The sequence below is a fragment of the Macaca fascicularis genome, chromosome 8 (assembly GCF_037993035.2).
Source record: "Macaca fascicularis isolate 582-1 chromosome 8, T2T-MFA8v1.1".
Taxonomy (NCBI): Eukaryota; Metazoa; Chordata; class Mammalia; order Primates; family Cercopithecidae; genus Macaca; species Macaca fascicularis.
Genome location: NC_088382.1, coordinates 64,101,919 through 64,174,007, shown reverse-complemented (window position 1 = coordinate 64,174,007; position 72,089 = coordinate 64,101,919). Strand labels below are relative to the sequence as shown.

At 43.6% G+C, this 72,089-nt stretch overlaps 1 protein-coding gene, 2 long non-coding RNA genes and 2 pseudogenes across 4 annotated transcripts in view; 2 read left to right on the top strand and 3 right to left on the bottom strand.

Annotated features, from left to right (window-relative positions):
- The window catches only part of LOC135964734 (uncharacterized), a 5,320-nt gene extending 2,310 nt beyond the window's left edge, over positions 1-3,010 (bottom strand). Inside the window, exon 1 of the long non-coding RNA XR_010577281.2 lies at positions 2,757-3,010. This is a non-coding gene — a long non-coding RNA (uncharacterized lncRNA). The remainder of the gene's footprint in view (positions 1-2,756) is intronic.
- Positions 3,011-7,624: 4,614 nt separating this feature from the next.
- LOC135964507 (uncharacterized) lies at positions 7,625-25,864 on the top strand (annotated as a pseudogene).
- An 18,964-nt stretch (positions 25,865-44,828) lies between these two features.
- On the bottom strand, positions 44,829-49,500 carry LOC141407410 (uncharacterized). The gene is made up of 2 exons (XR_012416429.1): positions 49,363-49,500; positions 44,829-45,394 (listed from the first exon to the last, which is right to left on the bottom strand). It is a non-coding gene; the product is annotated as an uncharacterized lncRNA (long non-coding RNA).
- A 3,028-nt stretch (positions 49,501-52,528) lies between these two features.
- Positions 52,529-52,624, top strand: LOC123575404 (U6atac minor spliceosomal RNA; annotated as a pseudogene).
- A 2,884-nt stretch (positions 52,625-55,508) lies between these two features.
- On the bottom strand, positions 55,509-69,878 carry MRPL15 (mitochondrial ribosomal protein L15). 2 transcript variants are annotated; one of them, XM_005563327.5, is made up of 5 exons: positions 69,748-69,878; positions 68,487-68,641; positions 67,720-67,885; positions 62,737-62,860; positions 55,509-57,707 (listed from the first exon to the last, which is right to left on the bottom strand). In XM_005563327.5, the coding sequence occupies exons 1-5, from the start codon at positions 69,853-69,855 to the stop codon at positions 57,370-57,372; spliced, it is 891 nt and encodes a 296-aa protein (XP_005563384.1). In that variant the 5' UTR covers positions 69,856-69,878; the 3' UTR covers positions 55,509-57,369. The 2 variants fall into 2 exon arrangements, with proteins under 2 accessions (XP_005563384.1, XP_073854926.1); XM_073998825.1 differs by lacking the exon at positions 62,737-62,860.
- Positions 69,879-72,089: the final 2,211 nt, after the last annotated feature.

Here is a 72,089-nt window from a genome sequence, read left to right as displayed (position 1 = left end):
GGTTCCTTGAGTTAATCATCAACCTGATTTAAATGTTGGAAATTTAATTCTGTTGTGAAAACTTCTCAAGGATGAATGTTATAAGGGGAAAGGACCAATAATAGTTGAAATGAACATTCCCTTATGTCAGTTAGGTCTGGATTTGTTGGGCAATGGGAGCATAGCATATATTCCAGCGCCTGAGTGAAGTTTTCCACTCAGGTTGTGGGGAAGCAAATGAGCTTCTGCGCCCAGTAATGCCGGCAATTGCCTAAAAGAGACTACTCAGTAAGGGGCATGACCAGAGCTGTCCTTCACCTTCTGGGAGGAAAAACAGAATCAAAATCTCTCTTGTGATTTACTGGTAGCCATAAATCTTAGAAGGTCCTAGGCACCAAACAGATATCTGACATGACTTCTGACATCATGATCTGACACTATTTCTGCTCATCAACACTGTTAGGGCAATTGAAGGGACATAGCAGCGGCAAGGGCAGAAGAAGGGGTGCCGGAAGGGAGGAGCCTTCATCAGTGAAACCTCATGCTTTCATGGAAAAGAGGGACAAAGGGAGTAAGAATTACAGCAAGTTCCCAGGGAAAATACCTCATCTGTTTTGAGGGTGTATGTACAGTCCTCTGGTAATCTAAACAAAGATTCCATCCTGCGCTGTGATGAGGACCATCATCCCACTATCAGTGGGGCCCCAGGTACTGTTTCCCTATCTCAACTCTTTGCCTACTAAGGGATTTTGGACTTGGTTGGGAAAACGTGCCAATGACAACACTGATCCCTCCCACCCAAGTCCGACCTTCGGAGGCTTGGGTTGCCCTGTTGCGTGAAGTCGAGGGATTCCCAGCATGTTGAACATTCCTATCTCCTTAGCCTGCCTCCAGATAGCTCCCTTCCTTCCTGGATAGATACAAGTATAGGTTAGCCAGGCAGGTGACCCTCACCTCCACCCCGGATTTAGTCAGAAATTTCATTCCATCATCATTATTAATAGCTGGGTGTGCTAATGTTTCCTGAAGAACATGATAAGAACCACACAGAATCTGAAGGAAACAAATCCATGACTCGGCACTTTCCCTCATACTCGACAGCAATGGAGAGTTCCTGGTTGACCCAAAAATATCTGTGAGGCCTGGGACTCTTGCCCAATGTCTGCGTGAAAATCTAATCTTATGTGGGATAAGGGTGTGCAGCCACTGAAACTTGGAAAAATCATAGACAGCCTCCGTGTAATGTCACCCTCGAGCCCTGCAGCTCCCCGAAGTCAATGAACAGAACTGCCTTCTACCTACAGTGCCAGTGGCTGCTTCCTGAATTCCAATTAGTTTGCTAAAGGGAGGAAATCTAAAGTTTACTGAGAATTGTCTTCAAGGTTTTTATATGCATCTCAGATTAGTCCCTCCATCTCCCTGTGAGATAAGAAATATGGACTAATTGTAGAGTTGGAGAAGCTGAGGTTCAGAGAAGTTAAGTGATTAGCTCAAGATCACACAGCTAATTAGAAGAAGAGCCCAAATCCAAACCTGACCTGTTCGTCTCTCAGCACCGAGCTCCTACCCCAGGCAGCATGATCTGAATGGGGGCTGGGTACCCACTGGTGCGGACTGAATTGTGCCCCCAGCACAAAATAATTGTATGTTGAAACCATTACCCCCAATGTGACTGCATTCAGAGGTCAGGCTTTTAGGAAGGTAGTTATGGTTCAATGAGGTCATAAGGGGGTGCCCAAAGCAATAGAACTGATGTTCTTATAAGCAAAGGAAGCCTGGGCAACACAGTGAGACCCTGTTTCTATAAGATAAAAAAAAAAAAATAGCCAGCCATGGTGGCACTCACCTGTGATCCTGGCTACTTGGGAGGCTGAGGTAGGAGAATGGCTTGAGCTCAGGAGTTTGAAGCTGCAGTGAGTCATGATCACACCACTGCACTCCAGCCTAGGTGACAGAGTGAGGCTCTGTCTCAGAAAAGAAAAGGAACTGGCACCAGGACTGTTTCTCCAAGCGGAAACAAGAGAGTTCATGTGAGCACCCAGTGAGAAGGTGGACATCTGCAAGCCAGGGAGAGAGGCCTCACCAGAAACCGACCTTGTAGGCACCTTGGCCTTGGATTTCTAGCCTCCAGAGCTATAAGACAATAAGTGTCTATTGTTTGGGCTATCTAGTCTTAGGGATTTTGTGATGGCAGCTTGAGCAGACTTGTACATCCACCTTGGTACCTTTAAGACTTTCTCTTCAAAACATCTCATATAACACTCAGAGGCCGGGCGCGGTGGCTCAAGCCTGTAATCCCAGCACTTTGGGAGGCCGAGACGGGCGGATCACAAGGTCAGGAGATCGAGACCATCCTGGCGAACCCGGTGAAACCCCATCTCTACTAAACAATACAAAAAAAAAAAACTAGCCGGGCGAGGTGGCGGGCGCCTGTAGTCCCAGCTACTCGGGAGGCTGAGGCAGGAGAATGGCGTGAACCCGGGAGGCGGAGCTTGCAGTGAGCTGAGATCCGGCCACTGCACTCCAGCCTGGGTGACAGAGCAAGACCCCGTCTCAAAAAAAAAAAACCACTCAGAAAAATGCCATGCTTACCTAATCCCACATTCCACAGCACCTTCCTAACCCTTACTGCTTCTCCAGCAGGGCCAGGTCTGGGAAGGTGGGGAGGTACTTTCTTTCCTAGGGCACAAAAATGACGGGGATCCCAAAAACTCAGTAATTAAATGACATTTTAATTAAATGTTTTTAAAAAATCAAAATTTGGCGGTGGCTCATACCTGTAATCCCAGCACTTTGGGAGGCCAAGGCAGGCAGATCACGAGGTCAAGAGATTGAGACCATCCTGGCGAACACGGTGAAACCCCACCTCTACTAAAATTACAAAAATTAGCTGAGTGTGCTGGCGTGTGCCTGTAGTCCCAGCTACTCGGGAGGCTGAGGCAGGTGAACAGCGTGAACCTGGGAGGCAGAGGTTGCAGTGAATCAAGATCGCGCCACTGCACTCCAGCTTGGTGACAGAGCAAGACTCTATCTAAAAAAAAAAAAAAAAATCAAAATTAATGCAAAAACTCCATAAGACTTTGGCTACGTCATAATTTTGCCCACAGCTAGTCATGGTTTATAGCTATTTCTCCCTTGTTTTTCAATGTAAGTACAGCCTCTGTGAGTGGAACCCAAACTCCATGCTTGAGATAAAGGAACTACCCTTTTTTCCTCATTACAGATTATTAAGATGTTAAGGTCGGGCACAGTGGCTCACACTTGTAATCCCAGCACTTTGGGAGGCTGAGGCAGGCAGATCATTTGAGGCCAGGAGTTAAAGACCAGCCTGACCAACATGGCAAAACCCCTTCTCTACTAAAAATACAAATATTAGCCAGGCATGGTGGCGCACACCTGTAATCCCAGCTACTTGGGAGGCTGAGACATGAGAATCGCTTGAGCCCAGGAGGCAGAGGTTGCAGTGAGCTGAGATCACACCATTGCACTCCAGAGCCCGGGTGACAAAGCCAGACCCTGTCTCAAAAAAAAAAAAAAAAAAAGATGTTAATAATAATCAACAAGCATGGGCTGGACACCAGCTGTGTTGCAGGCTTTGTCCTGGGTGCAGAGTGTTCAGTAGTGAGCAGGGTGGACAAGGCCAGCCTAATGGAGAGGGCAGTCTGCAGAGGAACAGAAACAAGTAAGGGCCTGCAAGAGTCCACAGAACTGGGGCCACATGTGGTGCTTGTAAAGGAGAGTTGATGATGGAGTCACATGGAGGACACCTAAGCTTGAGTGAGAGCATCAGGAAGGTGGCCCTGGGGAAAGAGGCATCTTTGGCAGTTTAGCAAGTGACAGAGGTGGGAAGACCCAGATCTAGGCAGAGGAGAAACATGTGAGAATCTTCAAATTGTTGCTGTTTACTGAGCACTGACAGATTACAAACACCGTGAGGTTGAAAGCTCCTGACATCCTGTAAGATAGGTGAGCTTCTTCCTCACACACTCCCATCTGATCCATCGACAAATTCCATTGGTTCCATCTTCAAAATAGGTAAGAGAGTCCAACCACCTCCCCCTAGATCCATCCCTACCACCCCAGTCTGAGTCTCCTAAATGGTCCCTGGCTCCCACTTTCAGTTTAGTTTAGTTTAGTTTAGTTTAGTTTGGTTTTGAGACAGGGTTATACTCTGTCACCCAGGCTGGAGTGCAGTGGCATGATCACAGTTCACTGCAGCCACAACCTCCCTAGGCTCAGATGATCCTCCTACCTCAGCCTCTCCAGTAGCAGAGACTACAGGCGTGTGCCACCATGCCCAGTTAATTTTTGTATTATTTGTAGAGGTGGGTTTTCGCCATGTTGCCCAGGCTGGTCTCAAACTCCTGAGCTCAAGTGATCCACTTGCCTCAGCCTCCCAAAGTGCTGGGATTATGAGAAAGAACCACCATGTCCTCCTCCTGGTTCCCCACCTTTGCTCTCTTCAGTCATTTATCAACGTGGATGCCAGAGTCATCCTGCTAAACGATAAAGCAGATCATGCCACTTCTCCGGCTCAAGCCTTCCAATTGCTTCTCATCCTTACTCAGAGTAAAGTCAAATAAATAAAACAATCTGCCCTGCAAAGCCTCCTCCCCATGAGCCCTCTCCCCTCATCTTGTTATCAAAACTCTATAATTTATGTATCTTGTTGATACGGTTTGGCTGTGTCTTCACCCAAATCTCATCTTGAATTCCCATGTGTTGTGGGATGGACCCAGGGAGAGGTAATTGAATCATGGGGGCAGGTCTTTCCCATGCTGTTCCCATGACAGTGAATAAGTCTCATGAGATCTGATGGTTCTATAAGGGGGTGTTTCCCTGTGCAAGCTTTCTTTTTGCCTGCTGCCATCCATGTAAGATGTGACTTGCTTCTCCTTGCTGTCCACCATGATTGTGAGGCCTCCCCAGCCATGTGGAACTGTAAGTCCAATAAACCTCTTTCTTTTGTAAATTGCCCAGTCTCGGATATGTCTTTATCAGCAGCGTGAAAACAGACTAACACACTTGTTTATTGTTGTTGACTACCCAAACAACCACCAGAAAAACCTGTAAGTCAATCAAAACTGGGTTTATGAGATTTCCTGCAATAAGGCAGCAGACCACTTTGACAGAATCTTAGTAGTGTTTCAAAATGAGAAGTTAGAGCACAGTCTTTGTGGAGGGTTAAGGCTTCAGTTAGGTGATGCCAAGGATGATCTTGTAAGGAGGAGAATTGGCTAGAATCAGAGGATTTATGACATACCAGCTTTGAACTGGTGGGAGGACTGAGGTGAGGGTCTTGTAGGGTTTGATACGTAAACTGTTAGTCTTGATAAACAAGCACCATTTCCTAGTATTGTTTAACACATGAATGGGAATTATTTCTGTTTCAATTCTCACACCACTAGAATGTAAGTTCCACGAGGGCATGGATTACTTTTTCTGTTTTGTTCACCTGTATCCTATCTCATAGGATAATGCAGATATTAAGAGTAGATATCAACAAACATTTGTCAAATAAAATAATTAATGTGTTATTATTTCCATTTTTTAAATAAGGAAACTGTAACTCAAATAACTTCCCTTAGTCACATAACTAGATGAACACAGGGCTATTTGACTCTAAAAACAAACTCTCCGGCACCACTGTGCTGATGGTAACAAATGGTTATGGAGGCATTGTGTGTTAAGTACTTCAAATACAGTCATTTAACTCAATAACTCTACAATGCAGGCACTATTATTATCCCCCTATTGAGGATGAGGAAACTGAGCATTACACAAATTAAATTACCCAAGGTCCAAAAGCTCACAAGTACAGAGACCGTTCTCAAAATCAGGTTTTTCTAACTGAAAACACTGTGCTAATATCCAAAAGGTGGGAGCAACACAAGTGTCCATTGATGGACGAATGGACACAGAAAAAGTGGTCTATACATACAAAGGAATATTATTCAGCCATAAAGAGGAAGGAAAGGCTGATACTTGCTATAACATGGATGAATCTTGAGGACATTATGCTAAGTGAAATAAGCCAGTCACAAAAGGACAAATAGTGGATGATACCACTTATATGAGGTACCTGGAGTAGTCAAATTCATAGAGATAGAAAGTAGAATGGTGGTTGCCAGGGATATAGGGGAAAATGGGAAATTATTGTTTAATGGGTACAGAGGTTCAGTTTTGCAGGATGAAGGACTTCTGGAGATGGACGGTGTAATGGTTCACAACAAAGTAAGTATACTTAATGCCACTGAACTGTACATTTAGAAATGGGTAAGACGGGCCGCGTGCGGTGGCTCACGTCTATAATCCCAACACTTTGGGAGGTCAAGGCAGGTGGATCGCCTGAGGTCAGGAGTTCAAGACCAGCCTGGCCAACATGGTGAAACCTTATTTCTACTAAAAATACAAAAATTAGCCAGGTGTGGTGGTGAGCACCTGTAATCCCAGCTACTTGGGAGGCTGAGGCAGGAGAATAACTTGAACCCAGGAGGCGGAGGTTGCAGTGAGCCTAGATTGTGCCACTGCACTCCAGCCTGGGCAACAAGAATGAAGCTCTGTCTCCAAAAATATATATGTATGGGTAAGATGGTAAATTTTATGTCATGTGTAATTCATCACTATCTTTAAAAACTATGCTAAACAAGCATAGTCTTCAAAATTGGATAACCTAGATGACATGGACACATTCCTGAAAACACATGATCTATCAAAATTGACTGATAAATAATTAGAAAATCTGAATAGACATAACTAGTAAGGAGATTTAATCAATAATCAAAACCTCTCAACAATATCAACAACAAAAAGCTGAGGAACAGATGGTTTTACTGGTGAATTACACTAAATGCTTTTTTTTTTTTTTTTCCTGAGATAGGGTCTTGCTCTGTCACCCAGGCTGGAGTGCAGTGGTGTGATCACAGCTCACTGCAGCCTTTACCTCCTGGGCCCAAGCAATCCTCCCACTTCAGTCTCCCAAATAGCTAGGACTATAGGCACATGCCACCATGCCCAGCCAATGTTTCTAAAAAATTTTTTGTAGAGACACTGTCTCCCTACATTGCCCAGGCTAGTCTTGAACTCCTGAGCTCAGGCGATCCTCCTACCTTAGCCTCTCAAAATGCTGAGATTACAAGCATTAGCCACCATGCCTGGCCTATACCAAATACTTAATGACGAATTAACACCAATCCTTCTGAAACTCTTCCAAAAACTTGAAGAGGAGGTAACACATCTTAAGTCATTCTCTGAGGCCAGCATGACCCTGATACTGAAGCCAGACAAAGATGTTGCCAAAAAAAGAAAACTGTAATGCAAAAATCCTCAAAAAAAATTAGCAAACCAAATTCAGCAACATATTGAAAGGATTAAACACCATGACTAAGTGGGATTTAATCCCAGAAAGCAAGAATGGTTCAATGGAGCAAGATGGCTGACCAGAAGCCTTTAGTGCTTGTCCCCCTCCCAAAGACATCCAGAACAATGAATAAACGAGATGACATTGCAACAAAAATAACTGAAGGAGAGTGCCATTGTGCATCAGAGGAGTAACAGAAATCCGGGTGAGCACAGAAAATTGGCATGGCCACATAGAGAACCAAAGGAAACACTGGGCCTCCCACCATCCCCTTCCCTAACCAGGATGGGCTGGGAACCAGGAGGGACCTTCTCCTTTGGCAATGAGGTAAGAAAGAGGATCCCAGCAACCTTCATGAACACCTTGGACACCTACAGGCCTCACCACTGGGGTCCCCTGCAGTTCTCACAGGAACTAAGCCCAGTGAGGGAACTGCCTGGAGTCCACATAGCTGTGTTCCCACTAGAGAAGGCACCAACACTGTGCTCCACCTCCTGGGGCCTACAAAGCTACTGTGCTGTGCCATCTTGGATTTGAAACTATGGATGGAGAATGTCTTGTCCAGGGAGTGAGTAGCTACAGCTCACCTTCATCCTTGAGGCTAAGCCACCACTGAGCCACTCCAGCCCAGTGGCCCAACATCCCCAAGCTCAGCTGTTAGTAGCTATTACACTCTTCCCCATGGAACCAAGCAGAGGCCAAGGTCCTCCACCTACTCCTCCCCAGCCCCTCAGGTCAGAGCTGAAAGGGTACCCTGTCTCCTGGGAAAAGAGTATCTTGGACACGTATGGCACTCATGCTTCTCTGGTACCTAAGTCGAAGCAGCATCCTGCATCCTAGGAAGTGGTGCCCTGACCACCCAAAGCAGTCACACACACACACCCCAGTACTTAAGCCGCAGGGCATCCTGCATTCCAGGGAAATGGTTCCTGGGCCACCCAGAACAGTCATGCCTTTCCAGGCCTGAGCTGAAGTAGCACATTGCCCCCTAAGGAATTGGTGCCCTGGCTGAGCTGAGCAGCTCCACATCCCAGGGTTGAGCTGAAATAGTATCCTGTGTCCCAGAGAAATGGAGCAATGGCTGAGCTGAGACACGCAGCCCTACAGGCCACACGGATCTAGTATTCTGCTTCCCTGGAGCTGGACTAGCCCACTAAAGTCTTAGCTGCTGAAACGCCTCTTCCTGGGGAGTACAGTCATCACTGTGCTTTCTTCTGCCCTACCCCTCAGGGCCCAAATGATAGCTGTGCTCTGCCATTCTGGGGTACTTGCTGCCACTGCACTTGGCCTCACTGAGTCTGGGATACGCCCAACCCTGACCATCTCAAGGCCTAGCATCACTACTACATAGTACCTCATCCAGTGGAACCTCAGTTATCACTGAGCCCTACTCCCAAATTGCAGCCATACCCTGCTTCCCAGGCTCAAACCTCCAGAGCATCCCTTCTTCCCCAAACTCAGGCCAGGGATGTACCCTACCCCCCAGGAGTATAATCTCAGCAACAATTCCGCCCCTGGGCCTGAGCTACTAGGGGATGCCCATAGAGTCACAGATCCTGGCTCTGTGGGCAACCTATATCCAAACCTGCCACGAAGAACAAACTTGCACCCCAAGACCCAGGTGTTTGAATTGTTGCCAAAAAGAAGAAAAAGGCCAGGCACAGTAGCTCACGTCTGTAATCCCAGCACTTTGGGAGGCCAAGGCAGGCAGATCATTTGAAGTCAGGAGTTCAAGACCAGCCTGACCAACATGTGAAACCCAATCTCTACTAAAAATACACACACACAAACACACACACACACAGAGCTGGGCATAGTGGTGCACACCTGTAATCCCAGCTACTTGGGAGGCTGAGGCAGGAGAATTGCTTGAACCCTGGAGGCAGAGGTTGCAGTGAGCTGAGATCACACCACTATACTCCAGCCTGGGTGACAGAGTGAGACACTATTTGAAAAAAAAAAAAAACAAAAAACAGACGCTGGTGAAGATGGAGAAAAAGGACAATTCTTATGCACTGTTGGTGGGAATGTAAATTATTACAGCCACTATGGAAAACAGTATGGAGGTTTCTCAAAAAACTAAAAATAGAACTACCATGTGACCTAGCAATCCCACTGCTGGGTATGTATCCAAAGGAAAAGAAATAGGTATGTGAAAAAGATATCTGTACCCCCATGTTTACTACAGTACTATTCACAAGATATGCAGCCAAGATGTAGAATCAACCTAAGTTCCATCAACAGATGAATGGATAGTCAGTGGGTGAGTGGATAAAGAAAATGTGGTACGTATACATAATGGAGTATTATACAGCCAAAAAAAATGAAATCCTGTCATTTGCAATGACATGAATGGAACTAGAGGACATTATGTTGAGTGAAATAAGCCAGGCACAGAAAGACAAATATCACATTTCTCACTCATATGTGGGAGCTCAAAAAAAAACAATGCATGGAGACAGAGAGTAGAATGATGACTCTCAGAAGCTAGGAAGGGTGGTCAGGAGAAGGAAATATACAGAGGTTGGTTAATGGGTACAAAAATATAGTTAGATAGAGGCAATGAGATCTAGTGTTCAGTAGCAGAAGAGGGAGACTATAGTTAATAATAATTTATTGTATGTTTCAAAATAAGTGAAAGAGTGGCATTAGAATGTTCCTAGCAGTTTGGCACAGTGGCTCACACCTGTAATCCCAGCACTTTGGGAGGCCAAGGTGGGCAGATTGCTTGAGCCCAGAAGTTCAAGACCAGCCTGGGCAACATGGTGAAACCTCATCTCTACAAAAGAAAATTACAAAAATTAGCTGAGCATGGGGGTGTGCACCTGTAGTCCCAGCTACTCAGAAGTCTGGACTGGGGGCATCCTTTGAGCTGGGAGGTTGAGAGAGCAGTGAGCTGAGATGATGCCACTGCACTCCAGCGTGGGTAACAGATTGAGACCTTGTCTCAAAAAAGAAAAAAAAAAAAAGAATGTTTCTAGCACGAAGAAATGGTAAATACTTGAGATGATGGCTATCCTAATTACCCTGATTTAATCATTACACACTGCGATACTTGTATCAAAATATCACATGCACCCCCACAAATATGTAAATATGTACAACTATTACGTATCCATAAAAGTTAAAAGTTTTAAAACAGATGAATGTGTAAAGAAAATGTGATATATTTACACAATGGAATACTATTTAGTCATAAAAAAAGAATAAAATTCTGTCATTAGTGGCTATATAAGAGAGCTTGGAAAATATTAAGTGAAATAAGCCAGGCATAGAAAGATAAGTACTGCATGTTCTCACTCATATGTGAAAGCTAAAAAAAGTTGATCTCATAGAAGTAGAGAGTAGAATAGTAGTCACCAGTGACTGGGAAGGGTAGGTGGGAGCAGAGGATAGATAGCAAAGGTCAGTTAATGAATACAAAAGTACAGCTATACATAGAAGTAATAAGTTCTAGTGTTCTATAACGCTATAGGAAAACTAACAAAAATTTATTGTATATTTTCAAGTAGCCAGAAGAGTAGATTTTGAATGTTCCCAACACCAAAAAAAGGAAATTTTTGAGATGATGAATATACTAATTACTATGATTTGATCATTACACATTGTATACATGTATCAAAATGTCACAATTTACCTCATTAATATGTACAATTATCTATCAATTTAAAATAGTAAGAAAAGCAAAAAATGAAATAAGAACAATGAAAAAAGAATGCTTCAACAAAAAAATCAATCAATGTAATACTCTACATTAATAGAATTCAGGGGAGAAACGCACATGATCAACTCAACTGATGCAGAAAAACACCTGACAAAAATTCAACCACCTTTCATGATAAAAACACTCAATATACTAGGAATAGAAGGAAACTTCCTCAAAATGATAAAGGTCGTATATGAAAAACCCACAGCTAACATCATACTCCAAACACCTTTGCATATACGGTCAACTGATTTTTGACAAGAGTGCCAAGACCATTCAATGGTGAAAAGACAGTATGAAACCTTTTCCTCTACAATCATTAATAGGACAAGGCTGCCTGCTTTCACTATTTCAATTCAACATAGGATTAGAAATTCTAGCCAGAGCACTTAGGCAAGAAAAAGAACAAAAGTCATCTAAATTGGAAAGGAAAAAGGATAATTGATTCTCACTGTTCACAGAGGGCAAAATCTTTTTTGTAGAAAACCCTAGAGATTGTGCAAGTGCGCACACACACACACACACAACTTTAGAGCTAATGAACGCAGCAACGTTGCAGGATATAAAATCAACACACAAAAATCAGTTGCATTTCTATATACTGGCAATGAATAATCTGAAAAGAAAATTAAGAAAAACATTCCATTTATAATAATATCCAAAAGAATAAAATACGGTTAACCTCCTGCATAGTCAAAAGTCCACATCCAACATTTGACTCTCCAAATGCTTAAGTACTAACTGCCTACTGTTGACCGGAGAATTTACCGATAACAACCTGTCAATTAATGCATATTTTATGTTATATGTATTATATACTATATTCTTAGAATAAAGTAAGATAGAGAAAAGAAAGTGATATTTTAAAAATCAGAAGGAGTCTCAACAATGTCTGGATAATTACAAAAAGAGGGAAAGAAAAAATAAGAACAAAATAAAATCACAAGGAAGAAAAAATATATTTGCAATTCATTCAGTGGAATGGATTATCACAAAAGTCATATCCTTGTCATCTTCACATTGAGTAGGCTGAAGAGGAGGAGGAAGAGAAAAGATTGGTCTTGCTGTCTCAGGGTAGCAGAGGTAGAAAAGGTAGAGGAGGTGGAAGGCGAGGCAGGAGAGGCAGGCACACTTGCTGTAACTTTTATTGCAAAAACTGAGTATAAATGAAACTTGCAACTCAAATTCATGTTGTTTAAGGGTAAACTGTACTTAGGAATAGATTTAATTAAGAAGGGAAAAGATTGGTACGTTGAAAACTACAAAACATGACTGAAAGAAACGAAAGAAATTAATGGAAAGACATTTCCATTTTATCTTAATATTGTGAAGAGGACAAAATCACCCAAAGCAATCTACAGATTCAACGAAACTCCTGTCAAAATACCAACGGCATGTTTTGCAGAAATAGAAAAATCAATTCTAAAAGTTATAGGAAATCTCAGGAGATCCTAAATAACCAAAACATTCTTTTTTTTTTTTTTTTTTTGAGACGGAGTCTTGCTCTGTCACCCAGGCTGGAGTGCAGTGGCCGGATCTCAGCTCACTGCAAGCTCCGCCTCCCGGGTTTACGCCATTCTCCTGCCTCAGCCTCCCGAGTAGCTGGGACTACAGGCGCCCGCCACCGCGCCCGGCTAGTTTTTTGTATTTTTAGTAGAGACGGGGGTTTCACCGTGTTAGCCAGGATGGTCTCGATCTCCTGACCTCGTGATCCGCCCGTCTCGGCCTCCCAAAGTGCTGGGATTACAGGCTTGAGCCACCGCGCCCGGCCAACATTCTTGAAAAATAACAAAATTGGAAGATTCACATTTCCTAATTTCAAAACTTACTACAAAGCTACAGTATTCAAAAAAAAAAAAAAAGTGATACTGGCATAAAAACAGCTATATAAGCCAGTGGAAAAGAACAGAAAGCCCAGAAATAATCACAGAAATATGGGGTCAAATGATCTTCAACAATAGTGCCAAGACCACTTAATGGAGAAAGGACATTCTCCTCAACCAATGGTGCTAGAAAAACTGAATATTCACATGCAAACAAGTAAAGCTGGATCCTTACATCACACTTTTTTAAACTCAAAATGAGTCAAAGATCTAAAGTTAAAAGCTAAAACTATAAACTCTTAGAAAAAACAAGGGAAGATCTTCATGAGATTGGATTTGACAATGATTTCTTGGATACAACACCAACAACACAGTCAACAAAAGTAAAAATTAAAGAACCGTTCTTTTCATGAAAGTTTAAAACTTTTTGCATCAAAGGACGCAATCAACAGAGTGAAAAGAAAACCCATAGAATGAAGAAAATATTTGCAAATGATACATCTGATAAGGGATTCAAATCCAGAATAAGCAACTCCTAAAACTCAATGACAAAAACAAACAACTCAATTCAAAAATGAGTATTACCACACGCTGAGCCGCCGTGCAGCTAGGACGCCACGTGCAAGCTGAAGCCGCACCTCCTGCAGGGCTCCTCTCACCAGCCGGGCACCTCAGATGACAGCTACACCCGGCCAGCACCAGCAGCTCAGCCGCCAGCAGTGGCACCCCCATCTGCAGTTGGCTCTCCTGCTGCTGCGCCCCGGCAGCCAAGTCTGATGACCCAAGTGGCAACCAGTGCAGCTGGCATGGCTGTAGGCTGTGCTGTGGGGCACACACTGGGTTATGCCCTTACTGGGAGCTTCAGTGGAGGAAGTAATGGTGAGCCTGCAAAACCTGACATCACTTACCAGCAACCTCAGGCAACCCGGCCAGCACAGCAGCAGCAGCCTTTTTTCCATGAGATCAAACAGTTTTTGGAGTGTGCCCAGAACCAAGATGACATCAACACGCCCTGTGGGGCCTTCAATGAAGTTCTCAAACAGTGCAGACTTGCAAACAGATTGGCCTAATCAAGAAGTTCAAATTGGAGAAATGGAAAAGCAGCTCTCATAGCCAAGTTAATTCACTATTAAAATATAATTGATAGTAAAGGTATAAAGTATAACCATCAGTTAAACCTCTCGTGTGTCATTTGTAGCTTCCTTGCTTCAGAATCGAAATGGAAGAGGGTGTTCTAACTGTGTAGAATTTCATTAAGATGGTGTAGAATTTGGGGCTGGGCAAATGTTTGTGTGCCCTCCTTAAACTGGCTGTTACAATTTTATTCCTTGTGAGTTAATTAGAATAAGGTGATTTTCTTCCAAGAAAATGAATATTTTTCTAGAAGACAAACAAATGTCCAATAAATACATGCCTCAGTCATTTGGAAAATACAAATCAAAACCACAGTGAGATACCACTTCACACAAATTAGAATGGCTATTTTTCATGAAAATAACAAGCATTGGTGATGATGTGGAGAAACTGGAACCCTCATGCATTGCTGGTGGAATGTAAGATGGTTCAGCTGCCGTGGAAAACAGTTTGGCAGTTCCTCTAAAATTCAAAACATAAAATTGCTATATAATCCAGCAATTCCACTCCTCAATATATACTCAAAAGAACTGAAAGCAGGGACTGAAAGAGACACTTGTACACCAATATCCCTCAGGATCCATAGGGGACTGGTTCCAGGACCCCCCTTGGATACCCAAATCTGCGGATGCTCAAGTCCCATATATAAAATGGTGTAGTTTTGAGAAAGCAATCAGTAGACATAAGGGAAAAAATGGTGTAGTATTTATATAAACCTATGCATATCCTCCCATATACCTTAAATCATCTCTAGATTACTTATAATACCTAATATACTATAAATGCTATGTAAATCAATGTTAATACTGTATTTTAAAATTTGTATTATTTTATTGTTGTATTTTTTTTTCCAATTTTTTTTTTTTTTGAGACAGTGTCTCACTTCATAGACCAGGCTGGAGTATAGTGGTGTGATCTCGGCTCACTGCAACCTCTGCCTCCCAGGTTCAAGTGATTCTCATGCCTCAGCCTCCCAAGTAGCTGAGATTACAGGCGCACACCACCATGCCCTACTAATTTTGTATTTTTAATAGAGACGGGGTTTCACCATGTTGGCCAGACTTGTCCCGAACTCCTGACCTCAGGTGATCCACCTGCCTCGGCCTCCTAAAGTGCTGGGATTACAGGCATGAGCCACTGCTCCTGGCCATTACAAGTATTTTTTAATCCATGATTGGTTGAATCCATGGATGCAGAACCCACAAATACTGAGAGACAATGTACTATTCATAGTAGCCAAAAGGCAGACAGGAACATGGATAACGCTTGAAAATATTATGGCAAGTGAAATAAGCAGACACAAAAAAAGACAACTATGGTGTGATTCCACCTGTATGAGGTATATAGAATAGGCAAATTCATAGAGACATAAAGTAGAATAGTGGTTACTAGGGACCTAGGGAGAGGGGAGAATGAGGAGTTACTGTGTAATGGGTAGAGTTTCTGTTTGATGTGATGAAAAACTTCTAAAATGAATAGTGGTGATGGCTGCACAACACTGTGAATGTACTTAATATCAATGAATTAATCATACTCTCCAAATGGTCAAATGATAAATTTTTGTTATGTTTATTTACCACAATAAAATAAAACACTCTAAAAGGGAATTCAGTCCTCAGCAGAGGCCATATCTGCATTTTTCCTGGATCAACCATGGCTCAGTTGGGTTTCAGAGCCTTATTTTCTTTTTTTTTTGTTTTTTGAGACGGAGTTTCACTCTTGTTGCCCAGGCTGGAGTGCAATGGCACAATCTCGGTTTATCACAATCTCAGCTCACCGCAACCTCCACCTCCTGGGTTCAAGCGATTCTCCTGCCTCAGCCTCCTAAGTAGCTGGGATTACAGGTGCCTGCCACCACACCCAGCTAATTTTGAATTTTTAGTAGAGACAGGGTTTCTCCATATTGGTCAGGCTGGTCTCGAACTCCCAACCTCAAGTGATCAGCCTACCTCGGCCTCCCAAAGTGCTAGGATTACAGGCATGAGCTACCGCGCCCGGCCTCAGAGCCTTATTCTTTTATGAATGCTATTCTAGCCTGAAAATAAAATCTTCCTGCAAGTATCAATCACCCTTGAGCCTGTTCATGTGCTGAGAAATAAAGGAGACAAAGAAATAATGGGGAACATAGAAAGATGCAGAGGGAAAATATAAGCAACACAGGCAAACAGGCTGTGTTAACCAAACAAGTACCTTCTGTACTTGTTTCAAGTACGTTGGGAAATTTAAGAAAAATATGTTAAACGCTCAATAAGGACCAGGGGGTTTTAATTTTTTCATGTGAGAGAAGAAAGTCCTTGTAGATATGCACTAATTGTTTCCTTCCCTCTCTCCAATCCATGATTTATAGAATACTTAATGGTCATTTACTACTCACCTACTCACAGGAAACTGGCAGATCTGATATTTGACCCTACTTAGAAGCTGATAAATTGGCCTGTTACCGCTTGCTTCATGGATGTTGGCAAAAGACACAAGACTCATGGGTCAGAGACATGGCCATCCCGGGGGTACAAGTCCCCATGAGAAAGGCTAATTAACACGTGGCTTCCAGACTAAAAGCAAATATTAAGGTGCACGTGGTGCCCCTGGAAAGAGAACTTACAATTGTGTGCAGCCATCAAATGAAGCCTACATCATTCAGCAGGGAGCACAGCGGGATCTGTGTGAAAAAAACCTGACAATGCCATTGTGTCCTCCTGGCCAGCTGATACACCTAGGGTTCCTGGTTCAGTTTAAATAATTGAGTCTAGACCTTGATTTGGAATGATGGCCTAAAGGGCGGACAATCCACTTGTCCTGTCTGTACGTGGACTAGTACACCAGAGGAGGAGCGTTCATTCACCCCACAGAACGACGGAGCCACAGCTGTGAGAATGGGTGTGGAGAAGGCAGGGGACAAAGGAGAGTCTGCCTTTGCTACTTCCAGCAGATTTGTCAGCAAGTGTAAGAGAATGGCAGTCAAATCACAGTGAAAGTAATCTGGAGGAGGATGGCAGACCTAGAAGTCTTAAATTTCAGGTACTTGCAACAGCTTAAGAGAGCTACTCTGGGTCATTTTCCTTTTTGAGAAAGGCTGCAGAGAAAGATCACTAATATCGCTCACTCCCCTATACCTCCTGAGGTCTAAGGGGTTCCCTTTCCAAGTACCAGGGTTGTTCCTCTTCCTCTACTACCATAAAATCATTGAGGTCCATTTCAGTAGCTATAATGTCACCCTCTGTCCAATTATTCCCTTACCCATACCAAGACCTTTCTTTAGAAGGGTCAAGTACAAGAGGGACAAGGAACTTTTATTAAATGGACAGAGAACACTTCTATTAGTTTGCTTGTGCTGCTATAACAAAGTGCCACAAACTGAGTGAGTGGCTTACACAACAGCAATTTCATTTCTCACAGTTCTGGCAGCTGGAGGTCTAAGATCAAGGTGCCATGGGTTGTTTCTGGTGAGACCTCTCTTCCTGGCTTGTAAATGGTGGCTTCTTGCTGTGTCTTCACATGACCTTTCCTCTGTGCTTGAGTGGAGAGAGAGAGAAATCTCTGGTGTCTGCCCCCCTTCTTTTAAGGACACCAGTTTTATTGGATTAGGGTTCCTAATTACCTCTCTAAGGGTTCTATTTCCAAATACAGTCACATTGGGGATTAGGGCTTCAACATGTGAGTTTTAGGGGAACACAATACAACTCACAACAACACTTATTTCCCCACTTTGGTCTGTACATGCCCCCATAGGAGGACTTGGTAAGCAGTCTATTCAAACATGTGTTCATTATTTTTAGGACCTAAGGCCATGTTACTCCAATAAGAAAATCTAGGTGGCTAAACCAGAATAAAGTTTGAATTCTCTGGGGTTCCCTCTTGGCTGGGCTGTTACCCAGAGGGTGCCCCCACAAAGCAAACCCGGAACTGCCACTTGAGGAAAGAAGAGAGCATTGTCCCCAGTTTTCATAAGAGCAGAAATCCAAATTTTCAAAATAGGTTTGTGCAAGACCATCCCCCAGAGCTTCTCCCTGCACATTTTAAGGTCAAAGATACTGACTCCCTATGTTCTAGACTCTTTTTTCCAGAATGTTTGTCTGGCAAACAGCCTTGGAGGATAATCATGTCTCCCTCTAGAGTAAAGAGAGTGTTGTTAAATTTTCAGTGTAATAATGTTTTATTCTAGAGCAAAGATCAGACACACTCATTTCCCACTAATGGAGATTTGGGATTCTTAAGCTTGAGGTTCCTTTCTTGTACACAACCTAATGAATGCTCAGATTTCATCTGCCCCCCATCACATTACCCCAGGGGAACTGGGCTTGGGGAACTGGTGTAAATATACTAAACTCTGGCTACCGCTATTGCCTTGCCATGAGACATAAAGTCCTTTGTCTCTGAGTCAAGTGTCTCATGTCTTCTACCAACATCCATGAAACTATGGCAAGCTCACTTGTTAGCTTGCAAGTAGGATAAAACCTCAGACTTTTCACATTCCTTTTTTTTTTTTTTTTTTTTTTTTTTTTGAGACAGGCTCTTGCTCTGTCATCTAGGCTGCAGAACAGAGGTGCAATCATAGCTCACTGTAGCCTCAACCTCCCAGGCTCAAGTGATCCTCCCACCTCAGCCTCCTAAGTAGCTGGGAGTGTGTCCTGGCATGTCACCATGCCTAGCTAATTTTTTAATTTTTTGTAGAGATAGTCTTACCATGTTGCACAGGCTGGGCTTCACACTTCTTTTTTCTTTTTTGACAGTCTCCCTCTGTCACCCGGGATGGAGTGCAGTGGTGTGATCTTGGCTCACTGCAACCTCTACCTCCCAGGTTCAAGCAATTCTCCTGCCTCAGCTTCCTGAGTAGGTGGGAATACAGGTATGCACCACCAGGCCCAGCCAATTTTTGTATTTTTGGTAAAGATGGGGTTTTGCTTTGTTGGCCAGGCTGGGCTAAAACTCCTGACCTCAGATGATCCACCCACCTTGGCCTCTCAAAGTGCCGGGATTACAGGCATGAGCCACCGTGCCCATCCATTTCACACTTCTTGATGATCACTCTCACATTTTTTGTCCTGATCATTACCATGGAAGCAGCCAAGAGAAGATAATTCCTTTCTGGAGACAACCAAATTCAGTGACCAAACGGCCTCGCTATGGTGCATGGACCAGGACATGGTGAGAGAGTAGAGTGAGAAATATTTTTCAGTCAGTTTTTGAGGAGGCAGTTTCAATATTCAACACAGGAAGCTTGTGAATGGTAGGAAACTGTGCTGATCCATTTGTGTTGCTACAGAAGAATGCCTGAAACTGAGTAATTTATAAAGAAAAGAGGTTTATTTGGCTCATGGTTCTGCAGGCTGTACAGGAAGCATGGCACCAGCATCTACTTCTGGTGAGGACTCAGGAAACTTAAAAACATGGCGGAAGGCAAAGGGGGAGCCCGTGTATCACATGGGGAGAGACAGCAAGAGAGACAGCAGGAAGCTCCAGGCTCTTTTAAACACTCAAATCTTGCATGAACTCATGGAGCAAGAACTCACTCATTACTGCAAGGATGGCACCAAGCCATTCATGAAGGATCTGCCCCCATGATCCAAACACTTCCCACCAGACCCTACCTCTAACTTCGGGGATTATGTGTTAACATAAGATTTGGAGGGGACAAACATCCAAACCATATCAGGAACACATAAATACTCCATCAAATACCTTGATTATTAGGCCACGGTTGACTCCCCTTTGAAAAACTGCTCCTCATTGTCAGAATGCAAATGGTCCAGAAAACCAGACACATGATATGGATCAGTTTCACAGGCTACAGTGGTCTGACAGGAGTTGGCTGATTAGACTAGAACAATAACGCAGTAGCCTGATGGAGTGTCAACAATGGTGAAGCACCACTGGTAGCCCTCAGAGGGGTCAGGGATCCAGTGTAGTCAATCCACCAGGAGCAGTGAAGGGCACTGTCCCATGCAACACAGTCTCCCATTCTGTGAGGGGAGGAAGGTTGGATGGCTGGAGTATGGAGACTACAGCGTAGTTCTGAAAAAGTTTCAGCAAGGGTAATGGAGGGTCCTAGAGCCAAAGTGACCTGTTAAAGATATCCAAGAACAGATCTTAGAATCCCTGCTGTATTCAACCATTCTCGGGGAGCAGCCATGAGCAGTGTGTCCTCTACATCCATATAGTGATAGATATCAGAACTCACCATCTAGAACCATGTTCAACCACACTCTCTGCAAGTAGAAAACCTAAAAGATTCCTTCTCATGGCCACCACAACCAGCTACGGTTAACAAAAGGATTCCATAAGATGGATACCAAAAGAAATAGAAAGAATAATAAGACCTACTATTTGATAGCACAACAGGGTGACTATTGTCAATAACAGCTTAATTGTACACTTTAAAATAACTTAAAGAATGTAATTGGTTATGTGCCACTCAAAGGAAAAATGCACATTGCATGCCTATATCAAAACATCTCATGTGCCTCATAAACATATACACCTACTATGTACCCACAAACTTTTTTTTTTTTTTTTTTGAGACAGAGTCTCGCTCTGTCGCCCAGGCTGGAGTGCAGTGGCACGATCTCGGCTCACTACAAGCTCCGCCTCCTGGGTTCACGCCATTCTCCTGCCTCAGCATCCTGAGTAGCTGGGACTACAGGCACTCGCCACCACGCCCGGCTAATTTTTTGTATTTTTAGTAGAGACAGGGTTTCACCATGTTAGCCAGGATGGTCTCGATCTCCTGACCTCGTGATCCACCCACCTCTGTCTCCCAAAGTGCTGGGATTATAGGCGTGGGCCACCACGCCCAGTCACAAACTTTTTTTTAATTTAAAAAAAGATACCATAAGAAATTCTATTAAAGGCCAGGGATGGTGACTCACGCCTGTAATCCCAGCACTTTGGGAGGCCGAGGCAGGTGGATCACGTGAGGTCAGGAGTTCGAGACCACCCTAGCCAACATGCCAAAACCCCATCTCCACTATAAATAAAAAATTAGCTGGGCATGGTGGTGGGCACCTGTAATCCCAACTACTCGGGAGGCTGAGGCAGGAGAATCACTTGAACCCAGGAGATGGAGGTTGCAGTGAGCCCTGAGATGGCACCACTGCACTCCAGCCTGGATGACAGAGTAAGACTCCATCTCAAAAACAAACAAGGAAGGAAGGAAGGAAGGAAGGAAGGAAGGAAAAGAAAGAGAAAAAAAGAAATTCTATTACAAAGAATAAAGCAGGCATGGTGGCTCACACCTGTAATCCCAGCACTTTGGGAGGCTGTGGCAGGCGGATCAGTTGAGTCTAGGAGTTCGAGTCCAGCCTGGCCAACATGGTGAAACCCTGTCTCTACCAAAAATACAAAATTTTATACAAAAGTTAGCCGGGTGTGTTGGCACACGCCTGTAGTCCCACCTACTCTGGAGGCTGAGGTAGGAGAATCACTCGAGCCCAGGAGGGAGAGGTTGCAGTGAGCCAAGATCACACCACTGCACTCCAGACTGGGCGACAGAGTGAGACCCTGTCTCAAAAATAAATAAGTAAAAATAAAAGAACAAAGGAAGTGAGATTCTTTGGAGTCTTATTTAGAATAAGTCTATTTAGAATAATGTGCTAACAGACATTTTATATATATATATATATATGAGTATTTAAAATATGTAAGAGGAACTAAGCAGAGTATCATAAGTACTGTCAATTTCTAATACAGAAATATTTATAATTTATAAAAAGATTATTCAAGGTATTAAAAACATCTGTAAAGCTCTGGAGAGAAAAGCACAATAAAAGGTATGTAATTTTTTCAGTGTATAGGTTATCTTTTTCTTTTCTCTGTAACTAAAAACAGCCTGAAGGACTTTTTGTTGTTGGCCTCTTTTCTGTCTGTGGAAATCAGACAAGTAAGAGGAAGGAGTAGAGAAACAGCTCCCTTCCTATCTCACAGCCCAGATGGACGAGGCCTCCCTTTGACTGTCAGGAACCGGGATCTGGTGAGAGGGAGAAAAGGGGAGTGGGAGTTGCAGCAGGCCTAGTAAGGGCATCATAATGTCTTATCACCCACCTACCCAAGTGTCAATTCTTCTAAAAGATGTATTGGGATATAAAAACACCCCCTTACAGTATACAATTTATTCCCAAAGTATATTCACAGGGTTGTATAACACCATCACCACAATCTGAGTTTAGGATATTCACATCATCCCAAATAGAATCCCACTGGTAATGACTCCCTCAACAACTACATACACACACACGCAAACACACACACACCAGCCCTAGAAAACCATTCACTACTTTTTTTTTCTTTCTTTTTTTTTTTTTTTTTTGAGACAGGGTCTCCCTCTCACCCAGGCTGGAAGGCAGTCACATGATCTCAGCTCACCACATCCTCTGCCTCCCGGGTTCAAGCAATTCTCCTGCCTCAATCTCCCTAGTAGCTGGGAGTATCGGCGTGTGCCACCAGGCCAAGATAATTTTTGTATTTTTAGTAGAGATGGGGTTTTGCCATGTTGGCCAGGCTGGTCTCGAACTCCTGGCCTCAAGTGATCTGCCTGCCTCAGCCTCCCAAAGTGCTGGGATCACAGGTGTGAGCCACTATATCCCGCCATTCATCTACTTTCTATGTCTATAGATTTGCCTATTCTGGACATTCAGATAAAGAGAACCATATAATATGTGGTGTTCTGTGCCTAGCTTCACTTACTTAGCTTGTTTTCAAGGTTTATCCATGTCACAGCACGTATCAGTACTTCATTCCTCTTCATTGCTGAATTGTACTCCACTGTACTGGTGGATATACCACATTTTGTCTATTCATTCATCATTCGATAGACATTTGAGCTATTTCCACTTGTCGGCTACTATGAATAATGCTACTAAGAACGTTCTTGTATAAGTCTTTGCGTGGACATGTGTTTTTAATTTTCTTTGGCATATATGTAGTCACGAAATCGCAGGACACATGTGGTAACTCTATGGTTAACATTTTGAGAAACCACCAAACTGCCTTCCACAGCAGCGGACCAAAAGTGTGCAAGGGTTCCAATTTCTCCATATCCTGGTCAACACTTGTTATTGTCTTTCTTTAATATAGCCATCCCAGTGGGCTTGCAGTGGCATCTCATTGTGGTTTTGATTTGCATCTCTCTAGTAACTAATGATGGGCAGCATCTTTCCATGTGCTTATTGGCCATTTGTATATCTTCTTTGGATAATTGGCTACTCAAATCGTTTCCCATTGTTTAACTGGATTACTTATCTTTTTGTTGTTGACTTATAAGAGCTCTTTATATATTCTGGATATCAGTTTCTTATCAGATATATGATTTCCAAATATTTTCTCCCATTCTTTGGGTTATCTTTTCATTTTCCTGATGTACCATTTGCAGCACAAAAGGTTTCAATTTTTATATAGTCTTATTTTTCTATGTTTTACTTGGTTTCTTGCACTTCTGATGTGATTACTAAGCATTGACTAATCCAAGGTCACATTTACTCTTAGGTTTTCTTCTAAGAATGTAATAATTTTTGCTCTTTCATCTAGGTCTATGATCTATTTTGAGTTGATTTTGTATATAAGAAAGAAGTTCAATTCTATTCTTTTGCATGTGGGTATCCACTTCTTCCAGGACCATACATTGAAAAGGCTAATTTTTGCCTCATTGAACTGCATGCCAATTTTAAGCAAAAAATGATTGTTTTCTATGACTACAGTCCGAGAGATGGATAACCAGGCTCATTGACTCAGTCTTCTCACATCCCAGAATTTCTAGCACTTGCTATTTTGTGACAGAAACCTCCTCCAAACACATTTGTTACCTAAACAAACACAAGAACTGTACTTAACCTTGCTGAACTACGTAAGAATTTGAACCACTTCTGTTTGCTATAAATACTCAGTGCTGTGAAAGAGGCTGTTGGTTTCTATTGAAACTCAATTCTAGAGTATTTGTCTGGGAAGCTGGGGGACTGATTTTCCTGTTTTACCCATGACCTCTCCCAATAAATGCATTTATTAATTTCCATGAATTGTTGTGGCTGGTGGGAGGTATGCAGCAGCCGCCAGTTGTATGGCTAGAACACACAGGCTGCCAACAGAAGACCACAAAGACTACTGAATCTCTCTTCCCAATTTCATCGCTGCCGTGGCCCCTGTGAATTCATGCCCCTCCTGGGCCTTCCACCTTACTCCAGAGAGAATAACGGGGACATGGAAGGATTCTTCAGGCTAATCCCACTGCAGCAGTTCTAAAACATCAGATGAGATTGTTGCCCTCAAGGTGGTTCACAGAAGACCAGAGCCGGATAATAGTTAAATAGGACTGCACTCAACTACAAACACAGCAAGAGAAAGTGAGGATTTTATAGCCAAGGACCAGGGTGAGGGTCAGTGGATGGAAAATTATTAAGAGGAAATATCAGAGGTAAGAGGGAATCTGGCTGAACCAACATGAGAGGCTGAAGGCAGGCCAGGGTGATCAGCCATCAGTGGGATAGTAGGGCGTGAGGAAGCTGATAAGATACTGAGAATGATTAGATATCAACAGTGACCAGATATCGATGGCGGGGGATTCTGACTAAACCAACTTCAAGGTATTCTCTCTAAAGCTGGGTGATGCGAAAATGAACAAAAAGTCCAAAAGTCAAGGCCTCATCAGGAATAAGAACAAGTGGAGGCTGAGCCGGTCAGGGAGAGACCCTCTGTCAGTGGACCAACTCATGCAAGCGACTTGGTGCATTAAAGGCACTCAAAAAAAAAAAAAAAACCAAACCTATCGATAGAAAACATTAAAGATTTAACTCAAAGCCTAGATTTGTTGAATGGGACTCCATAGGGGGAAAAAAAAAACCTATTGAAGTGGATTTTTAAAAGTCTACAATCTCAGATGAAGAGTTATCATTATTTTAGAGAAGTTCATCTCTATTTCAACCTCTACTGACCTTTCAGACTGCACTGTTCATTCTAATTCTTATACTACAAAGTCAGAGCAGCAGATACTCTAGGGAAAGAATGCTTGCACCATGAAATCCACAAGTCCTGGGCACGGCCTGGAGACACAATGTCCAGGTCCCCCACCCAGTCAGGGTGCCAGATGGTGCCTGCTCCTCCCTAGGTAGGGACATGGAAAAACGTAGAATGCCAGGATCTTAAATCTGTAAGAGTAAAGATTCAGGAAATTCCCTTATTTACAGATAAGACAACTAAGGCCCAGAGTATTAAGGGGTTTGACCTATGCCACACAGGGATTTGAAGTTGATGCAGAAATATCTGGAGTGTACTAATGTTTTTCATTTAAATCACAGATGGAAGATGGTTTTTCATTCAAAATCTGATACTTCAAGCATGCCACTGCCATATCCAAACTTTTAAGCTGATGTTTTGATAATGAACATTAAGTGCTAGGTAAGATGGGGCAGGGTGGTATTTAGTTACTACAGCTTCAAACCAACCAAATCTAAATATAATTTCTAGCTACTTTATTGAAACATAAAAGACATCCTCCAATACCTTTTTCTCTGCATTACATGCATTACAATGAGAGGTCAGTTGACCTTTGTTCCCTGGATTATTCTGACATTGTTCAAAGAGCCTCCCAGTTTACAGCTCACAGAGCCCAGATGCTAGCCACCCCTGAACACAGGTCCCCAGACCTTACTGTCAAATTCGGCAATTATTTTCTGTCTCTGTCTCTGCAGCTGCACTCAGAAGACTGCTTTTGTGGACCACCAGGAATTTCCTGTGATAGAATATCAGAAAGCTACTGGTGACTCGGAGGAGGTGACTTCACAGGGCAAAAGTTCCCTTTCTACAATAAACATTCTCAGTGTGGCCATGTGGGAGACTTCCTACACAGACCCCACACCTCCCAGCCACTTGTCATCTTGACACCAAATAGCCAGAGAAAGAAATAGAGCCATTTGTAAGAGGTCATCTTTTTTTAAAATGAACTTGCCTGTGGGTTCTGAGTATGTTATATCATCACGAAAAACCATGGAAAAAGCTTACCTGAAAATGATTTTAAGAAAACATGTGGGCTTTTTGGGGGCCGGGCGCGGTGGTTCACGCCTGTAATCCCAGCACTTTGGGAGGCTGAGGCAGGTGGATTGCGGATCACAAGGTCGGGAGATCAAGACCATCCTGGCTAACACGGTGAAACCCCATCTCTACTAAAAATACAAAAAATTAGCCGGGCGTGGTGGTGGGTGCCTGTAGTCCCAGCTACTCAGGAGGCTGAGGCAGGAGAATGGCGTGAACCCAGGAGGCGGAGCTTGCAGTGAGCTGAGATCGCACCACCGCACTCCAGCCTGGGCGACAGAGTAAAATAAAATAAAATAAACATATGGGCTTCACAAGGCAAATAAGCAAGCCAATTCACAGTTCTAAGTGAAGGATGAGGCTGCCCAATGATTATAAGGCCCTTAAGCCTCTTGAGGCATCTTGCAACATGTTTGAGAGGAAAGTGGGGCTGTGCTCCCTCCCTAGCACACGGACTTCTCAGTCACAGAACCCCCACGGGAAGCCGATGCACTCAGCCCTTTACTTCCCCAACAGTCATTCCAAAAGGCACCATTTGGAAGAAAGTCATTGAAGAGAGAAGCCAGGCTAGGCGCGGTGGCTCACTCCAGCCTGGGCAACAGAGCAAGATTCTGTCTCAAAAAAAAAAAGAAGAAGAAGAAGAAGAAGAAGAAGAGAAAAGCCAGACCACATAGTGATCAACCGTCAGAGCTGGTGCACACTTAAGACACCTACAGTCCTCTTGCATCAGGTAAGGGCGTGATCCCCGGGGAAAAGGAGCCAGCACCAACACGCACAGAGACCATTACCAAAGGAAAGACAGCACAGCTGGCAAAACTTTGAATTTCCTCCTCGATCTTTCAAATAAAACATTCTACTCCTTAATTTATCAGGTTTTTTGTTTATTTTTGTTTTTGTTTTTGTTTTTTTGAGACGGAGTTTCCCTCTTGTTCCCAGGCTGGAGTGCAATTGCGCAACCTCAGCTCACCACAACCTCTGCCTCTCGGGTTCCAGTGATTCTCCTGCCTCAGCCTCCTGAGTAGCTGGGATTACAGGCACGCGCCACCACACCCGGCTAATTTTGTATTTTTAGTAGAGACAGGGTTTCTCCGTGCTGGTCAGGCTGATCTCGAACTCCCGATCTCAGGTGATCTGCCCGCCTCGACCTCCCAAAGTGCTGGGATTACAGGCGTGAGTCACTGTGCCCAGCCTATCCTGTGTTTTAATAGTATCATAGATTCTCACCCACAGAATCTCATTCTCAGAAGTTGCTAGTATTATCATTTGCACATTTTAAAAAACTGTCTCGTTAGCATAATAGAGGAAGAATCCATCCAAGAGGAGCTTTAAACTCATCCATATGCTAAGCAAGGACTCTTGCCCATACACCTGGTTGCCCCTTCTTCCTAGCTTATGGCTTTGACCTCATGACTTTCTCTTGTCCCCTTTGGTCAATGTTTCCCATTCAAATGATCAGTCTCCCCAAGGAACTAATAAGCTCCTCTCCCTTTTGTAAAACAGGACCTAATGCTTTGGTTAGGCTTGAGTTTTCCCAGGCTCGTGTGTGTGTCTGTGTGTGTGTCTGTATGTGTGTGTCTACGTATGTGTGTTCTCTCACACACACACCACCGTGGGGGGCCTAGAGCCCTCACCAGGCTTTCTGTAAAGAGTTAATGACTGACCGGGTGTGGTGGCTCACGCCTGTAATCCCAGCAATTTGGGAGGCTGAGGTGAGCTGATCACCCGAGGTCAGGAGTTCCAGAGCAGTCTGGCCAACACGGTGAAACCACATCTGTACTAAAAATACAAAAATTAGTATTACAGGCATGGTGGCACACGCCTGTAATCTCAGCTAGTCGGGATGCTTAGGCATGAGAATCACTTGAACCTGGGAGGTGGAGGTTGCAATGGGCTGAGATGGTGCCACTGTGCTCCACCCTGGGCAACACAGCCAGACTCAGTTTCAGTTAAAAAAAAAAAAAAAAAAAAAGTCACAGCAGCTAGGACCAGCTGCAGTTGGAGCAGGCGGCTGCCCTCGCAGGGCCATTCCTGTTCCTTGCAGCCCCACAGGCCCTCTCTCCCCTAAGGGTCAAGTAGGAGACCAGCGGTATAAGCAGCAAACACGCTGAGTTACACGCATCTTTGGCACCATCCCTGACAGAGCCTGGGCTGGATTCATCACAGTTCTCCTAACGGCTTCCGCGTATGAGGCGTGAACTTCACCATCTCCATCTTGATTTTGACCTGTTTCTACGGGAACTGGGATCACGGGCAGGGCTTTGCAACACAACACTGGCACCGATTTCACCTTTTCTGGGTGAAATACAGATTTGGTTGAATGACGGTCGCTTCCACTGCCTCCCATTGAGGATTTGGCAGGGGCTTCTTTCAAGGCCACAAGTGTGGGTGACCCAACCCCACCTCAGGCGGGCATGAAAGTACAGGCCATGGAACGCGTCCGACCAAGGGTGATGAAAACGGAAGTAGCGGGCACCACAGACACATGATTCCAGACCCCTCTTCATCCAGATTGTGGCTTGAGCCCTCAAAAATGACGCGGTTCCCATCCCTGCATCCCACACCACAGCCCCAGGACTCTCCCGGCCCAGGCAGCGCCGTCTGTGGCGAAGGCACACAGCACAGACTGTAGGTTTTGGGGCTGGGCCAAGAGCTACCAGGCTTCGCAGCAGCGACTGGCTGCGGCTCCATGCTACACCGGGCGTACTCCTCCCGCTCTGCCGGGGGCTCCACTCCCAAGCTGCTCCCCGTTTTCTTTCACTCATGGTGTCTCCTTTCCCCGGATTCCTGGGTTCAAACTTGACTTTCACCCATTGTCTCGCTTCCTCTTAGCCAGCCTTCTAACCCCGCCAAACCGCTGCACATTGAAATCTGCAAACGCATGCTTTAGGTAGAATAAACCGGCACTGCCCTATTCCCTACAGAATGTTCTGGAAGGATCTAGACAAGGGGACCCAGGCAGCCACAAGCCTGGAGGACGCAACTGGGAACTGGAGTGGAGTAACCAGGGTGCAGCGCCAGATCTCAGCCTGCAAACCTTTCTAAAAGTACTCTACCATCAGTGGTCTCTGAGGCCCTCATCTTCGAAAATTTCAGGTCAACAAGATGGCTTCTGAGCACTTACTTGGTTCCAGGCATAAAATAGCCCAGATCCGGGCCTTGTTGGACTTGGCATAACGAGGACGGCAGACAGAAATCAAATAATTATAAAAATAAACTTTAAAGGGTCTGAAGTGCTCCAGAGGAAAACTCAACGGGCTCTAAAGGCAAATAACACGGCCTGGGTATTGTGATGGCATGAACTTTCCCAACAGCCCAGGAGCTTAGCCTGGTTAAGGAAGTGGCACCGTTGTGCCTATGGGGAATCGCCCCGAAGCGTGGTGCGGGCGCAGCAGGGCTGCGGGAGGCCCGGGCATCACACTGCCCACAGGCTCCGGGAAAACGCAAGCGCAGAGGCGCCGCTTAGGCCCCGGCTCTCACCCCCGTCCTGGTGAAGTCGATGCAGCCCTGCCTGCTGCCACCATTCAGTACGCCTGGTATCTTCCGCAGCAGCAGCAAAACTGATTCTGGAGAATTTAAGCAGAAAAGTATGCCCTGCATTTCTCAGACTACCTGGAGAGAGGTGAGAATTGCACTCAGAAAACTGCAAGAAACGCGGTGGCCCAGGTGGGAGGAGTCCAGCCAAAATCACAACAGAAGCGGAAGCCGGTGAGTAATGCTCACGGGGCCCCCCCTTCCCTCCCCCTTCCCTCCCCCTTCCCTCCCCCTTCCCTCCCCCTTCCCTCCCCCTTCCCTCCCCCTTCCCTCCCCCTTCCCTCCCCCTTCCCTCCCCCTTCCCTCCCCCCACCCCCACGAGCTCAGCGTGCAGGCCCCAGGGTCAGCCTGTTTCCTTCACTTCTTAGTTCTTTTTTTTTTTTTTCTTTTCTTTTGATAACGGAGTCTCGCTCTGTCACTCAGGCTGGAGTGCAGTGGCACGATCTCGGCCCACGGCAACCTCCGCCCCCTGGATTCAAGCGATTCTCTTGCCTCAGCCTCCCGAATAGCTGGGATTACAGGCTTACGCCACCACGCCAGGCTAAGTTTTGTATTTTTACTAGAAAAGGGGTTTCACCACGTTGGCCAGGCTGGTCTGGAACTCCTTGCCGCAAATGATCCTCCCGCCTCAGCCTCCCAAAGTGCTAGGATTACAGGCGTGAGCCACTGCGCCCAGCCTTCACGTCTTAGTTCTATCACTTACTATGAATAGCTGTGCAACCTTGAGCAAGTTGACTAACCTCTCTGTGCCTTGATTTCCTCATCTCCAAAATAAACCTTTAAAATGCCATATTTCAACAAATCTAAAGTGCTGTCAATTTGATGATGTTCTAATACTTTATGAGCCACTAAGAAGAAAAACACTGCCAGTTAAACTATGACACATGCTTTCACATCACTTCAAATTTTTATCTTATATATCATTAAAAATCCTTAATTAGGCGGGGCACGGTGGCTCACACCTGTAATCCCAGCACTTTGAGAGGCCGAGGCAGACAAATCACTTGAGGTCAGGAGTTCAAGACCAGCCTGGCCAACTTGGTGAAACCCCCGTCTCTACTAAAAATACAAAAAGTAGCCGGGCATGGTAGTGCACACCTGTAACCCTAGCTACTCAAGAGGCTGAGGTGGGAAGATCACCTGAGCCTAGGAGGTTGAGGCTGCAGTGAGCCAAGATCACGCCACTGCACTCCAGCCTGGGCAACAGAGCAAGACTCTATCTTAAAAAAAAAAAAGCCTTAATTAGACTTTATTTAGATACAGACTTTAATTAGACTTTATTAGATACCTGTATCTAATAATGTCATTCTTATATACACACAAAAAGGAGCATATAATTTTTAAAACCAGTTAGGATAGTTCTAGATCTTTTTCAATTCAGAGTCCAAGTCTCATGGGGAGAGAACCGTGTATTAGGTGTCAAGGTCAGAAGCAGAATCCAGCATTCCAAATTCTACCACCTGCGGTCTGGTCATTGTGGTCCATGAGTTTCCACTCAAACGTCATTGCTCTCTGTGCCATCAGGACACCGGCAGCATTTTCTCCTGGACCTTCATCAAACCTCAAGATACCTCTTCTGCAAGTTCTGGTGTGCTGTTTCCTTGACCTTACTTGGGGTGTCAAGAAGCTTTCCGAACACAGTCCCTTCCAAATGATCCTTCTGGGGCTGTTATCTGAAACAGCGGAGACTGGCATCCTTTTATGCCAACAAGAAGAAAACTAAGTGCGTGCATCATGGACAAGGATGACCGTGGGACTGACGGCCATCTGATCACACAGGAGGACCACAAGATGCTCCCTGGAACTGAGCCCCATCTCAGCACTGACTACAGACAGGCATTCCTACCAGCCCCAGGAAGAGGGCTGCAAGGGGTGAGTTAATTTACATAAATAACTTAGACGTAGGCCTGGCACACAGAAAGCACTCAATAAATGTCAGTTATGTGTGTTTGTTTGAAGAAATACTGTAGTAAATTATGAGTGTTTTATAAAGTTGAGATTTTCGTTTTGTTTTGTAGAATGAGCGGGGCTTATGCATACCTGCAAGATAAGGAAAATGAGCTCAACTACTCCACCATTTACATGCTTTCAAAAGTAATTTATAATTTGGGGAGGGCTATGAGGGAGAGGAATAGATAAGCAAAATAATCTTTCTTTGGTTCTGCCAGACAGCCAGGCTGTCCTCTTGATGAAAATGAAATGTACATAACCACATAGCTAGGATTCAGACCAGCTCGAAGAAGTCACGGCACACAGGGATATTCCTTATGGTTCAGTGCAAGTGTCTAAATAACCTTTCCGGCCATGCGCGGTGACTCACGCCTGTAATCCCAGCACTTTGAGAGGCCAAGGCGGGTGGATCACCTGAGGTCAGGAGTTTGAGACCAGCCTGGCTAACATGGTGAAACCCCATCTCTACTAAAAATACAAAAATCAGCCAAGCATGGTGGTGGGCACCAGTAATCTCAGCTACTCAGGAGGCTGAGACAGGAGAATCACTTGAACCCGGGAGGCGTAGGTTGCAGTGAGCTGAGATCACGCCGTTGCACTCCAGCCTGGGCAGCAAGAGCGAAACTCCATATAGAAAATAAATAAATAAATAAATAACTTTTTCCCCAATTTTCTCCACTTCCAATGATTTAAATTTATCTCAGTTATCATGTAGTGTACTTAGGAACTAAAAACAGCCTTGTTGGTTTTCTTTGTGTTCTGATTTGGAACACTGGGTTCTGCTTCTGACCTTGCCACCCAATACACAGTCCTCGCCCTGCAAGAGCTCATTTAGAGATGGAAAAGATTCTTCCCGTGGAGGAGCTGTCAGAATAGGGAGTGGGAACAAAGACCAGGACACCGTCTCCCAGTTCCTGCTGCATGAGTAATCAGAAAGCCACAGAAGGCAGTGTGGCTCAGCTGGCCCAGGCTGGTGTGCTCAACTGGAAAAGCCTTTATTTCACAATCCTTTTTGAGTAATAGAAAATATTTTAACCCTTAAACACCATCAGTCATTTGTCCATGCGTTTATTTTCAGTACAATTTGGTATTTCTAAGACTATTTGAAATCTGGATTTGGCAACTCACTGGCTATAGGGATCAAAGTTCTGCTACCTTTGGATTTACCTATAAAATGAGAATAAATAACTGGGTGCAGTGGCACATGCCTGTAATCCCAGCTACTCAGAAAGCTAAGGCAGGAGGATTGCTTGAGCAGAGGAGTTCAAGACCAGCCTGGGCAACACAGCAAGACCCTGTCTCAATTTTAAAAGAAAATACTGTTGCCTCATGAGGAAAAAAAAGAAAAAAAAGTTATCTCTTGAGCTGCCAATGTCTGTGACTGATTTCCAGTTAGAATCAACTTAAATGGCTGGGCATGGTGGTGGCTCACACCTGTAATCCCAGCACTTTGGAAGGCCAAGCAGGGTAGATCCCTTGCGTTCAGGAGTTCAAGACCAGCCTGGCCAACATGGTGAAACACCGTCTCTAATAAAAATACAAAAATTAGCCTGGCGTGGTGGCATGTGCCTGTAATCCCAGCTACTCGAGAGGCTGAGACAGGGTAATTGCTTGAATCCAGGAGACAGAGGTTGCAGTGAGCCAAGATCGTGCCATTGCACTTCCAGAGTGAAACTCCATCTCTAAAAAAAAAAAAAAAAAAAAAAAATCAACTAAAATGATAATGAATAGCATAGACCCAGGTGTCAGGTGCACAGGGGGGAGCAGTAGTTTGGGGGCCTTGCCAACTCTCCCCATTTGCAGGCCATTCTGTCAGACTTCCAACCTTAGAAAACAATTGTTAGCTTAGAACAGGATTTTTTACTTTGACAAACACTGTAAAGTTGCCCTCAAAAAGGATATGCCAAGTATAGTCCCTACGATGGTGTAAGAGGGCACCCAGTTCCACACACGCTCGCTGCCACCGGATTCCGCAATTATGATTTCGTTCTTGGTAAGGTTGTGCAGACTCTGTATGATTATGGACTACTTTCCCAGATTTCTCATTTCCCTATTGGGGTGTTTCATGCATCCACAGTCTTTGCACCTTACAGCCGTAACCTAACAGGTGGACATCCACGCAGACTGAAGAGAACCACGAGCTTACAAGCTGGTGCAGTGGAAAAAAGGGAACTCCAATTCCCAAGGTCATTAGGCCCAACACAAGCTGGGACCCTCTCCCAGAAGCCTGCTCCCAAACCCCTGCAGGCAGAGAGGACAAAAGTGCTCCAAGGAACGCTTACTGGGTTCCACCCTCCGTGAAAAGAGTCAGTGGGCTGTCACCGTGTGGAGACAAAGCCAGGAGGGTGAGGCCTGTGGCGATTTGGTGCAGCCCAAAAGTGCAGGGTGAGCAGCTGCGGCCAGTTCTCCCTCCTGTCACTTAGCCCCTCGCCTTGGAGTTCCCGTAGCTGTAAGCTTGAAGTCTCAATTTATAGATTTCTTTGTTTATTCTAAAGTAAAGAAGCAGGAAGTTCATTTTTACCATGACCTTGACTAGATGTCTTTGATGATCATGTTTAATGGGTTAAAGATTCAACATCGTTTATTTATGTCATTGTAACATGACGCCATCCTTGTTGTTATATTTTTCACATTTCTTTAATGAGTGTACTTCCTGAAATAAAGTATACACACACACACACACACACACACACATCATGTCCATAGTTTAAAGCAAAAGTTTTTCAACTTAATTTACTTAGTTTTATTGCAGCTCCATCGCAATCTACAATACAAGTAATGTGATCTAATTCTTCAATATTTACCTGGACTTTTAAAATAATTGTTTGAGTCTTTCTAAAACTTTTTAGACTGTAATAAATTTTTAATTTTTTTCTCCACAATCATTCATCAGGTATAACCTATATATCAGAAGAGCTTTTTTTTTCTTTCTTTTTTTGACGGAATCTCACTCTTGTTGCCCAGGCTGGAGGGCAGTGTCACAATCTCGGCTCACTGCAACCTCCACTTCCCGGATTCAAGCGATTCTCCTGCCTCAGCCTCCCGAGTAGCTGGGACAACAGGCTCGTGCCACCACGCCCAGCTAATTTTAGTATTTTTAGTAGAGATGGGGTTTCACTATCTTGGCCAGGCTGGTCTCAAACTCCTGACCTCAGCTGATCCACCCGCCTTGGCCTCCCAAAGTGCTGGGATTACAGGCGTGAGCCACCGCGCCCAGCCCAGCATAGCATTTTTTTGAACTTTGTTTTCTCTTCCTTTAAATAGCAAAATGTCATATCAATGGGAAAAAAAGAATTCCAAAACAACTTACAGCCGCTGCTCTAAACACCCTTAAGAAGTAGCCAAAATTTGAAGCAATAACTCCACCTAGTGTTCAGTTTTGGTACTGCAATAATAATATGGGCTCCTTGACTTGTATCAGTTTTTCAACCTTTTGCACAGAAATCATCTGGGGATCTTGTTAAAATGCAGAACTTCGTTCAGAAATTGAAGAGTGAGAACTGAAATCCTAACTTCTAACAAGCTCCCAGGAGGTGCCAATGCTGCTTTTCATAAACCACTCTGAGTAACATGGACTTAGTTTATATATATGTAGCAAATTGTAGTGAGTTTGACTATTAAGCCTAATTGCCTAAAAAGAATTAGAAAGTTTTTGTTATGTGTAAAAATCATTTTAGATGCTGACAATCCATAAATTAAACTCACTTTATCCCTTTCTACAAGGGATTACTTGAGATGAATTGGTGATGTTGGATTAACTATTATTAAAAAACAATTGCCCAAAATCAATCTATTTGAATGTTCAACCCTTACTCTTTTTTTTTTTTTTTTAGACCGAGTCTCTGTCACTCAGGCTGGAGTACAGTGGTGTGACCTGGGCTCACTGCAACTTCTGTTTCCCAGGTTCAAGCAATTCTCCCGCCTCAGCCTCCCAAGTAGCTGGCGTTACAGGTGCCTGCCACCACACCCAGCTAATTTTTGTATTTTTAGTAGAGATGGGGTTTCATCATGTTGCCCAGGCTGGTCTCGAACTCCTGACCTCAGGTAATGCACCCACCTCGGCCTCCCAAAGTGCTGGGATTACAGGTGTGAGCCACCAAGCCCGGCCTATGACATTCATTTTAGGTTCAAGGGGTGCATATGCAGGTTTGTTACGTGGGTAAATTACATGTTGCTGTATTGTGAGGGTTCGGTATACAGATAATTTTGTCACCCAGATCATCAGCATAATCCCCTATAGGTAGTTTTCCTATCTTCTCCTTCCTCTCACCCTCCAGCCTCAAGTAGACACCAGTGTCTGTTCCCTTCTTTGTGTCCACATGTACTCAATGTTTAGCTCCCACATATAAGTGAGAACATGCGGTATTTGGTTTCCTGTTCCTGCATTAATTTGCTGAAGATAATGGCCTCTAGCTCCATCCATGTTGCTGAAAAAAAAATAGATTTCCTTTTTTTTTTTTTAAATTTATTTGAGACAGTGTCTCTGTCACCCAGGCTTGAGTGCAGTGGCGCAATCATGGCTCACTGCAACCTCCTGGGTTCAGGCAATCCTCCTGCCTCAGCCTCCCAAGAAGCTGGGACTACAGGCATGCTCCACCACACCCAGTTAACTTCTGTATTTTTTTGTAGAGACAGGGTTTCGCCATGTTGCCCAGGCTGGTCTCCAACCCCTGGACCCAAGTAATCTGCCCACTGTGCCCAGCCTATTCTTTTTTTTTTTTTTTATGACTGCATAGTATTCCATGGTGTATATGAACCACATTTTCTTTAAGCAGTCTACCGTTGATGGGCACTTAGGTTAATTTCATGTCTTTGATATTGTGAATAGTGCTGCTATGAACATATGTGTGTGTGTTTCTTTATGATAGAACGATTTATATTCCTTTGGGATATTTATGTATCCCAGTAATGGGATTGCTAGGTTGAATGGTAGTTCTATTTTAAGTTATTTGAGAAATCTCCAAACTGCTTTCCACAGTGGCTGAAGTAATTTACATTCCCACCAGCAGTGTAGAAGCATTCCCTTTTCTTCACAACCTTGCCAGCATCTAATTTTTTCGTGTGTGTGTGTGTGTGTGTGTGGTTTTTTGGGGTTTTTTTTTTTTTTCCAGACAGAGTCTCGCTCTGTCGCCCAGGCTGGAGTGCAGTGGCACGATCTTTTTTTTTTTTTTTTTTTTGAGACTGAGTCTCGCTCTGTCACCCAGGCTGGAGTGCAGTAGCCGGATCTCAGCTCACTGCAAGCTCCGCCTCCCGGGTTTACGCCATTCTCCTGCCTCAGCCTCCGGAGTAGCTGGGACCACAGGCGCCCGCCACCTCGCCCGGCTAGTTTTTTGTATTTTTTAGTAGAGACGGGGTTTCACCGTGTTAGCCAGGATGGTCTCGATCTCCTGACCTTGTGATCCGCCCGTCTCAGCCTCCCAAAGTGCTGGGATTACAGGCTTGAGCCACCGTGCCTGGCTAGTGGCACGATCTTGACTCACTGCAACCTCTGCCTCCCGGGTTCAAGCGATTCTCCTGCCTCAGCCTCTCGAGTAGCTGGGATTACAGGCGCAGGGTATCACACCAGGCTAAGTTGTTGTATTTTTAGTAAAGATGGGGTTTCACTATGTTGACCAGGCTGCTGTCAAACTCCTGACCTCAAGTGATCCTACTGCCTTGGCCTCCCAAAGTGCTGGGATTACAGGTGTGAGCCACCGCGCCCGGCCTATTTTTTTATTTTAATCATAGCCATTCTGACTGGTCTGAGATGGTATCTCATTGTGGCTTAGAGTGTTAATAGCCCTCTTGGGTAAGTGGCCAGTTTGCAACATAAACCCAGGACCAGCTCATTCCAAAACTCTTACTTTAAACCACTTTGCTACCATGCTAGCTTGTGAGTGCACACCTCTTTGGGCTTCTCTTTATTAAATTATATGCAGCTTTCAGATACATATGTATAATATATAGTCGCAAGGGACTTTTTAAGAGGTTGCCTATTCTGTATTCTTAAGATTCTGTATTCTTAAGGTACTATAAATGCAAGTTTAGGAGACTTAGGAAAGTCGACATCTAAAAACCGAGAGATAATGGGATCCAACTTTAAAGTGTTTCTGAGAGGGTCAAGTGAACATCATAGTAAAAGGCAGTGTTACTGCTTTTGGTTTGGTTGCGTTTTCTTTTTGTTTTTTTTCTATTTTGGTCACCAACTTCTACCAATAAAGAACTTGGGTTTGTGGTACCCAGATTTAGGTTCCAATACCTTTAAAATTGAGGGTGAACCAGAGTGTTGGGAGGCAGATTACTTATAGAATAACACCACACTGTATTTTAATGATTTGTTCCGTTAATTATCTGTTCCCTTCTCCCGGTCTCTGTATGCCCATGGGGCAATAACTCTACCCTTCTAATTTTCGTATCTCCTGGCCAGGCGTGGTGGCTCACTCCTGTAACCCCAGCACTTTGGGAGGCCGAGGTGGACAGATCACAAGGTCAGAAGTTCAAGACGAGCCTGGCCAACATGGAGAAACCCCGTCTCTACAAAAATACAAAAATTAGCCAGGCGTGGTGGCACGTGCCTGTAATCCCAGCTACTCAAGAGGCTGAGGCCAGAGAATCGCTTGAACCCGGAGATGGAGGTTGCAGTGAGCCAAGATGGTGCCATTGCACTCCAGCCTGGGCGAGAGCGAGACTCTGTCTCAAAAAAATTTTTTCTTTAATATCTCCAATGTCCAGCATTGTGTCCTGTGTGTATTTCAGGTCTGTTGAATTATAAATTCATGAATAGCTAATTATCCCAATTAATTGTAGAACAAAGATCAAAACTAGAAATACCCTGAGAAATGTTCCCATTTGGTCAGTAGGTGGCAGTCTTGCCTATTTTGAGTCAGCTACATTCACTTTGTGATAACAAAACCTACTTTTCCACTGGAGGGAAAAGGAGGATGATTTGGAGCGCTCCAGAGCTGGAAGGCTTCTCAGGGATCATTGCTCATGACTTCCGTGGGTCCCTCACTCTAGTCTGTCAAAGCAGAAGTCAGCATTTCACTCCCGATAACTACTGCATACAAGTAACCAAGAGACTACTGGCTCAATGAGGAAAAAGGCTTGGACACCCTTCAACTCAGCATTTGAGAACTGGCCTGATCCATTGGGTCAGGCTCTGAAAAAAACACAAGTGCCCACACAAAGGCGCTTGGTGTGCAATAGTGTGTCCCAGGCTATCAGCTCTCAGGCAGCAATGGCAGACACACGCCCTGAGAGTGAAGCCACAGCAAAGCTTCGACAGCAGGGGCCAGCGGGGAGTCATAAGGGGAATATTAATGGCAGCTTCTCTAACTTCAGACAATATCCAGCAGCAGCTAACACTTTCTGATTCTCCGGTTAATGCAATAAAATTGCAGAGATGCTACATATGGCATTAATAGGAAGCAATAAGTGTGCATTAGAATAACTCCCTTCCCAGTGCCAGGGAGTTCGTTTTATTCTGACCACTGCGATTCCAGAGAGGAACTAGGCTCACTTATCAGCAACACTGAGCTACAGCTGGCTGGACTGGGCTATGGCCTAAAATTCTCTGTCACATCTCCCTGTACACGACAGCAAATTTCTACCTCTGCCTTCAGCAACTTCTGTACACAGAACAATAACCCAGTCCCTCCTGAGAATTGTTCCACCCACACATGGGAGAAGCAATAAACCTGGGGAGACCCAGCCTCCCCAGGAATTTCTCTGGGCCAGAGTCACTCGTTATATTTAAGACAGTCAGCAGTTTATAACACCTGCTACATTATAAATCTTAGCCCTCCAAACCAGTGGTCTTTCATCTTAAAATCAGTTGAGTGATGATTTGATGTCAATGTAATATTGAAGTCAGGGAAGAGAGATAACCACAAACCTCTGCTTGATATGAGAAGGCACTGTGAAGGAAAAGGTTTAGGACTTATAGAAAGTACACAAGAAAAAAGTATAGAATCCTTATGTTGGCAGACTAGATGTCAATTTATGGCATTTGTACATAGTATATCTACTATTCTACTTTTATTTTAAATGTAAGTTTCTTTACATCAAAAAAAAAAATGTTTTGGGGAGAGCATGGTGACTCATGCCTATAATTCCAGCACTGTGGAAGGCCGAGACAGGCGGATTGCTTGAGGCCAGAAGTTCAAGACCAGCCTGGCTAACATGGAGAAACCCCGTCTCTACTAAAAATACTAAAGTTAGCCAGGGGTGGTGGCATGTGCCTGCAATCCCAGCTACTCGAGAAGCTAAGGCAGGAGAATCGCTTGAACCCAGGAGGCAGAGGTTGCAGTGAGCCAAGATCACACCACTGCACTCCAGCTTGGGTGACAGAGCGAGACTCTCTCTCAAATTTTAAAAAATTTAAATATTTTAAATTTTGGTTTATAAATATTCTTATGGTAATATAAAAGGTATCTTTTACCACATCCAGAGCAAACGACTAAATCAGAAATGAATGAGATAACAGTCCCAACCCAAAATAAAAAAGGCTTATAAGAGGCCTGGCATGGTGGCTCACACCTGTAATCCCAGCACTATGAGAGGCCGAAGCTGGTGAATTGCTTAAGTCCAGGAGTTTGAGACCAGCCTGGGCCACACTGTGAAACCTCACCTCTATTAAAAATACAAAAAATTAGCAAGGCATGGTAGTGCTTGCCTGTAGTCCCAGCTACTTGAGAAGCTAAAGTGGGAGGATCACCTGAGTCCTGGAGGTTGAGGCTGCAGTGAGCTGAGATGGCACCACTGCACTCCAGCCTGGGCAACCAGAGTGAGACCCTGTCTCAAGAAATACAAAAAATAAATAAAAGGAGTTTAAGAGAACACTGTGACCAGCCTAACCAACATAGTGAAACTCCATCTCTACTAAAAATACAAAAAATTATCTGGGCATGGTGGTGCATGCATGCAGTCCCAGCTACTCGGGAGGCTGAGGCAGAAGGATTGCTGGAACCCAGGAGGCAGAGGTTGCAGTGATCCCAGATGCATGCCACTGCACTCCAGCCTGGGTGACACAGCATATTTCTGTCTCAAAAATCAAATAAAATAATAAAAATAAAGAGGACACTGTGAAAAACTGTGTGCCAACAAATTAGATAACCTAGTTGAAATGGATAAATTACTTGAAAGACACAAACTACAAAAATAGACTCAAGAAGAGTAGAAAATCACAGAAAAAAAAGAGAAATAAAAAAGAATAGAAAATCTGAAAAGATGTATAACAAGTAAAGAGAATTATTAATCAAAAACTTCAAATAAAGAATAGCCCAGGATCAGATGACTTCACTGGTGAATTATACCAACTATTTAAAGAAGAATTAATGCCAATTCTTCAAAAATTCTTCAAAAAAAAAAAAAGAGGAAACACTTTGAAATCATTCTATTTGCCTAGTATAACACTGATACCAAAGACATCACAAAAAACTACAAATATATTTTAAATGATACATGCAAAACTCAACGAAATACAAGCAATCCAAATTCAGCAACATATAAAAGAGGATTATATACTATGACCAAGTAGAATTTATCCCAGGTATGCAAGGTTGGTTTAATATCTGAAAATCTATCAATGTAATACACCAAATTACTAGAATAAAAGACAAAACCACATGCTGATAAGAGATAGCCCATGTCCACGGATTAGAAGACTTTTTTTTTTGAGACATGGTCTCACTTTGTCACTCAAGCTGGAGTGCAGTGGCACAATCATGGCTCACTGCAGCCTCAACCTCCAGGGCTCAAGGGATCCACCTTAGCCTCCGCCTGTCCCTTGGGTACCTGGGACTATAGGCATGTTCCACCAGCTAATTTTTAATTTTTTACTTTTTTGTAAAGATGGGGTTTCACTACGTTACCTAGGCTGGTCTCAAACCCCTGGGTTCAAGTGATCCTCCCACTTTGGCCTCCCAAAGTGCTGAAATTACAGAAGTGAGCCACCATGTCTGGCTAGAAGACTTAGTATTGTTAAAATAGCCATATTCTCTGAATTGATCTACAAATTTAAAGCAATTTTTATCAAAATGCAAGCTGTCATTTTTGCAGAAATTGGCAAGGTGATTCTCAAATTTGTATGGAAATTCAAGGGGCCCAGAGGAGTCAAAACCATCGTGAAAAAGAAGAATAAGCCTAGGATTTCTTATTTTCAAAACTTACTACAAAACTACAGTAATCAAGACTGTATAAGACTTTATGCATCAAGTATATAAAATTAGACATATAGCTCACTGGCAGTTATGGCCAACTGATTTTCAACAAAGATACAAGACAACTCAATGGGAACAGAATATTTCTTTTCTGTAAATGTTGCTGGTACAACTTGATACCACATGCAAAAGAACAAAGTTGGACTCTTGCCTCACATCACATACAAACATTAACTCAAAAGTGTTAAATGCTCAAATGAAAAACTAAAGCTAGAAAACAGAGAATTTTAAGACCTCGGAGTAAATCTGCATGACTTAGCATTAGGTAATCATTACTTAGATATGACAACAAAAACCATAGGCAAAAAAAAAAAAAAAAGAAAAAGAAAAAATAGATAATTTAGACTTCATCAAAATTTAAAACTTTTATTAAAAGACAATGTCAAGAAAGTGAAAAGACAATACATAGAATGAGAGAAAATATTTGCAAATAATATATATAATAAGGATCTAGTATCCAGAATACATAAATACTATTATAATTCAATAAAAAGACAAATGATACAATTTTAAAATAGGCAAAGGACCTGAAAAGACATTTCTCCAAAGAAAACATACAAGTGGCAAAAAAGTTCATGAAAGTGATTATCAATACCATTAGTTACTAGGGAAATGTAAATCAAAACCACAATGAAATACCACTTCACTCCCACTAGAAAGGCCACAATCAAAAAGACAGACAATAACAAATTTTGGCAAAGATATGGAAAAATTGGAACCTTCATGGAGTGGCTGGCAGGAGTGTAAAATGGTGCAGCCACTGTGGAAAACAGTTTGGCTGTTCCTCAAAAAGTTAAACATGGAATTACCATGTTTCTTAGTCTGTTTTCACACTGCTGATAAAGATATACCCGAGACTGGGAAGAAAAAGAGGTTTAATTGGACTTACAGTTCCACACGGCTGGGGAGGCCTCGGAATTATGGTGGGAGGCAAAAGGCACTTCTTACATGGCAGTGGCAAGAGAAATTGCGGAATAAGCAAAAGCAGAAACCCCTGATAAACCCGTCAGATCTTGTGAGACTTATTCACTGTCACGAGAATAGCACAGGAAAGACCGACCCCCATGATTCAATTACCCCACTCTGGGTCCCTCCCACAATACGTGGGAAATCTGGGAAATACAATTCAAATTGAGATTTTGGTGGGGACACAGCCAAACCATATCATTCCACCCTTGGCCCCTCCAAATCTCATGTCCTCACATTTCAAAACCAATCATGCCTTCCCAACAGTCCCCCAAAGTCTTATTTCAGCATTAACCCAAAAGTCTCATCTGAGACAAGGCAAGTCCCTTCCGCCTATGAGCCTGTAAAATCAGAAGCAAGCTAGTTACTTCCTAGATACAATGGGGATACAGGTATTGGGTAAATACAGCCATTCCAAATGGGAGAAATTGGCCAAAACAAAGGGATTACAGGGCCCAAACAAGTCCAAAATCCAGCAGGACAGTTATATTTTAAAGGTCCAAAATGATCTCCTCTGACTCCAGGTCTCGCATCCAAGTCACGCTGATGCAAAAGGTGGGTTCCCATGGTCTTGGGCAGCTCCATCCCTGTGGCTTTGCAGGGTATAGCCTCCCTCCTGGCTGCCTTCATGGGCTGGTGTTGAGTGCCTGCATCTTTTCTAGGCACATGGTGCAAGCTATTGGTGGATCTACCATTCTGGGGTCTGGAGGATGGTGGCCCTATTCTCACAGCTCCACTAGACAGTGACCCAGGAGGGACTGTCTGTGGGGGCTCTGATCCTGCATTTCCCTTCCGCACTGCCCTAGCAGAGGTTCTCCATGAGGGCCCCACTCCTGCAGCAAACTTTTGCCTGGGCATCCGGCATTTCCATATATCTTCTGAAATCTAGGTGGAGGTTCCCAAACCTCAATTCTTGACTTCTGTGCACCTGTAGGCTCAACACCACGTGGAAGCTGCCAAGGCTTGGAGCTTTCACCCTCTGAAGCCACAGCCCAAACTCTATGTTGGCCCCTTTCAGCCATGGCTGGAGCAGCTGGGACATAGGGCACCAAGTCCCTAGGCTGCACACAGCACAGGGACACTGGGCCTGGCCCACAAAACCACTTTTTCCTCCTGGGCCTCCAGCCTGTGATGGGAGCGGCTGCTATGAAGGTCTCTGACATGGCCTGGAGACATTTTCCCCATGGTCTTGAGGATTAACATTAGGCTCCTTGTTACATATGCAAATTTCTGCAGCCAGCTTGAATTTATCCTCAAAAAATGGGTTTTTCTTTTCTACTTCATCATCAGGCTGCAAATTTTCTGAACTTTTATATTCTGTTTCATTTTTAAAATGGAATGCTTTTAACAGTACCCAAGGTACCTTTTGAATGCTTTGCTGTTTAGAAATTTCTTCTACCACATACCCTAAATTATCTCTTTCAAGTTCAAAGTTCCACGAATCTCTCAGGCAGGGGCAAAATGCCACCAGTCTCTTTGCTAAAATATAACAAGAGTCACCTTTGCTCCAGTTCCCAACAAGTTCCTTATCTCCATCAGACCACATCAGCCCAGACCTTATTGTTCATATAACTATCAGCATTTTTGTCAAAGCCATTCAACAAGTCTCTAGGAGGTTCCAAACTTTCCCACATTTTCCAATCTTCTGAACCCTCCAAACTGTTCCAGTCTCTCCCTGTTACCCAGTTCCAAAGTCGCTTCCACATTTTCAGCTATCTTTTCAGCAACGCCCCACTCTACTGGTACCAATTTACTATATCAGTCCATTTTCATGGGGCTAATAAAGACATACCCAAGAGTGGGAAGAAAAACAGGTTTAATTGGACTTAATAGTTCCACATGGCTGGGGAGGCCTCAGAATCATGGCAGGAGGTGAAAGGCACTTTTTACATGGTGGCCACAAGAGAAAAATGAGGAAGAAGCAAAAGCAGAAACCCCTGATAAACCCATCTGATCGTGTGAGACTTGTTCACTATAATGAGAATAGCATGGGAAAGACTGGACCCCATGATTCAATTACCTCCCCCTAGGTTCCTCCCACAACACATGGGAATTTTGGGATATACAATTCAAGTTGAGATTTTGGGGGGAAACAGCCAAACCATATCACAATGTAATTCCATTCCCAAGCACATACCCTAGAGAACTGAAACTGGGGACTCAAATTCTGCACTCTAATGTTCACAGCAGCTTTATTCACAATAACTCAAAGGTAGAAACAGGCCAAATGTTCATCAACAAATGAGTGAATAAACAGATGTGATACATACATGCAATGGAATTTTATTTAGCCATCAAAAGGAATGAAGTACTGGTTCATGCTACAACATTGGATGAACATTGAAAATATATTAAGTGAAGGAAGCCAGACACAAAAGACCACATATTGTATGATTTCATTTGCATGACATATCCAAAATAGATAAGTCTATAGAGATAGAAAGCAGATTAATAGGCCGGGAGTGGTGGCTCATGCCTATAATCCCAGCACTTTGGGAGGCTGAGGCGGGTGGATCATCTGAGGTCAGGAGTTCAAGACCAAATTAGCCAACATGGTGAAACTCAGTCTCTACTAATAATACAAAAATTAGCTGGGTGTGGTGGGACGCACCTGTAATCCCAGCTACTCGGGAGGCTGAGGCAGGGGAATCACTTGAACCCAGGAGGCAGAGGTTGCAGTGAGCTGAGATCACACCATTGCACTCCAGCCTGGGTGACAAGAGCGAAACTCCGTCTCCAAAAAAAAAGAGAAAGAAAGCAGATTATTAATTCCCAGGGGCTGGGGACAGGGAGAGATGAACACAGACTGCTTAATGGGTATTAGTTTCCTTTTGGAGTGATGAAATGCTTTGGAACTAGATGGAGGAGGTGGTTGCACAACACTGAGAATGTATGACATTCCGCTGAATTGTTTTCAGTTGTCAACTTTATGGTATATGAATTTCACCTCAGTGTTTAAAAAACTTCTATGTAAATGAAATGAAGAACACATATTCTCTGCAATGTCTATCTTTTTACCTCGTTTCCTACAGCCTTTCTTTGCTTTTTGTTCCAAAAAGGTCTTTGAAATCTCTGTAATGCAATGCTTCCTTCAGGCACAGCGTCTTGACGCATGCTGCTCCCTTGGCACAGGATTGCTCTCATCGCCTCACTGGGCTCACTCTTAACCCTCGTTTTGTCACTTCTCAAGGAAGCCTTCCCTGATTTCACATACTAAATCAGATTACCTTCTTGTATGCAGTCATGTCCCACATAAACACCATTTCCAACACTTATCTTCATCGGAATTTTATATTCATTTGCATGAACAACTCTGCTTTTAGACTATCAACTGCATGAGGGCAAAGACCACATCTTTTACTCACCATGGTAGATCCAGGGTTTGGGACTTAGGAGGTACTCAATAAACAATTAAGCCTTGGAATGATTAATCAAATAAATATTTGAAAATTATTTGCACAGTGCCTTGTAGGCCAAGCAGGGCGGATAATCTGAGGTCAGGAGTTGGAGATCAGCCTGGCCAACATGGTGAGGCCCTGTCTCTAATAAATATACAAAAATTAGCCAGGTGTGGTGGCACGCACCTGTAATCCCAGCTGCTCTGAAGGCTGAGCCAAGAGAATTGCTTGAACTTGGAAAGCAGAGGTTGCAGTGAGCTGAGATCGAGCCACTGCACTCCAGCCTGGGCAACAAAGCAAGACTCCATCTCAAAAAAAAAAAAAAGTTCAAACATAGAATAACCATATGACCCAGCAATTCCACTCCTAGGTATATACCCAAAAGAATTGAAAGGAAGAACTCATGGCCAGGTGCAGTGGCTCATGCCCGTAATCCCAACATTTTGGGAGGCCGAGTCAGGGGGATCACCTGAGGTTATTAGTTCGAGACCAGCCTGGCCAACATGGTAAAACCCTATCTCTACTGGAAAAACACAGAAAATATCAGCCGGGCATGGCGGCACACACCTGTAATCCCAGTTACTCGGGAGGCTGAGGTAGGAGAATCGCTTGAACCTGGAAGCAGGAGGTTGCAGCAAGCCGAGATCGCGCCACTGCACTCCAGCCCAGGGTGACAGAGTGAGACTCTGTCTCAAAAAAAAAAAAAAAAAAAAGAGCAAGAACTCAAACTTGAAACCAATGTTCAGAGCAACATCAACCACAGCAGCCAAAAGATGGAAACAACCCAAATGTCCCTCAACAGAGGAGTGAATAAACAGAATCTGGTATATACACACGATGGAATACTATTCATTCTTAAAACGGAAGGAAATTCTGACACGTGCTCAAGATGAATGAAGCATGAGAACATTATGCTAAATGAAATAAGCCAGTCACTGAAGGACAAATACTTAAGATTCCACTTAAATAAGGTATCTAGAGTAGTCAAACTCATTGAAAAGGAAAGAGGAATGGTGGTTGCCAGGGGCTTGGGGAGGGGAGGAAGAAATAGGGAGTTGTTGGCGGGGCAGTGGTTCACACCTGTAATTCCAGCACTTTGGGAGGCCGAGGCAGGTGGATTACCCGAGGTCAAGAGTTCGAGACCAGCCTGGCCAACATGTTGAAACCCCGTCTCTACTAAAAATACAAAAAATTAGCTGGGCATGGTGGCAGGCACCTGTAATCTCAGCTACCAGGAGGCTGAGGCCAGAGAATCACTTAAACCGGGAGATGGAGGTTGCAGTGAGCCGAAATCGTGCCATTGCACTCCAGCCTGGGCAACAAGACAAGACTCCATCTCAAAAAAAAAAAAAAAAAGAAAAGAAAGAAAAAAGAAAAGAAAGAGAAAGAAAGAAAGAAAAAGAAAAGAAATAGGGAGTTGTTTGTTTAAAGGGGTATAGAGTTTCCATCTTGCAGAGTTTCCATCTTGCAAGATGAAAAAGTTCTAGATATCTGCTGCATGACAGTGTGAACATACTTAACACTATTGAATTGCACACTTAAAAATGGTTAAGATGGTATTTTTTTGTGTGATTTTGTTTGTTTTGAGACAGAGTCTCCCTCTGTCTCTCAGGCTGGAGTGCAGTGGCTCGATCTTGGCTCACTGCAACGTCCACCTCCCAGGTCCAAGCAATTTTCCTGCCTCAGCCTCCCAAGTAGCTCGCCACCATGCCCGCCACCACGCCCGCCACCATGCCCAGATAATTTTTGTATTGATACTAGAAGACGGGGTTTTGTCATGTTGACCAGGCTGGTTTCGAACTCCTGACCTCAGGTAATCTGCCTGCCTCAGCCTCCCAAAGTGCTAGGATTATAGGCGTGAGCCACCACATCCGGCCTTGTGTGAGATGTATTATACCATAATTAAAATTTTTTTAAATTTAAGAATGAAATTTTGATACATGCTGTCTTATGGATGAACCATATGAACTAGGTAAAATAGGCCAGACACAAAACGACAAATATTGTGTGGGGCCACTTATATGAGGTAGATAGAATAGGCAAATTCATAGACAGAAAGTAGAATAATAGTTACCAAGCGCTGGGGCAGGAGAAAATGGAGAGTTACTGTTTAATTGCATGGAGCTTAGGTTTGGAATGATGAAAAAGTTCTAGAAATTGATAGTGGTGATTGATGCATAACCTTGTGAATGCACTTAATGTATAGCATGCACTTAAAGCCACTTAATGTACACTTACAAATGGTTGAAATGATACATTTTATGTTATGTAAATGTTACCATAATGAAAACATTTAAATCATTTTAATGTAATATGTGTACATAACAACTGTTTGTCTAGTATCCAAGAACATAGGCCAGGTACAGTGGCTTGTGCCTGTAATCCCAGCACTTTGGGAGGCTGAGGCAGGTGGATAACCTGAGGTCAGGAGTTCGAGACCAGCCTGACCAACAAGGTGAAACCCCCGTCTCCACTAGAAATACAAAATTAGCCAGGCGTGGTGGCAGGCGCCTGTAATCCCAGCTACTTGGGAGGCTGAGACAGGAGAATCGCTTGAACCCGGGAAGCAGAGGTTGCAGTGAGCGGAGATCGCGCCACTGCACTCCAGCCTGGGCAACAAGAGCAAAACTTTGTCTCAAAAAAAAAGAGAGAAAAAGAACATTGTCTCTGGAGCCAGTTGACTTGGGTTTAAATCTTAGCCCTAATACTTCTTTCAAGCTAGATGTCCTCATACTAAATACTTGACCTCTCTGTGCCTCAGTTTTTTTCACCTATAAAATGGCATAAATAAAAGGGTCTGGTGAGGATTAAATAAGATGAACAGATAAAGCTTTTAAAATGTCCTATATATATGGATGCTCAATAATCATCAGAATTATCTTTATAAAATTTCAAGTACATAGAAGAATATGAAGTCTCTTACCTACAAATGGCCAAGAAGCTATTCTCGTTCCACATGTTCCACATGATTATTAGTGAAATGCAAATCAAACCCACAATGAGACGCCATTTCACACCCACTAGAATGGTTATCATCAAAAATGCAGATAATAATAAATGTTGGCAAGGATGTAAGAAACAGAAACCCTCATTGCTGGTCGGGGAGTAACATGGTGCAGCCACTTTGGAAAACAATTTGGCAGTTTCTTTAAAAGTCAAATATGGGCCTGGCATGGTGGCTCACACCTGTAATCCCAGCACTTTGGGAGGCTGAGGCAGGTGGATCACTTGAGGCCAGGAGTTGGAGACCAGCCTGGGCAACATAGTGAAACCCCGTTTCTACTAAAAATACCAAAAAAATTACCTGGGCCATGTGGCGCACACCTGTAATCCCAGGGACTCAGGAAACTGAGACACGAGAATTGCTTGAACTCGAGAGGCAGAGGTTGTGGTGAGCCAAGATGGTGCCACTGCACTCCAGCCTGCGTGATACAGTCAGACACTGTCTCAAAAAAAAAAAAAAAAAAAGTTAAACATAAATTTGCTAATCTACTCAGCAATTCCACTGCTAAGTATCTTCCCAAGAGAAATAAAAACATATGTTCACATAACAACTTGCAAACATATGTTTACAGTAGCGTTATTTATAATAGCCTCACCATGGAAACAACCCCATGTCCACCAACTGATGAATGCATAAACACTCCACGCTATGGAAAGCTAGTTGGCCATAAAAAAGAATGAGGTAGTGGAACATGCCACCACATGGATAACTTTTTTTTTTTTTTTTTTTGAGACTGAGTCTGGCTCTGTCGCCCAGGCTGGAGTGCAGTGGCCGGATCTCAGCTCACTGCAAGCTCTGCCTCCCGGGTTTACGCCATTCTCCTGCCTCAGCCTCCCGAGTAGCTGGGACCACAGGCGCCCGCCACTTCGCCCGGCTAGTTTTTTGTATTTTTTAGTAGAGATGGGGTTTCACCGTGTTAGCCAGGATGGTCTCGATCTCCTGACCTCGTGATCCGCCCGTCTCGGCCTCCCAAAGTGCTGGGATTACAGGCTTGAGCCACCGCGCCCGGCCCACATGGATAACTTTCAAAACATTATGCCAAGTGAGGTCGAGTGTGGTGGCTCAAGCCTGTAATCCCTGCACTTTGGGAGGCTGAGGCAGGTGGATCACCTGAGGTCAGTTCAAGACCAGCCTGACCAACATGGTGAAACCCTGTCTCTACTAAAAATATAAAATTAGACAGGTGTGGTGGCATGTGCCTGTAATCCCAGCTACTCGGGAGGCTGAGGCAGGAGAATTGCTTGAACCTGGGAGGCGGAGGTTGCAGTGAGCTGAGATCACACCACTGCACTCCAGCCTGGCGACAGAATGAGACTCTGTCCAAAACAAACAACAAAAAAACAAAACTTGATTTGTGAACACTTTACAGAGGCACTTATGTGTCAGGCATTATGGTAAGTGCTTTTCAAATACTGACTTCTTTCAGTCCTCATAACCATATGCATTAGGATTTATCATCCCCCATTTTTCAGATGGTGAGACTGAGGCAGAGACGTTAAGTAACACATCAAGGTCACACAGCTAGTCTTGGCGTCTGAGCCCAAGTAAACTGCTCCAGGTGGTTCTGCAAACTGGCTGAGCTTCATGTCTCCCCACAAATAACCTCACTGAGTCTCCCAAACACAGAAGCACAGAGGTGGGTATGATTATCTCCATTTCACCTGTGAGACAGATGACAGCACAGCAGTCATGTGATGTGCCCAAGGTCACACAGCTGCTGTCAGAGCCTGGATTCAAATCCAGGTTTGGTGACATGGAAGCTGTGCTACTTCAACCATGCTGTGTCTCTTCAGTAAAGCATGAAAATGCAGCCACTCTGGGATCTGTATTAACATCACAGAGCGCACTTTATTCTCTGACACCAACTAAATTGGGTTACACTGCTGTTATCTGACATCTTCCCCTGCTATGGTAGAGCCACTCTCATTGTCAAAGGATAGAGAGTAGCATTTTTTAAAAAAGAAAACTCAGGAACTCAATAGACAAGAAATCCCTAGCAATTATTTCTCTAAGGAGTTAAAAAATATTTTAGGCCGGGTGTGGTGGCTCATGCCTTTAATCCCAGCACTCTGGGAGGCTGAGGTGGGTGAATCATGAGGTCAGGAGATGGAGACCATCCGGGCTAACATGGTGAAACCCCATCTCCACTAAAAAAATACAAAAAATTAGCCGGGCATGGTGGCGGGCACCTGTAGTCCCAGCTACTTGGGAGGCTGAAGCAGGAGAATGGTGTGAACCTGGAATGCAGAGATTGCAGTGAGCCAAGATCGTGCCACTGCACTCCAGCCTGGGCGACAGAGCGAGACTCTGTCTCAAAAAAAAAAAAAAAAAAAAAAAATTTAAATCCATATTAACTCAATGGATTGGATGCAAACTAGCCATGTATACTGGAAGCCACATACCATGAGAGGACTAAAATCTAGACTTAAGCATTCTTACTTTTATTCTGAGATTTCCAAGGGATATGAACCCTTAACAAGATAACAATACCATCTGCTAGCACATTCTCTGCCCCATTATCCTTGTACAACAGCAGAAGGGCCATGGTATATCACCATCATAGAGCCCAGTGTTGCTGTGTAGTTAAAACAAACTTGAGTCTCCCGGTTATGCAGCAATTTGAGGATTAACTTTATGAAATAGAATGGACGGATTTTGCGGAACGTGCCTATTTTGGCTGAGAACTTATCTGCACAATTCTAATATTGAGACCAGGATACAGCTGTTTGTGACTAAGCCCATGCTCACTGCATAAGTACTATCTGAGCATTATTCATAACCAGACATCTGTTTCCTGTTTTCGTTCTTCCCTTTATCATTCTATCCCAATTTCCTTTCACCTGTAGGCCACCTAAGACAACCACAGTGAAGTAAGTCTAATGTTTGACTGTCTCTTCCCTTCCATAACTGTTGTCAGGGTAGGGTAGTCATTCTACTTGGAGGATGGGGGAGGCAACCCAAGGGTCATTCTGAGCTTGGAAGGCTGTTGCCTGTGCAGTCTATCTTTAGGTGACTAACTTCCTCCCTGGTTCCCCATTAAGAACCTTTCCTGTTGAGGTAGTACCAGCCCCTACAAATGTACAATTGTGAACTGAATCACAAAAGGAAAACCTCCTGCAGCACAAATAAGGCAAGGCAGCAACTTAGCTAGAGCAAAGCCAGTACACTCTGATATGAAAAAAATGGAACCTCTTACACGAATACAGAACACAGGATGTGTTAAAATTTAAGGAAGTTCATTTCTATGCAAATAGATTGAGGTCAAAGTTTTCCTCAGCCCAAGGGAACATCTTTATCATCACTATATTACAACAGACTTTGGAGGTCATTTTACACAGTCCTATTTTACAAAGCTTGTCACTATATTTTACAGTCTAAAAGATGAAGTGATTTGTCTAATGGATTCCATTTTAAATGGCTTAAGGGAGCACAGTTTAAATACCCCACTAATAAATACTCAGAAAATGTGTTGTATGAAAGGAGAGGTGAGCCCTTCCCTTGACACAGAAGAGGCCCTCGGGCCTGATAACACAGAGTTCCCGGCATTTCACTATTTTTTTTTATCTTCATCTCACTGTATTCTAAGAATTTTTTTTTTTTTTTTAATCTCAGCTCACTGCAACCTCCGTCTCCCAAGCTCGATTCTCTCACCTCAACCTCCCAAAGTAGCTGGGATTATAGGCACCTGACACCTCGCCTGCCTAATTTTTTTGTATTTTTAGTAGAGACAGGGTTTCACCATGTTGGCCAGGCTGGTCTCAAACCCCTGACCTCAGGTGATCCACCTACCTCTGCCTTCCAAAGTGCTGGGATTACAGGCATGAGCCACCATGCCTGGCCAAAAGCACATTCTTTGTACCTTGGCACTTTTCTTAGCAACCTTCTCTGTATCTTATCCTCTCTCTTCCTCCATATTATATTCAAATATGACTTTTAAAACATCTAACATAGGAAGATGGCTTTATTGTTAAAAATGTCTACTAAAAGCAGGCATAGAAAAAAGTGAATGCTTCTTCTCAGATAGTTTCCTGTGCTCTGTCATTGTTACGGGAAAGGGGTCGCGATCCAGACCCCAAGAGGTTCTTGAGTCTTGGGCAAGAATTTGGGGTGAGTCCATAAAGTGAAAGCAAATTTATTAAGAAAGGAGGCTGGGCACAGTGGTTCACGCCTGTAATCCCAGCACTCCAGGAGGCCGAGGTGGGCTGATCACGAGGTCAGGAGATCAAGACCATCCTGGCTAACCTGGTGAAATCCCGTCTCTACTAAAAATACAAAAAATTAGCCAGGCATGGTGGTGGGCGCCTGTAGTCCCAGCTACTCAGGATGCTGAGGCAGGAGAATTGCTTGAACCTGGGAGGCGGAGATTGCAGTGAGCCAAGTTTGCGCCACTGCACTCCAGCTTGGGCAACAGAACAAGACTCCATCTCAAAAATAGTAATAATAATAATAAAGGAATAAGAGAGTGGCTACTCCATACGCAGAGTAGCAGCATGGGCCGCTGGTTAGCTGTTTTTATGGTTGCTGATTATATGCTAACCAAGGGGTGGATTATTCATGAGTTTTCTGGGAAAGGGGTGGCCAATTCCCAGAACTGAGGGTTCCTCCCCTTTTTAGACCATATAGGGTAACTTCCTGACATTTCCATGGCATTTGTAAACTGTCATGGCGTAGTGGGAGTATCTTTTAGCATATGCTAATACATTATAATTAGTGTATAAGGAGCAGTGGAGACGACCGGAGGTCACTTTCATCATCTTGGTTTCGGTGGGATTTCGCTGACATCTTCACCACAACCTGTTTTATCAGCAAGGTCTTTGTGACCTGAACCTCGTGCCAACTTCCTATCTCATCCTGTGATTAAGAATGCCTAACCACCTGGGAATGCAGCCTAGTAGGTCTTTTACCCAGCCCCCTATTCAAGATGGAGTCCTGTGGTTCAAATGCCTCTTGACATCATCACTCTTCAAAAATACTTTGTAAATCAAGATTAATAATCAATTTATTGGCTATTATATAACTTACGGAACCTAGCATTCCAGATAGTATAGAATTAAATAATTTTGCACTTTTCCTGTGTTTGTCTAATGTTGAGTCAATTAACTTCAGAGCTGAGGTTTCAATACCAACACAGGTGACAATTCCCTTGCTGGTTGTCTAATACATCTACTCTCTTATGCACCCATCATGATAGAATTTTTCAGTTCAGCTCAGAAGTGGCCAAAGGCTTCAACACCCTTCAAAATAATGGGACTGCATTCCAAGTTCTGGCCAATGGTACATAAACAAGGGTTTTGTGTGGAACCTTCCTTAGGAAAAGCAGGCTTGCTCTTTGCCCACTTGGATCATGAAAATGAGCATCTCACTCTAGGAATGAGGGTGCCTCGGGTTGAGACTTTGTGGAGCAGATCCAGCAACCAGCCCTCAACTGATCGCAGCTCTTCATGCGCGAGAGAAAAATAAACTATCTCATTCAAGCACTGTGATTTGGGGATCCTATCAATGGAGCCAAAATGAGCACTAACACACCAACTCCATCACTTGGGTATCTGAAAAATAAAAGCATGTTTCAAAACTTTTGCCTATCATTTGAAATTCACAGGATTTCATGTTATCATAGAAGATAGTCGGCTGGGCATGGTGGCTCACGCCTGAAATCCTAGCACTTTGGGAGGCCAAGGCAGATCACCTGAGGTGAAGAGTTCCAGACCAGCCTGGCCAACATGGTGAAACACCATCTCTACTAAAAATACAAAACATTAGCCAGGTGTGGTGGCAGGCACCTGTAATCCCAGCTACTCGGGAGGCTGAGGCAGGAGAATCGTTTGAACCCAGGAGGCGGAGGTTGCAAGGTTGCAGTGAGCTGAGATCACGTCATTGCACTCCAGCCTGGGCAAAAAGAACAAAACTCTGTTCCCCACCCCCGCAACAACAACAAAAAAAAGAAGATGGTCCCAGTCATGATTCTTTACAAGTCCTAGGTTCTAAGGAATGGTTTAATAACAAGTCAATTATATAATCCTGGATAAAAATTAAAAGAGGCCGGGCACTGTGGCTCACGCCTGTAATCCCAGCACTTTGCAAGGCCAAGGCGGGTATATCACCTGAGGTCAGGAGTTCGAGACCAGCCTGGCCAACATGGCAAAACCCTGTCTCTACTAAAAATACAAAAATTAGCTGGGCGTGGTGGCACATGCCCATAATCCCAGCTACTCAAGAGACTGAGGCAGGAGAATCGCTTGAACTCAGAAGGCAGAGGTTGCAGTGAGCTGAGAGATCATGCCATTACTCTCCAGCCTGGGCAACAAAAGAGAAACTCCGTTTCAAAAAAAAAAAAAAAAAAAAAAAAAATTGAAAGATAAACTTGGTACATAAATTATTTTGTAAATTGAATCTCAGAACAGCAATATATGAGATCGATAAGCAAACAAAACAAATACTGCATTGTCGAGGTTTTCAAATTTTTTTATTTTTAAGAAAATAGCCCGGAATCATTTTATTCCTACTGTGGAAGAATTATGACTTATTCAAGATCAAGCTTTAATTGCTCAATGTAAATTAAGGTTTCATATGATTTGAATATAAAGTATCTTTCAGAAGCTAAGTAATCTAACTAACTGCTCCCTTGAGCCCAGGAGGCAGAGGTTGCAGTAAGCCAAGATTGCATCACTGCACTCCATCCTGGGCAACAGAGGGAGACTGCCTCAAAAAAAAAAAAAAAAAAAACTTACTAACTGCTGAATCTTTTACATTAACTAAGCTTAATTCTCACGTTATCAATTGTTTGTATTGCTCATATAATATTTGAATCATTTTTACAAAATCATTTGTAATGACTGAAAGATACAGGTTTCCAATGTCTGAGATAAGTAAAAGTATATCAATTAATATTAGAACACCTACCTTCTTCAAGAAAAATATGTTAATGGCTTACTCATGGTTGTCTACTTTTGACAGACAGGACTCGCTGGATTTCCTAGGCCGACTAGGAATTCCTAAGCCTAGCTGGGGAAGGTGACGGCACCTACCTTTAAACATGAGGCTTGTAACTCAGCTCACACCTGACCAATCAGGTAGCAAAGAGGGCTCACTAAAATACAAATTAGGTTAAGAGCGGGAGGTAAAGAAATAGTCTAATCATGTATCACCTGAGAGTACACGGGGAGGGACAATGATCGGGATATAAATCCAGGCATTCGAGCAGCAAGTGGGCAACTCCCTTTGGGTCACCTCCCATTACATGGGAGCTCTGTTTTCATTCTGTTAAGTCTTGCAACTGCACACTCTTCTGGTCTGTGTTTGTTACAGCTCGAGCTGAGCTTTTGCTCGCTTCCACCACTGCTGTTCACCGCCATCCCAGACCCGCCATTGACTTCCACCCCTCTGGATCTGGCAGGGTGTCAACTGTGCTTCTGATCCAGCGAGGTGCCCACTGCTGCTCCCAATCGGGCTAGAGGCTCACCATTGTTCCTGCATGGCTAAGGGCCCAGGGTTCATCCTAATCGAGCTGAACATTAGTCACTGGGTTCCACAGTTCTCTTCCATGACCCATGGCTTCTAATAGAGCTGTAACACTCACCACATGGCCTAAGGTTCCATTCCTTGGAATCTGTGAGGCCAAGAACCCCAGGTCGGAGAAGGCTTGCTACCATCTTGGGAGTGGCCGCCACCATCTTGGGAGCTCTAAGAACAAAGGCCTGCCTGTAACACTTTTACCACAGAATTGAGAAAACAAATTGACTTGTAATTTTTGTTTCTCTCACATTCAATGTCGCTGGCAAACATACTGCCTACCAGCTACTCCTCAGCCTTACACCTTAAGCATACGTCCTGATCTTACTCTTCGAGTTGAGGGTTTACCATCTTGACACTGGGTAGCCATGTTTCCCTGAGGCTACAGATTAAGAGAGGGGTCACCAACTCATTCCATATGCTCTCATCTTGGCAGAGCAGGCCTACAGGTCAATCCCATTCCACTTGTGCATTCATTCTGGTCTGTAACAGTAACAAGGTCTGGATGAAAATATCATTGAAAAAACAAACTAGAAATATTCTAAAATAGTTGTCATTTTCCTTCCATAGACAATCAGGGAGTTTATATCTTTGAGACAGAACCCACACAGACTCACTTTCTCTATGCAGTCCTTGTTTCCTGCCATTTTAATTTTAGATGAAAATGAGACATATGAGTACACTGAAAAGTAACACCACCATCTGGAAAGTTATACATAAGGAAATGCAATGAGGAATATAGATCCTTCAGCCCCTATTCCAGTACTCTTTAACAACTCTGCTTTCTTGGGCAGGAATTCATGAGCTATAATACTTAAGAAGATTTTCATCTGTAGGTTTTAGGATTTTCTTATCGGTCATATTCACCACCCATCCTGGAGCAAGACCAAAGAAAATCTGTCTTGGATCCTTCCTAGTACAGAGCATTTTGAAGAGTTCATCTTTAGTGATATCAGGTAAGATATAACCATACTTCCTGGCAAGTTCAAGTCGTGCTTCAGGAAATTTGGCAGGATCCGCCAGGTACCCACGATTCTTTGCATCAGTGTAATATGGCACCAGTTCTTCTGGTGGAAGCATTCTTTTTGGAATGGGTTGTCCACGAAGAAAGAATGGAACAGGTTTGCATACAATGTCTAAAAGAAAATTTAAATTTAAAAAGTGAGATGCAAATATTAGCTCATAGACATACCTAGAGATGTAGTTCCAACATAGAGATGTAACTCTGTAACAAAGAGATGTTACAGAGTTGCTCCTGATTATTAATTTTTATTTATTTATTTTTGAGATGGAGTTTCACTCTTGTTGCCCAGGCTGGAGTGCAATGGCACCATCTCGGCTCACTGCAACCTCTGCCTCACGGGTTCAAGCAATTCCCCTGCCTCAGTCTCCCGAGTAGCTGGGATTACAGGCATGTGCCACCATGCCCGGATCATTTCGTATTTTTACTAAAGACAGGTTTCACCATGTTGTCAGGCTGGTCTAGGACTCTTGACCTCAGGTGATCCACTCACCTGGGCCTCCCAAAGTGCTGGGATTATAGGCATGAGCAACCATACCCGGCCAATTATTAATTTTTAAATATTAGTGAGATGAGAACTTAATTCCAAGAACTTTTTATTATATATGCTTGTCTTACGTAAGCAAATGGAAATGCTTCACTTTCAATAGTTTGCATCTTGAGAGGCAAAGTTACTCCCCGGGGTTACCAATGATTAATGAATTTCTAAACGTTGGTAACATTGTACTTAAGCCCCATGTTAAAACACAAAACATTTTTATGGCATACTGTCTACAGTGTGTTAGAGCAAGATGGAGTCCTGCTGCCCATACCACTAGTAGGAAGTCCTAAAACAGAAAACTGAGGTGTCCAAATGGCAAGTCAAAGAACCATGAAGACTCCAAAAATGCTTATATGGATCTTGTTTAGAAATTAAGAAGACGTATTAAGATTTCTGGAAAACCAATTTTACTAAAATGAGTTATCTTAACCAAAGAGCATGCGAAGAAATTTTATGTGAAACGAACCAAGGAATGCTGCATAGCCCCAGTTCTGTTTTTAAACATTTTAAAGTACCCGAGACATGTGTTCTGAAAGTGAGAGTGAAAAAAAGGCCTACGCACAAGATATCACAGATGCCAGAGGGCCTTTAGATAGCTTAGAAAACAATTACACAAATAGATAACTGTACGAATACAACTGACACTCTACTCATCATGTGTTAGCAATGCACCCTTAACCAAAGCCGGTTACAGAAATCAAAACAGTACTAAGGAAATTACTGAGAACCTTAAAATAATAGTACATATGTCACAGAGCACGTACAAAGTTTACCTGATTCAATCTATGGAATCCATTCACACATGTATAGTGTTTGGTATACAATGAGACAGATGTTAACTATCACCCACCAAGGCATAAGCTCTGTGAAGGGAGGGACTTTTTTTTTTTTTTTTGAGACAAAGTCTCGCTCTGTCACCCAGGCTAGAGTATTGTGGCATGATCTCCGCTCACTGCACCCTCCACCTCCCAGACTCTAGTGATTCTCCTGCCTCAACCTCCCAAGTAGCTGGGATTACAGGCATGCACCACCATGCTCAGCTAATTTTTGTATTTTTAGTAGAGATGGGGTTTTGCCATGTTGGCCAGGCTGATCTCGAACTCCTGAACTCAGGTGATTCACCTGACTTGGCCTCCCAAAGTGCTGGGATTACAGGCGTGAGGCCACTGCGCCCAGCCAGGAAGGGACTTTCAACTCTTGCACTACTGTCTCTCCATCAGCTGGAACAGTATCTAGCAAACACTAGCCACTGGCTGCTGAATGCAAGAATATGACAGCTGTTTTATACAGCTCTAATATACTGCATTACCTAGCAGTATCTCCAAACAGGGCAAATGAGAAATGGTGATTAAGAGGTACTCCAGGCAGGCCACTCACAGAAATGAGAACTGGAAGCTATTTGCTAAGGGTCAAGACCAAGAATTAGAAAGCAGAGCCACCTAAAGCCAGGTCATGCTCTGGATAAACCATCCTACCTATTTCACCTACAACAGAGGGTAAGTAAATACTGCATGTCCTTGAATCATCAAGAAAGTATCTTCAAAATATATTTAAGAAAGAAGTTTGTAGGCCAGGCACAATGGCTCATGCTTTTAATGCCAGCACCTTGGGAGGTAGGAGAATTGCTTGAGCCCACAAGTTCAAGACCAGCCTGAGCAACATAGTGAGACCTCATCTCTACAAAACATAAAACAAAAAAAAATTAGCGTGGTGACATGTACCTGTAGTCCCAGTTACTCAGGGAGCCTAGGTGGGAGGATTTGAGCCCAGGAGTTTGAGGTTGCAGTGAGTGGAACTGCACTCTAGCCTGAGAGAGCAAGACCATCTCAAACGAAAAGAGAAAAAAAAAATTTCTGGCCTGGCATGGTGATTGACACCCATAATCCCACCACTTTGGGAGGCTGAGGCAGAAGGATCACTTGAAACCAGGAGTTTGAGACCAGCATGGGCAACACAGTGAGACCCCCATCTTTATAAAAATCAAATTAGCCAGGCATGGTGGCACACACCTGTAGTCCCAGCTACTCATGAGGCTGAGGTGGGAGGATCACTTGAGCCCAGGAGTTGGAGGTTGCAGTCAGTCTTGATCACACCACTACATTCCAGCCTGGGTGACAGAGTGAGACCATGGTGCAAAAAAAATTAAAAATTTTCTATAACTTGGAAAACTAAAGTACAACGAAGTAAATTATTCAGAGCCAAAATTACTAAGTGATAAACCTGTGATTGGATTTGTTTTATTACTTTTTTAACAAAAAGCTCCTGGGACAACCCGCAGAGCTGCTGGAGAGAGCCACGCACAAGAGCATCAAGGCTGAGGGTGCCTCAGAAGATGCCAGCTCAGGGTGGCGGAGGGCATCTGGCTAGAGAACGAACGCCACCACCACATTCTGTGGTAACAATGACTGAAAAACACACTAACGCAAAGTCCTTCCAAAATGTCTGTGACTCTTTTAAAGAAAAACACTGGTTTTCATATCTGAGGCAGCTCACCCTAAAAACTGAGTGACGGACCAAAATAAGAAAAGATGCTCATCTATAATAAACAAGAGGGAAAATGGAATCACCACGTTGGCGAATTTTTTTTTTTTTTTTTTTTTGAGACAGTCTCACTCTGTCACCCAGCCTGGAGTGTAGTGGCGCAATCTCAGCCCACTACAACCTCTGCTCCCAGGTTCAAGGGATTCTCCTGCCTTAGCTTCCCGAGTGGCTGGGATTCCATGCGCCCGCCACCACACCCCACTAATTTTTGTATGTTTAGTAGAGATGGGGTTTCACCATGTTGGCCAGGCTGGTCTACAACTCCTGACTTCATGTGATCCACCCACCTCGGCCTCCCAAAGTGCTGGGATTACAGGCATGAGCCACTGCGCCCAGTCTTTGATGAATATTTTTAAGAAGCTTTCAATTATGGGAAAAAGGAAATGGTAGTTATTTGTTTCAAACTCTACATACAGACAACACAAATCCTTCCCTTTTTCCTTTTTATATATTAATTTTCAAGGAATTTTCTTCTAATCATGCAATTTGGCCAGGAAATGTTTAACTCCCATTTGAATGTAAAAGCACCAAAGAATCCTTTGTAAAGCATTTACAAAGTCAATTGTAAAGTCAACAAGTTACATTTGGTTGTCATCTCTGCAACTTGAAAAATCCAATTAATTTATTCAACAAAATTTAAGTAAGCCTCTTCTAGATACCAGGCATCGCTCTATGTGCAGGAGATACAGCAGGTAGCAAAAGGTCTCCATCATCTTGAGAGATGGGAAAGAAAGAATGAACGGGGAGAGAGAGAAATGAACTTATACTTTGTCAGCTGGTGATAGCCGCCAGGGTCAAACACAATGCAGGGCAAGAGGACAGGATGTGCCTGTGCATGTGTGTGTGTGCATGTGCACACCATGCATGTGCATGTGTGTACATATGCTCTTTTTAGTACAGTTGAGAAAGATCTCCTAATAAGCAGAGACCTGGAACAATGGGGCCCAAAGCCATGAATATTCCAGGTGGGGGAAGCTCCAGGCAGGGGGAACAGCAAAGACCGAGGCTGAAAGTACATAGTACACAGGGCTCAGAGTGTGGAGGAAATACAAAGCAGGCGGCCAGTAAGGGAACGGAGGGAGCAGGGGAACACCAGGAGGGACAAGAGCTGGTGCAGATCACAGCCAGCCTTGTAGGAGCAGAGTGGACACCACTGGAGGTTTTGTGCAAAGGAGTGATAGTCCATGCTTTAAAAGGAATCTCGTGCCACGTCACTCCACTGCAGATGGAAGCAACAACAGAGAGGCCACCTGAAGGCCCACAGTCATCCAGGCAAGAGGACAGTGGTTAGGACAGACTGGCAGTAGCTGGAGAGGTGGTCAAATGTGGATAGTTTGAAGAAACAACTCAAAAGATTTATTAGGGCATAAAAGAAAAAGTTCAGGACTCCAAATTTTGGATGGACTTGTCATTTACTTACATAGGGAAGACTACAAGATGAGCCAGGCTAAGGTAAAAGAGAAAAGAGGGGCTGGGTGTGGTGGCTCACACCTGTAATCCCAGCACTTTGGGAGGCTGAGAAGGGCAGATCACTTGAGGTCAAGAGTTTGAGACCAGCTTTGACAACATGGTGAAACTTGTCTCTACCCAAAATATAAAAATTAGTTGGGTGTGGTGGCGGGCACCTGTAACCCCAACTACTCCGGTGGCTGAGACAGGAGAATCGCTTGAACCTGGGAGGCGGAGATTGCAGTGAGCAGAGATCGCGCCACTGCACTGCAGCCTGGGCGACAGAGCAAGACTCTGTCTTAAAAAAAGAGAGAAAAAAAGAGACATTTCAGACATACTACATTTGAGGTACCTGCTAGACATTCAAGAGAATTTGCCAGGCAGGCAGATGCAGTTCTACAGTTCAGGGGAGGGGCTGAGAGCCTTTTTTGCCCTTGGTATTTGTGTCAGCAACATGCTGTGTTCTTTAAATCATAATAATCCATATGGTAGATGTAGATCAAATACTACATCCAAACTACTACCAACATTTGCCATTCACTAAGTAATTTAAAAGTAGTAGCCAACATAAGACAAAGAGAGAAAGAAGAAAATGACCATGGAACAAGCTTACCCAGACTTCTTGGATCATAGAAGGCTGTTGTAACAACACCACCATTTTTTTCAATGGCAGCAATAGCCAGTTCTGAAGCCAACTGTACTTCAATATTAACTTTTGCCTTAAAGGTGTCAGCACCCTGAAATATGTCAAAACAGTCTGTTGGTAAACAGCTTGGCTAAAAGTAAATTAATTATGTCAAGCTTCCTTTTTAAACAGTATTTTTCCCTCCAAAGTGCCTATAATGTAACAGTACAGTTAGCCCTCCATATCTGTGGGTTCCACATCTGTGAGTCAACCAACTTGGATGGATAATTTTTGGAAAAAAATTAATAATAAAAAATAAGGCTGGGCACAGTAGTTCACACCTGTAATCCCAGCACTTTGGGTGGCCAAGGTGGGTGGATCACCTGAGGTCAGGAGTTCGAGACCAGCCTGCCCAACATGGAGAAACCCCATCTCTACTAAAAATACAAAAAATTAGCTGGCTATGGTGCCGCGCACCTGTAGTCCCAGCTACTTAGGAGGCTGAGGCAGGAGAATCGCCTGAACCCAGCCAGGGGGAGGTTGCAGTGAGCCGAGATCACACCATTGCACTCCAGCCTGGGCTATAAGAGTGAAACTCTGTCTCAAATAAAATTAAAAATAAAATAAGGCCAGGTGCAGTGGCTCATGCCTGTAATCCCAGCACTTTGGGAGGCCAAGGCAGGAAGATCACCTGAGGTCAGGAGTTCGAGACCAGCCTGGGCAACATGGTGAAACCCCATCTCTATTAAAATACAAAAAGTAGCTGGGCATGATGGCGGGCACCAGTAATCCCAGCTACTTCGAGGCTGAGGCAGGAGAATCACTCGAACCTAGGAGGAGAATCACTTGAACCCGGGAGGTAGAGGCTGCAATGAGCTGAGATCGCACCACTGCACTCCAGTCTGGGTGACAGAGCAAGACTCCATCTCAAAAAAAAAAATAGTAATAATAATACAACAATAAGAAAAGAATTCTTTTTTAAATATAGTATAACTATTTATATAGTATTTACATTACTTTCAATGGCAAAAGACACAATTACTTGTGCACCAACCTAATATTAGGTATTATAGGTAATCTAGAGACGATTTAAAGTATATGGGAGGATGTGGCAGGTTATATGCAAATACTAGGCCATCTTAGAGACTTGATTATCTGGATTGTAAGAGGAGGTGGTCCTGGAACCAATCCTAAGGGATGACTATAATTCCTATTTTAAATATCTCTGCTTTGAGGTCCTATCACTTTTTTCTTTAACATTTTATTTAGGCTACCTTGTTTTACCAATTTTCAATCCATGTAGGTAAGACTGACTATATTTCCATTTTATGTACACCTACTAAGCATTCATTCCTGGTACTTCATTAATAGCAGGCTGCTTAATCCTCATAACAACCTTATGATAGGATTATTGCTGTCTCAACTTCATAGATGGAAATACCAAGGCACAGAGAAGTTATGTAATATGTCCAAGGTCACAATGCAAGGATTCTAATCCAGGGAGTCTAGTCACAGCATCTGTATTTTTAACCACAACATTATGCTGTCATAGATAAAAACTAATCTTTCTTATCCCTAAGTAAGTCAGAGGCCAGCAGGAGGTTAAACAGGGGAACATGCAGGCTGGAGCAGATGGAAGAACAGAATATCTGACAAAATCGACAAAATCTGAGCTTTGGAGAAGTTGGCCTCACTAGGGCAAAAAAGAGAAGACAACAGAAATTTCACTTTGCATTCAATATTGAATTTATTATAGCCTCTAAGCTGGGGGAAAACAAAACAAAACAAAACAAAAAAAACACCTCTCCAATTTTTCCTAGAATAGTCAACACTAGAATGTAGTTCTAGGCCGGGTGCAGTGACTCATGCCTATAATCATAGTACTTTGGGAGGCCAAGGAGGGCAGATTACTTGATGTCAGGAGTTTGAAACCAGCCTGGCCAACATGGTAAAACCTCATCTCTACTAAAAAATATAAAAATTAGCCGGGCATGGTGGCACGTGCCAGTAATCCCAGCTACTTGGGAGGCTGAGGCAGGAGAATGGCTTAAACCCAAGGTGGAGGTGAAGGTTGCAGCGAGTCCAGATCGCGCCATTGCACTGCAGCGTGGGCAACAGAGCAAGACTCCATCTCAAAAAATAAAAATAAAAAAGAAGGAAAAAAAAAAAACATAGTTCTGAACTCCGAAAAGTTAAATTTTTGGTCACAGTTAGCATGTGCTATATTTTTCTCTAATTTCAAAGCAGATTCTGATAAAAACAAAAAGATGGTAGCATTACCACTCTACAGCAATAGAAGGTTTTCATGAAGCTGAAACAAACTGGCTCCCAGTTTAGCTCCTTCTATTAATGACTAATTTTTCATGTATTTCAAATATATTCCATAAATTCTAAGATGCATTTTCACACTTTTTTTATATCTAATACTGGTGTGTGTTTAAATCAACAGTACCTTTGATTCAATAAAACAGGGTCTTGCTGTATCATTTGTGATTTTTAAGCAATCCATAGCTTGCTTAACCATCTCCCTATTTTGGGGCACTGGTGTCAGGTCCAGTATTTTCAGTAGTATAAGTGGCATTTTTAGGACTGTCTTTATATTAGGTCTCTTTCATTTTGCTTTTCCTCGAGAACATATATTTCCAAATTGATAATTTTGTGCTAAAGGATCAAAACTGTCTTATTATTCACTATTTACTGCAAATCTGAAATCACAGAAGTCAGTCAGTTAACAGAGCTATAAATGATGTGTAATTGCACTTACTCAACCAGTGCCCTGGGGTAGTTTTCACGGTTATTTTTGCTAATCTAATAGACAACACCTAAGGATGTTGGGATGTGCAGTTTAAGGGCTGATGAGGTCATGGATTTCCATATGTTAAGTTACATGTGTATTTCCTTATACACACCCAGGGTAGAATACTGAGGCTTAATCTTGTATTTGGTATTCTCTTTTCAAATTACTTTATTTGGAAAGTTTTTATCCATACAGTTCACTTTTTCAAAGGAATCTGAAAGGTTTTTTCATAAACATATGCTTCCCTCTAGTGGACACTAACTTACCTATACAACTGTATTATTGGCAAACAGTAGTTGATTAACAATGTCCAAAAAATTTGGCCGACGGTGGCTCACGTCTGTAATCCAGCACTTTTGGAGGCCGAGGCAGGCGGATCACCTGAGGTTAGGAGTTCAAGACCAGCCTGACCAACATAGTGAACCCCCGTCTCTGCTAAAAATACAAAATTAGCCTGGCTTGGTGGCGTATGCCTGTAATTCCAGCTACTTGGAAGGCTGAGACAAGAGAATCGCTTGAACCTGGGAGGTGGAGATCGCAGTGAATCAAGATCATGCCATTGCACTCCAGCCTGGGTGACAGAGTGAGACTACGTCTCCAGGAAAAAAAAAAAAAAAAAAAAGAGGCAGAAAATTAGCTGGGCCTGGTGGCAGGTGCCTGTAATCCCAGCTACTTGGGAAGCTAAGGCAGGAGAATTGCTTGAACTCAGGAGACAGAGGTTGCAGTGAGCTGAAATGACATCACTGCACTCCAGCCTGGGCCACAGAGTGAGATACCAAAAAAAGAAAGAAGAAAGTAAAGCAATGAATCAAAGCACCTGCCCTCAAGGGAGCTTATATTCTAGTGAGGAAGACAATGAAAACAAATGCATAACTTGGTAATAAATGTCAAGTGTTCATATTTATTCAAAGAAAAACACTTTGGGCAGAGTAAAGGAAACAGTGTGATTCCTGAAGCAGTGCAAATGCTCTTTTAAAAAGCCTCTCAAAAAAGACCTTCCTGGCTGGGCGGGGTGGCTCACACCTGTAATCCCAGCACTTTGGGAAGCTGAGGTGGATCACCTGAGGCAGATCACCTGAGGTCAGGAGTTCGAGAACAGCCTGGCCAACATAGCAAAACCCCATCTCTACCAAAAATAAATTAGCCAGACGTGGTGGCACGTGCCTGTAGTCACACCTACTCAGGAAGCTGAGGCACGAGAATAGCTTGAACCTGAGCAGCAGAGGTTGGCAGTGAGCTGAGATTGTGCCATTGTACTCCAGCCTGGGAGACAGAGTGAGATTCCGTCTCTATTTAAAAAAACAAAAGATCTTCCTGATATGTTGACATTCGAGCAGAGAACGAAAAGAAGTAAGGGGGCACCAAGCACGGTGGCTCACGCCTGTAATCCCAGAAGTATGGGAGGCAGAAGTGGGTGGATCACGAGGTCAGGAGTTCAAGAAGGCCTGGCCAATATAGCAAAACTCCATCTCTACTAAAAACATAAAAAATTAGCCAGGTGTGGTGGCACGTGCCTGTAGTCCCAGCTACTCAGGAGGCTGAGGCAGGAGAATCTCTTGAACCCGGGAGGCAGAGGTTGCAGAGAGCTGAGATTGTACCACTGCACTCCAGCCTAGGCAACAGAGCCAGACTCCATCTCAAAACAAAAAAAAGGGGGGGGAGAGGCAAGCTTTACAGATACGCAGAGGAGCATTCCAGGACCAAGGGACAGAGCCCTGCCATGATAGCATGACAGCTTTCCAAAACCACAACGATCACCACTACATAAGGGTTATAAACACAAATGGGATAAAAATAAAGGGGGTAGAGTATTGATTATCTGAAAATCAAAAATATCCCTCTACAGGCCAGGTGTGGTGGCTCATGCCTGTAATTCCAGCATTTTGGGAGGCCGAGGTGAGCAGATCAGTTGAGGTCAGCAGTTCAAGATCAGCCTGGCCAACATATTGAGACCCTGTCTCTACTAAAAATAAATAAAATTAGCTGGGCGTGGTGGTGGGTGCCTGTAATCCCAGCTACTCAGGAGGCTGAGGCAGGAGAATCACTTGAACCCGTGAGGTGGAGGTTGCAGGAGCCGACACTGCACCACTGCACTCCAGATCCAGCAACAGAGCAAGACTCCGTCTTAAAAAAAAAAAAAAAAAAATCCTCCTATATAACACGAAAAGACTTACCTCCTCGACCAGTTGGACACCATAATCCCTTTTAAGTGGCTGGATGCTCACACCTCTCCCATTGACAAGCTGGGTTAAGTCAATTGGTTGAGTAGGATCAACACGACCCAAATCAATCAGATACTGCAGCCTATTGAGACTCAAAGGCTTATACTGGCGTCTGAAACTGTACAACAAGAACGTAAGAGTTGGAAAACTTTCATCTTCCTGTAACTTCTCCAAATCAACTCAAAGGTTTGTCTTGTATTTTCCTCTACCAATTTTAATTATTTAACTAAATAAAACCCTCTTGAGCATAACACAAACATGCAATATTGCTTGGTTTTGGGTAATGAAACCTGTACCTCCTGTGTTCCACTAAAAACTATTTTCCTCTCTAAGCATTTACTTCACTTATTTACACAAATAAATCTGTGGAAAATTTAACTTACTATGGAGCTCAAAGTAATAATGTAGTTATCATTTATTAGGTGACTACAGTGGGCCAGATTTTTATATATACTGTCTATTATTGCTAATTCTCTTAATAACCATTAGAGCAGGCATTAGAATCTCCATTTTGCAGGTCTGAGTGCAATGTCTGGGCTTTTTTCCTTTTAATAATCCAGGCAAAATTTCATTACCAAAAAATGGTTCAGGAGAACAGTAGCAAAAGTTTGCTTCAAAGTGAATTTAAAATTTCTACCAAAATTTCTACCAAACTATTTTTTAGGTGCTTTTTAATGGAAATTGGGGACCTGTACTTTTAAAAAGCAAAGCAACCTTACCTATGTCCTTCGTTAAACCCGTATTTTGGGATTCGGATGTAAAATGGAGTCTGGCCTCCCTCAAAGCCCAAGCGGGGCCGGGTTCCTCTTTGCCTTTCTCCTTTATGGCCTCTGCCACATTTTCTACCTCTTCTCCGACCTCTTGGTCGTCTCTCCTACAAGGAAAGAGAATTTTATGAATTTCAGATGCATTTCTAAAAACTGCATTTCAGTTCTTTTTGTTATGCTATTCATTCATCCAACCGACCAGTGCTAGCTAACACTATTGTGTGACAAGCATGTCCTAGTTGTTCAAAGGTCCACACGCTCTGTTAGCATCTTTGCCTCTAAAGACATAGCTAATTCTTGTAACCAAAGTCCAAGCGTGTTTCAAAAGCAAAAAGTAAAGGTTGGGATGGGGATAAGGTTTTTGTAATAGGCTGAAACTGAAAAAAATCCTAGAATTAAATATCCACAACATTTTAGATAGTGAAGAACTTTTTATTTTGAAATTAATTGTAAATATGCAAATTTTATTCATAAACCTGTAATTTTATTTAAAAACTAATTTGTTGAAGAAAATCTTTTCCTTAATTTACTTCCTGTCATTTCACGAAAGCAACGAATTGACTGTTAAAATGACAGTACACTGTCAACTAACAGCTTTTCTAGCTGTATTTAGTGAACTGCAGAAGGGACAGCTGCGATTCAGATCTTTCCAATGAACATAAAGATCCACGGGGAAAGCACTTCATTTTAAACCCAATTTTGAATGACACAATGACTGTAGTTTCTGCGAGTCGGCTTCTCCGCCTAGTATCTTTACGCTTTTAAACATAACCTTATTAAGAACTGGGTGCGGCCGGGCGCAGTGGCTCACGCCTGCAATCCCAGCACTTCGGGAGGCCAAGGCGGGCGGATCACGAGGTCGGGAGTTCAAAACCAGCCTGGCCAACGCGGTGAAACCACCTCTCTACTAACTAAAAATACAAAAATTAGCCGGGCGTGGTGGCGGGCGCCTGTAATCCCAGCTACACGGGAGGCTGAGGCAGAATTGTTTCTGGGCGACAGCGCAAGACTCCGTTTCGGGGGGGAAAAAAAAAAGAACTGGGTGCACGTGGAAAGATTTCCCTCTGGGCAGTAAGGAGAACAGGCACGAGGCAACCCTACGTTCATCCCAACACCCTCCCAGAAAGGGCAGTTCTCCTAATGACAGGGAGAGAAGGGCCGCTTTCATCGCCCCGGTTCCCAGCGCTTCCCCGCACCGCCACTACCCATTTACCGGTTTCTTGGAGCCGGGATTCGGCTTTAAGTTGGCCAGGCTCACACGCGGCAGGTCCCGGAGTAGGTCCAGGGCCCGGGCCCGACCGCCGTGCAAAGGACCGGCCATAACGCGCAGACCCAAGAACCTTCAAGGTCGCCCTGAGCAGCTCGGAGGCCTCGTGGTCTCGGGGGCTGCTTTACGGCCGTGGTCCCGCCCCTGTCGCGCTGCAGCCGCGCGCGCAAGCTCGGGACTCGGGCACAGGCGTAGGAGTCTGCAAGTTTGTCTCGGTTGTGTTTTTAGTTCTTTGGGGATGTGATCTTATTTTCCGAGATCGTGCTTTGTCCTCGGGGTCCCTTTTAATATTCTGAACGTAAAACCTCTTTCGCCAAACAAGAGCATGCACTAAAAACACTGCGTTAAATAAAGGATCTTTTTTGAGTCAGTGTTTGGCCTTGCCTGTTTGTCTAGGCAGTGTCTTCTCTGAGGTCAATGCAGAATCCAGAGTAAAGCAAAGTGAGCTGTTAATTATTAGCTTTTGAGCTTGCGTAATTATACACCGTGAGGTACAAAAATAATACTCAGAGTGCACCTATCAAAATGCCTGGCTAATACCAATCTTTGAATAAGACTCAAAGTATGAACCGTCATCCGTGTGCATTTGTATTGTTTTGAGTGAATCGCAGTTACTAACCACCTACTACTGTTAATGACTGGCGCCATACCGAATGCCTGGTGTATGCCACACGCTGTATTAAATCAGCCTTACTCGATTTACAGCCATTCTAGAGGTAGATGGTGTTAGTACATTTTACAGTCACAACAGGGAAGGCTAAGCAAGGTCCGATAGCTTGACCAACTTCTTACAACAAGCGAGAGAGTCAGGATTCAAACGTACACTGCTTCCTACTATAAAAGTAGTATTTTTAGAATGTAAAATTGAGTATTGGCATCACAAAATACAAACATTATTAATCGAAAAATACCAGCTCTTCTTTTTTCTCTTAAGTGAGTTTAACATAGAAAAGACTGTTCCTTTCTTTTTCTTTCTTTTAGTAATGGTTTGACATTTCACTTGCTGGGGAGTTTTTTCTGCTAACTCTTACTAGTAATCACAAATAATGAAGGTGAGACAATTTTTGGAGGGCATCTGTCTCTAGGTTTAACTGCGTCTTTTTTAAGTTCCTTTAAATCAAGTGTAAAATAACTACATAAAGAAAAAGTTGTATTCATTCCTTCAAGTACTGTTTATAAGTAAGACACTGAACTTGTTAGAAATACACATGGATTAACTCAAACAGGATTTCCTTCCCAAGTTGTTTGAAATCTAGTAGGTAACAGTTTCCAAAAATGAATTATTATTATTATTATTTTGAGACGGAGTCTCACTCTGTTGCTTAGGCTGTAGTGCAATGGTGCAATCTCGGCTTACTGCAACCTCCGCCTCCCCGGTTCAAGCAATTCTTAGCCAGAGTAGCTGCGATTACAGGCGTTCACCAACACGCCTGGCTAACTTTTTTTGTATTTTTAGTAGATACAGGCTTTCGCCCTGTTGGGCAGGCTAGTCTCCAACTCCTGGCCTCAGGTGATCCGCCTGCTTCGGCCTTCCAAAGTGCTGGGGTTACAGGAGTGAGCCACCGCCCCAGGCCCGTGAGTGTTTTTTAAAAGTTAAACATAAAGTAGGCCTCTTGTAGACGAATTAGCAAAAACAAGAAAATATGAGTTCGTTAAAATTATATGAAGGTAAAGTCCAGACTAGTTAGAAGTGCATAAGAAATAGAATGCGGGGGGCGGGATTGGGGGGTGAAATGGAACCTATTTTCTGCCTTTAGCGATTTTTGGTTTGTTCGTTTGAAATGGAATCTCACTCTGTTGCCCAGGTTGGAGTGCAGTGGCGCCATCTCGGCTCACTGCAACCTCCCCTCCCAGGTTCAAGCGATTCTCCTGCCTCAGCCTCCCCAGTAGCTGAGATTACAGGCGTGCACCACCACGTACAGCTTTTTTAGTTTTGTTGGTTGGTTGGTTGGTTTTTCAGTAGAGACTGGGTTTCACCACGTTGGCCAGGCTTGTCTCAAACTCCTAACCTCAAATGATCCACCTGCTTTGGCCTCCCAAAGTGCTGGGATTACAGGTGTAAGCCACTGAGCCCAGCCTGCCTTTAGTGATTTTTAATTCAGTACTTTTCATTATGTTTTCATTAAACTTTCCTACCTTTGGGAAGAAAATTGCAAAATATAATTGCAAACTGTACCCTAATCTACAGAAAAATGCACAATTATTTTCAATCCCCAAAAAATCATTGTTTGCTTTAAGTAATGAACTTCTTGATTGCTAATGCCAGTAATGTTTTTTATCATGGAAAA

Coding starts and splice junctions, on each gene's coding strand:
- MRPL15 (XM_005563327.5), bottom strand. CDS start 69,855: ATGGCCGGTCCTTTGCACGGCGGTCGGGCCCGGGCCCTGGACCTACTC. Junction 67,886..68,486: donor GGGTTTAACGAAGGACATAG/GTAAGGTTGCTT, acceptor CTTGTTGTACAG/TTTCAGACGCCAGTATAAGC. Junction 57,708..62,736: donor CTATGATCCAAGAAGTCTGG/GTAAGCTTGTTC, acceptor ATTTTCTTTTAG/ACATTGTATGCAAACCTGTT.